This window comes from Hibiscus syriacus, unplaced genomic scaffold, assembly GCF_006381635.1.
Source record: "Hibiscus syriacus cultivar Baekdansim isolate YM2019G1 unplaced genomic scaffold, ASM638163v2 tig00000466_pilon, whole genome shotgun sequence".
Classification (NCBI taxonomy): Eukaryota; Viridiplantae; Streptophyta; class Magnoliopsida; order Malvales; family Malvaceae; genus Hibiscus; species Hibiscus syriacus.
In genome coordinates this window covers 1,714-73,802 of record NW_024061789.1, presented here as the reverse complement: position 1 = coordinate 73,802, position 72,089 = coordinate 1,714, and the positions used below count along the sequence as shown (strand labels likewise).

Here is a 72,089-nt window from a genome sequence, read left to right as displayed (position 1 = left end):
TGCTCCAGATTCTGAAACTCCTGGCGTCGCTCCTGCAGATATCTCTCTCCGATGTAGCGACTTCGGAAACGCGTCTTGAAAAGATCCCATGTTAATTGGTTCCTCGGAATACTACCATAAATGGATTGCCACCATCTGAAGCTTTCTTTCTTCAACATAGTTAGGGCCCCCTTTAACTTTTGCTCAGGTCTGAGGTCCATCTCATCCATAATCCTCTCTGTGTCCTCCAGCCAATACTCACCGTCTGTCGGAGGTCCACCAGTAATACCCTCGAATGGTACTACACCAGCAGCAACCAGATAATTTGAAATCTCCACTGCAGTCATGTTACTAGGGGCTCTAGCAGCTCTCTGAAACATGCGGAAGATAGCTCTATTAATGGCGTCTTCATTCATCTCAAAATCCTCATCTTCAGTGACGGGAGGGTCTCTCATAGGAGTAAACTGATCATCATGAGAAAGAGTAGGATCTACTTGCGGAACAGGAGGATCACGTGGTGACATCGGATCGTCTATCGTAACAGAAGGTCGAGTGAGTCGCCCTCTACCACGTCCACGTCTTGTCTTACGACCTCTAGCAATATTCATCGTTGGATCTATAAGGCTCTACAGAAGAATTTGAAACATATGTCAGATTAGCATCAGGGATCTCGAGAAAACTTTAAATCATAACATAAGGTGACATTTTTTTTATTTCTTAAAAATTCAAAGTTTAGGACCCATATACAGTCCGAGTGTTTAAAACCGAAAGCTCTGATACCACCAAATGTAACCCCCTAGACCCGGTCTGTGAGTTAGACCCAAACCTAAGTGGTCACATATCCCATTCAGAGGTTTTTTTTATATAACTTATAGAACGTTAAATATAATATAGAACATAATATTAATAATACAGATATGTCCAAAACGATAATAAAATACATGTCACCAAACATAACCGAAAAACATATAGAAATATATGTTCGTACAAAATAAAGTAGTTGATTTCTCCTGATGCCAAATCTGCTAGCTTACGGTCTGCTGTTATCTGAAAAAGGTTAAAATTTACAGAATGAGCTAAAAAGCCCAGTGTGTTCCATACAGCGTACAAAAACATATTAATAAGATATTATCAATAAAAATCGATTTATGCAACATGTTTTTTTTTAAATATGAACACTACCCCCATCCGTCACGAACAAATTGTGTAGGTTCCCATAACATACACCCGTCACGACCAGTAAGGCCCTGAGCACAAAGCCGAGGAGCCTGCAATATTTTCTTCCTCCAACAATTCTTTCCCCCCAATGACAGTAATAAACAAATATGTATTCGAGTAAAAATGGTGATTAATCCATTAAAACATGAAAATGGATCATGCTTGAAAATCATATACAGAAATACGGTAATCAGATGTCGGTAACCATTATTCAGAAATCAGATATCATGTATCATGTCATAACAATATTTTGAATAATCACCATTCTGAAATAATTCAAATAATATTTTAAAATAGTAAACAACACTGTCAGGAAACACACCTGTCACACTCTGAGAAATCGGATAGGGAATCCTACTATTGGGTTTGTCGATCACGTTCTGCTGCAGCGCTAGATCCTGAATTAGAAAAATCCATATTGGAATCCTAATATAAATAATCTAAATATTATTTAAATAATACGGAAACCTACGGGTAATTCTCGTAGTACGCGATTCAGGCTGATCTAACGAACGGATAACACCGGACCTAATTGATCTTGCTCAGGTGAAACACGAGTACCTTCATAAAATATTTTTATTGAATAAATCCTTGACCAAATCTCATTTAAATAATCAAAATATTAAAATATTAAGCCTTTTGGGTTTACAAGCTCGATTCAGGAATTTCGGGTCAGAATTTGGCAAAACGGACTTCGGAATCAAATTAGGACGTCGAAAAACATAAAGTATGATCTTCCGAAATTTTGAATTCTTGGTCAAAGTTAAAGTCAACGGATTTGACTGACGATTTGGAGACTTTCGGGTTTGAATTTAGCAAAACGGACTCCAAAAACAGATTCGGGACGTCGAAAACTATCAGATAGGTATTCTTGGTCGAAAACAAAGGTCGTTTAATAGCTGGTCAAACCGGTCAAAGTTCAGGTAAAGGAGGTCAACAAACTGTCAAAATTTTACACAAATAGCACCCTTTTTAAAAAAAATTACCAAAATAGCACCCATTTCGAATTAATTCCCAGAATAGCACCAAAACTGAATTAATTCCCAGAATAGCACCGGTCAACGGGTCGGGTCGGGTAGGGTCAACGGGTCGGGTAAACGGGTCGTGACCGGTCAAAACCGGTTCAAAACCGGTTTCCAGCGTTCACTCGCCTGCGGCGGCGCGTGTGGCGCGTGCGACGTCCTCCGGGGCTCTAAAAATCACGGAAAAATTTCTAAAAATTATTTTGAGCGATTTCGAGATACTTACAAAGATCGGTTCAAATTTTTGAACGGCGGAGAGCTCGATTTCGACTTGGCCGAATCTTGGACTGATCCACCTCCCCACGCGCCGCCGTCAACGGAGATCGAGGATGACACCGGCGAACTCGGAACGGCACAAGGAACACGATGGTGCGGGAGGTGTCGTAAACGGAGCAACGATCAGCGATGAATTTAGGATTTTCTAGGCGATTGAGCTTAAAAAAAACGTCGATGCTTTGACTTGAAATTCACGACGTTTGGCAGCGTTTCGCTTCAATTAAATTGAAGGGTTTGTTCCTCGCTCAATGATGAACACGATGGTTTTAAAATGACGATCGGAATTCGGACGGCGTCGAGATCGTCGTCGGAAGTTGAGGTTGAGAAGGGAATTTGGGAGGAATTGGGTTCTGATTTTTTTGGGAAGTTTTCAGAACCCAATTCACGCATATATTATATATATAAACCAAATACTAATTTTTTGGGTAATTTCAGGGCTTGGTCCCTAAATTTTCTTTAACTCAAAAATAAGCTACAAGTTTTAAAAACTTACAATTTAGTCCCCAAAAATCCACCAATTTTCACAATTAAAACCTCAATTCAATTAAATATTATTTTGAAATTTTCGGGTTGTTACACGTCGGCACGAATTTGACTCTATAATTGGCATTCCATCCCACAACTTAGAGCTCCCAAACCATATTACACTTCTGCAAATTCAATCAGCAAATATAGTTTCATATATTGATTTCATATTTACTAATTCTACAAATGCTTTCATCATAGTTATAGGGAATTCAATGGTGTGCTTGGTTGCTGGCTTGATTCTCACCTCTGTTACGGCATCCACCACAGTGAACACTTGTTCACCTCTCTACTCAGTCCACCATATTGAATCGCTACTTGTTCAGGAGCAACATATCTATTTTTTTGTCGAAAAAATTATCAATATATACATGTATGATCAAATAAGCAAATTAAAAGAAAAAAATATTAAAAATCCACTAACTTGAAGAGGGTTTCAGCAGATTTGGATGGACTTGCACATACAAATTTGCTCTTGGTTCTCTGAGTCAGAAAAGGACTGATCATCCTATCGAAAGCCAAGTACTACCATGGAACATTGATTGACGCCTTTAAAATCGAAAACCCATCATCGATGCTGGTTCAAATTTTAGCAAGAAATTACAGAATATATAAGGAGATGAATCATACTTGTTTGGCCACAAACTCTAGATAGTTATCTGTAGCAAGTTGAGGGCTTGATTAGTGGCTTGTCTAAGCTCTTTTTTGGCTGGTCCAGGTGAATTATTGAGATCGTTCACTTGAACGATTGTGTTGATGTCATTAGGAGTGAAATCAAGTTTTTAAATGCTCTTTTCCAAGAACTGAATCTTCCATCTCAAGAACTTGGTTCGCTTTTCTAATAAAACACCAATATTAAACAAATCTGTGCTATTAGGCCAAACCCAAAACAAGTTTATTCCATGAAAAGCATAATATCTAGCTGCTTTCATGGAGGAATCAATCAAAGACTCCCTTTTATAAGATGATAAGGCCACTGAAGTCATTAACCTTTTCACTAGATATAGATTTTTCAGTTGCAGATATCACATTCCAGACGAATAACAGTGTTTTAACCGATGGGTTTCTTCGTTTGACTATGATTGCAAAAGTTGAGAAACATTATTTACAGGCAGAGAGGATAGAGAGCTTATAATTTGAGGCGTTCACTTCAGCAAAGGCACATGAAAGATGAGTGAAAAAAGCAAAATTTAGCTTACCAGTAACCAGTTTTAATCCAAGTTTGTGCACCAGAGAAGTGGATTTTTTTTTTTAAAAAAAGGTAAGATTTCATTCAAATGCTCAAAACATCGAAAATTATATTATCTTTGATACAATCTGGTTCATCGTAATAAAACCAATATAAATTATTATTCGACAAAGCCCAATGAGCTAAGGAGTGAGCTATCCTATTCGTTTCTCACTTGGTGTAGTTAACCTTGAAGTTCAGATGATGTGTGTCGTAACCGGTTTTCGTCCGGGCACGAATTTTTTACTTGGCGGGAAAAGTGAGGGGAATAAATGATTTTTTTTTTTAAATAATTTGGGAGTCGCCATCGGCCTTTTGGGTCAGGTAGGTCGAATACCTAAAAATTATCCTTTAAAAGAGTTTTTAAGAAAACATCGATTAAAAGATAAACTGATCTGCGTTTTAACCAAAAATTCATTTTTTTTAATGATAAAAAGAGATTCATGGTCGGTTACGTTTAGGGAAGGATTAGCACCCTACAACGCCCAAAATTGTACTTTTAATTATAAATTGTCTTTATTATTAGAAATTTAAAAATTCAAAATATATTTAATTTATAATCCTATTATTTCAAAATTATAATTATGAGAAAAAATATTAATTTATATATATTTATAAATAAAATATTTATTTATTTAGAAATATCAGAAAAGGACTTCTAGGTGCCTTAAGATAGCTCTTTTCTTCGATATTAATAAATATTAACAATATAATAATTTAAATAAAATTAAATTATAATTTTTTATAATATTTAATTTTAAAATACCAGAATAGGACATCCAGTTGTATTAAGACTGCACTTTCTTCGATATTGAAAAATAAATAAATATTAAAATATGATAAAAATAATATAAAAAATATAAATTATTATTATATATATATTTATATACTATATAATAATAAAAAATAATATTTAAATATATAAACAAGTAAAATTAAAACATAAATAAACAATAATAAAAATACAATTAGAACTATTTATTTAAAAGCAATAAAACTTTATAATAAATGAAAATATTTAAAAATAGTGACTAAATTATAATCTAATAAAATTAAATACCTAATTCATTATTTAAAATTATAGGGATTAAACATGCTATTTTCCTTATTTATTAATTTGGTGACTAAAATAAAATTATATAAAATTCGAATATAAAATTAAAATAAATTAAAAATATATACTTCGGGATTAAAATATTAATTATTAAAACTAAAGGACTAAATATGTATTTTGTCTAAAATATTTATAAATACGGTTAAGGGCTAAAATATAAATAAATAAAATTTAGAGACCAAATTAAAAGGATTATAAATTTGATTCAGTGACTAAAATGTAAGAATTACAAGTTAAGATGGCTGCGGAAAGGGTTTAACCTTTAGTTAATTACACAAATAGCCCTCCCCAAAACGACGTCGTTCGGGAAGGGCTATTTAAAGCCCGAAACGGCTGGCCCTTCGGGCCAGCTCTCTCATTTCTCAATTTATCATTCTCTCTCTAACTGAGAGAGAATGAAATGCTCTCCCCTCTCTCTAGCTTCCCTCATCAGAGGGGAGCCGGCTACCGGACGGCAGCCGTCTGCCGCCGTAATTCCCACCGCCGGCCACCGCATCCGGTGGCCGGAAAAATTTATTTTTACACCACAATGTAGATCGGACCGTCCTAATGATGGTTCCGGTGTTCCTTTCTTTTAAATAGCTCCCGATCGGAGCAAATCTAAGAAAATACCTTCGGTTTTCGAAGGTTTTTGGTGACGTTGGAGGCCGGTGGTGACTCCGATCAAGGCGTTGTCTTCCACGGTAAGTTTCTCTCGTTCCTTTCCTTACTGTTTTAGTGATTTGCTTTCTGTCCCTTTTTTTTTGTTCTCTGTTTTTGCTGGTTGTCCGTCTTTCTTTGCAGGTTGGGTGATGGCTTTATAGCCATCACCGGCGCTTGTCTCAAACCGGTCTTAAGGGTGGAGTTCGGTGAGTCACCGAGCTATGTGGTGACTCACCCCATAGCCGCGACGTGTGGGGGGCAGCTGGATCTTCTGGAGCGTTCTGTTGAAGTGGTGGCAGCAGCTTCCTGAGGCGGCGGGGTGGCAACAGTAAGGGAAGCAACGATGTGGCCCTAGGGTGATGATACCCTAGGGTTTCCTCTAGCAAGCTGTGGACCGTTTGATCAAACCTGATCCAACGGTTGAAATTGATGCTGGTGGCTGAAAAATATGAAACCCTAATCAGTTTAGGTTTCTGTTTGTAACTGGGCCTGGACCAAGTTGGGTCTGTTGGGTCTGGGCCAGTATGGGTTGTAATTGGGCCTCCGATCTGGTTTGTAATTTGGGCATTTAATAATAAAATAATAATAATAATAATAATAATATAAATAATATTTAAATGAAAAAAAATGAGTATCTTCAGCTGCCCCTCTTTGCTTATTCTTGTGTTAATAAGAATAGAGCAAAGACGAAAAGATAATAAATTTTTTCATTTGACTTCACTTGATTAATATGGAGATGTTGAATAAATTCTTCTCTTTCTTCAGATGAGTTCTTCTCATTATGAACTTTCCACTGGGGATGATGTTGACCTATTTCCTTCTGTGATAGAGTCATTCAAAAGGTTGAATAAGCTATTCTTATTATGAGTTTCTTCTTTCTTTTTCGGATGAGTTCTTCTCATTATGAACTTTCTTTCTTTTTCTGATGAGTTCTTCTCATTATGAACTTTCTCTGGAAAAGCTGATCCATCAAGTGATGAATTTGAGCAAAAGGTTGAACAAATTCTTCTCATTATGAATTTATTCTTCTTCAGATGACGATTTCTTCTCATTATGAACTCTACCTGGCAATGTTGATCCATCAAATAATGAATTTAAACAAAAGGTTGAACAAATTCTTCTCATTATGAACTTCTTCTTCCTTCTTCAGATGAGTTCTTCTTATTATGAACTCAAAATGGTAATGCTGATCAATTGAATGATGAATTCAAGCAAAAAGTTGAACAAGTTCTTCTCATTATGAACTTCTTCTTTCTTCTTCAGATGAGTTCTTCTCATTATGAAATCTACCTAGCAATGTTGATCCACCGAGAGATGAATTCAAACAAAAGGTTGAACAAATTCTTCTCATTATGAACTTCTTCTTCCTTCTTCAGATGAGTTCTTCTCATTATGAACTCAAAATGGTAATGATGATCAATTGAATGATGAATTCAAGCAAAAAGTTGAACAAGTTCTTCTCATTATGAACTTCTTCTTTTTCTTCAGATGAGTTCTTCTCATTATGAAATCTACCTGGCAATGTTGATCCACCGAGTGATGAATTCAAACAAAAGGTTGAACAAATTCTTCTCATTATAAACTTCTTCTTCCTTCTTCAGATGAGTTCTTCTCATTATGAACTCGAACTGGAAATGTTAATGCTGATCTATCTTCTTTTGTGATAGAGTCAAAGAAAAAAGTTTGAACAAGCTCTTCTCATTTATGAACTTCTTCTTTCTCTTCAGATAAGCTCTTCTCATTATGAACCTTCTGGCAACGCTGATCTATTGAATGATGAATTTGAGCAAAAGGTTGAACAAATTCTTCTTTCTTCAGATGAGTTCTTCTCATTATGAACTTGAACTGGAAATGTTGATGATCCATTGAATGATGGATTTGAATCTTTGCTAAAATCTTTGAAATTCCTGTCAAAATTCAACATGGATAAAATGAATGAAAATGCACTTATTTTTGCAAATGCCTAAATATGATGCATGAATGTTAAGTTTATTTAATTTCAAATTGGTGAACTGAGTATTTCTTCAGTTGTGTAGAAATCCAATAAATCTTTCTTCTTCAAATCGGAAAATCTATCATCTTTGACAATTGTAGATGTAGATATAATGTCACAAAATCCTTTGAGAACAAAACTCAATGGCACAGGCTCTTGAAAAGTTTGTACTCATGTTGATTCTGATAACTACTCATCTAATTATGAAGTGATCTCTCAAGATGATTTCACAGATATCGATAGTTCTTTTGATACCGAGAAAATCCTGAATTCTGATTCTGATGAGGAGAGTAAACTGTTATACTTGATGAAAATGGGATACTCAAATGCTATGTCTTCAATAGTCATAGAGATATAATCCTGATTCATCAATTGCAGAGTTGACAAATTTTATATGCTGCTCAAATGGCTAAAGATGCTGACATACTTCTTCCGGTAAAAGATAGGAAGCCATTATGCAATGATCCCAATTACAAGAAAAGGCGAAACTTGGGCTATGATTTTCTTAAAAAAGAATAAGCAGAAGAAGCTTGAAAAAAAGCTTCTTAATGAAGACGATCATGCAGTTCATCTTTTAATTCCAATGATTGGTTTGTGGTTCCTACCGAACCAGATCAGATGACTCAAAGAACACTTCCAGAAGATGCTATTGGGTCTCTTATTTCTACTATGAGCACATTCATCTTTCAAATCCAATGATTGATTTTGGGGTTCATATCAAATCAGATCAGATAACTCAAAGAACACTTCCAGAAGATGCTATTGGGTCTTCTTACTTTACTATGAGCACATTCATCTTTCAAATCTAATGATTGATTTTGGGGTTCATACCAAATCAGATCAGACAACTCAAAGAACACTTCCAGAAGATGCTATTGGGTCTTCTTATTTCTACTATGAGCAAATTCATCTTTCAAATCCAATGATTGATTTTCGGGTTCATACCAAATCAGATCAGATAACTCAAAGAACACTTCCAGAAGATGCTATTGGGTCTTCTTATTTCTACTATGAGCACATGGCACTTGCTCCAATTAATGTTTGAACTGGAATATCATAGTACTTATTTGATGTAGAGCCAGAATTTGTAGATTCGAAGCATTTTCATGCTACTACACTGAAAAGGACTATATTCATAATTCTGCCAATTGAGAACAGATTTCTTTTTATCTTGTTTTTTCCACGCACTATACATGATATTTTTCCATTGACAAAGAAATGATGGCCTTCCTGGGATCCAAGAACAAAGTTGAACTGTTTATAAACATGTACAGGAAGTGCCAAATTGACAGAAAGGATCTGTAAGGCTCTTGAAGCTTATGATGATGAGCCACCTTCGAGTGTCCAAAAGTATGTTCTTGATGAGTGCTGAAAATGGAATCTGGTATGGGTTGGAAGGAATAAAATTGTTCCACTTGAATCTTATGAGGTGGAAATGCTTCTAGGTTTTCCTAAAAAAAACCATATACGAGGATCTGTATAGAGACATGTTCCATGGTGGTTTCATTTTCCTGTCTCTTTTCTCTGGGATCAATGATGCAGAAGTTACCTTTTACTGTCTTGGCATACTTTTGAAAACAGATGTGCAAGAACTGAATGATGTTTGGTTGGAGCAATTGATGAGTAGATTTAACGGACTCGACCTTGTTGTCGGTGGCATCCAGCGTAACAACCTTACTGGAAGAAATAAACATCATTGTGATGGGCTTAAAGATTTTTGTTGGTGCATTTACTTGCAATAATTGCTACAACAAACTGTCTCTTCTGCTGCTCCAATATATCCCATTCTTTTCGAATCATGGAACGCTTTAGTTGACAGTAAAACTTGTCATCTTCAACTTTTGGAATCCTGTAACCAATGTTACCCTATATAAAAAGCCTATAAGGGTAGATTTTGTTCCAATGTTTTATTTTGTGCTATAAGTCCTCAAATTCAAATCCAACAATTTTCTGAAGGACATAATGAATATCATCTTGACAAAGAAATTGATCGGCATAGAAGAAGTAGCAATGATGTATCAAGACTTGAGTCAGCATTACGGTATAACCAGAGTGTAGGTAATGACTTGTTCATGGCTTTATGATGGTGATAATTTGCTTACTTTGTATTCCATGCCTTTAAAAGTATTAACATAAAGTGATATTCAGAAATCTTTAACTTATTTCAAAATTATGTTAATCCATTTACAAAATAAAAGAATAAATTGAATTTTCGAAAATAAATTGAATCTCAAATAAATTGAATTTAAAGAAAATAAACTTGGAATTTATTAATAAATAGATAGAATTGTATTCAAAGTTATGGAAAGCATAAGAATGATAAAAATTCAAATGACTCAATAAATTATTAGCATAAGTATTTCTAAATTAATCAAATTGACATAATTTAGAGTACTGATGTAAGCTTTTGTCTGGAAGATCTCAAACGTTGTCAAAATGTTTGTAGATGTGAAGTTTCTCCCAAACTATCAAGATCTTAAGAGGGTTCAATTGTCAGATGCCTAATATCAATATTCATTTGAGCCACCCATTCAGGTTTTCAACTCAAATCCTTCATTTGGTTACAAGATGCCCTTTGTGGGTTTTCATCTTGACCCCCTCTTTTTCTTTTTCTTTCTTCTTCTTTTTTTTTCTTTTTTTTTCTTTTTTTCTTCAAGCATAATATTTCTTGATAGAATCCGAGTTTATTGGATTTTTCAGAATTTTTCCATCCATTTCTGCCAAGATCAACGCTCCTCCGGAAAAGGCCTTTTTTACAACGTATGACCCTTCCCAATTAGGCATCCATTTCCCACTAAAATCTTTATGTATAGGCAAGATCTTTTTTAGTACTAGATCACCCTCTTGGAATTCTCTTGGATGTATTTTTTTTTCATGAGACTTCATCATCCGTTTCTGATACATATGTCCATGACAAATAGCTTTCAATCTTTTCTCCTCAATAAGGTTCAATTGATCAAATCTAGCTTGGATCCATTCAGATTCATCCAATTTTGTTTCTCTCAAAATTCGAAGCGATGGAATCTCAACTTCAATTGGTAAGACTGCTTCCACCCCATAGACTAAAGAAAAAGGCGTTGCCCCAGTAGATGTTCGAACAGTAGTTCGGTATGCATATAGATCAAAAGGTAACTTCTCGTGTCAATCTTTGTAAGTTTCAGTAGTCTTTGTAATGATTCTCTTGATGTTCTTATTTGCCGCTTCAACTGCCCCATTCATCTTTGTACGATATGCCACTGAGTTTGCATGTTTGATCTTAAACTATGCACAAAGTTCGGTCATCATTTTATTGTTCAGATTCAGAGCATTATCTGTAATGATCCTTTCTGGTAGGACATACCGACAAATTATCTCTTTCTTTATGAATTTGCAGACTGTGGACCTCTTAATGTTGGCATACGAAGCAACTTCAACCCACTTGGTAAAATAATCAATTGCCACAAGGATGAAACAATGTCCATTCGATGCCTTTGGTGTGATTACCCCAATGACGTCTATTCCCCACATAGAAAATGGCCAGGGTGCTGTTATTACATGTAAAGGAGATGGGGGTACATGAATCTTATCTGCATATATCTGGCATTTATGACATTTCCTTGCATAATCAATGCAATCTGTATGCATGGTAGCCCAATAGTATCCATATCTCATTATTTTTCTAGCCATGGAAAGACCATTTGCATGTGTTCCACATATTCCACTGTGTGCTTCTTCAATGATGCTTCTGGCTTCGCTGGTATTTAAACATCTCAATAGCATTTGATCATTGCTTCTTCTATACATAATCTCGCCATCAAGAAAATATCCAGCAACCATTCTTCTCAAGGTTCTTTTATCAATTTCAGATGCATTTTGTGGATAACTTTGATTTTTGATATATTGCAGGATATCATGATACCATGGTTTACCATCTACCTCTTCTTCCACACTATAACAATGTGCAGGAATTTCATATACTTGCATTTTGATTGGAATCATATCAACTTTCTTAGTTGCCTGAAACATAGCAGCTAATGTAGCCAAAGCATCTGCCATTTGATTTTCTTCTCGAGGGAGATAATTGAAGGTGACTCTTTCAAATTCTTTCACTAATTTGAGGGTAAAATTTCGGTATTCCAACAATTTGGGATCTTTTGTTTCCCATTCACCTCGCAATTGATACACCACTAACGATGAATCTCCATATATCTTGAGACATTTAATTTTTCTTTCTATGGCTGCTTTCAATCCCATGAAACAAGCTTCATATTCCGCCATGTTATTGGTGCAAAAGAACTCCAGTCTACTTGTAAAGGGATAATAAATATTTTCTGGAGAAATTAACACTGCCCCAATTCCTCGTCCCAATACGTTGGATGCTCCGTCAAAGTAAAGCTTCCAAGATGCAGATGCATCATTTGTTCCGACTTCTTCATTCATGGATATGCACAACAAATCTTCATCTGGAAAATTGAAACTCAAAGGCTGATAATCATTTGATATACGACTGGCCAGAAAATCAGCTATGACACTTCCTTTTATCGCTTTTTGGTTGACATATACAATATCAAACTCGGATAATAACATCTGCCATCTAGCCATTCTGCCTGTCAAAGCTGGTGATTCTATTAAGAATTTCAAAGGATCAAGTTTGGATATCAACCAAGTAGTATGATATAACATATATTGTCTGAGTCTTCGAGTAGCCCACACCAAAGCACAGTATAATTTTTGTATTGGTGGATATCGAATTTCACAATCAGTAAATTTCTTGCTCAGATAATAAATGGCTTTTTCTTTTCTTCCAGATTCATCATGCTGTCCCAGCACACATCCCATCGAATTTTCAAAGACTGTCAAGTAAAGAATTAACGGTCTATCAGGCATTGGTGATACTAAAATTGGGGCCTTGGATAAATATTTCTTAATAATATCCAAAGTTTCTTGACATTCATCATTCCAGACTTCAGGATTGTTCTTTCGAAGTAATTTGAATACTGGATCACATTTGTCAGTTAATTGAGAAATGAACCGAGATATATAATTTAATCTTCCCAAAAAGCCTCGAACTTCTTTTTTTGTATTGGGTGGTGAAAAGATCTTGAATTCCTTTTACTTTATCTGGATCAATCTCGATTCCTTTTTTGCTGACCACAAATCCCAAAAGCTTCCCGGAAGTTACCCCAAAAGTGCATTTAACGGGGTTGAGCTTTAATTGATACTTCCTCAATCTCTGGAAAAGCTTTCTCAAATTTTGAATATGTTCTTCTTCGGTTCGGGATTTGGCAATCATATCATCTACATATACTTCAATCTCTTTGTGCATCATGTCATGAAACAATGTTACCATGGCTCTTTGATACGTTGCCCCTGCATTTTTCAATCCAAATGGCATTACTTTATAGCAGAATGTGCCCCACATGGTTAAAAAATGTTGTTTTTTCCATGTCTTCAGGATTCATTTTTATCTGATTATATCCTGAAAAGCCATCCATAAATGAAAACCATGCATGTCCTGCAGTATTGTCCACCAAAGTGTCTATGTGGGGTAATAGAAAGCTATCTTTCGGACTAGCTTTGTTGAGATCTCTGTAATCCACACACATTCGAACTTTCCCATTTTTCTTTGGTACTGGAACAATGTTGGCTACCCATTCTGGGTATTTGGCTGCCTGTAGGAAACCTGCATTAATCTGCTTCATCACTTCTTCTTTGATCTGCAACAACATTTTTGGCCTCATTCGCCTGAGCTTTTGTTGGACCGGTTTATATTCTGGATTGATTGGAAGCTTGTGCATCACTATATCTGTACTCAAACCAGGCATATCTTGATAAGACCAGGTGAAGATATCTTTGAACTCTTGAAGAAGATTTATCAATTCTTGTTTTATCTGGATTGTTAGAGTAATACCAATTTTCACCTCTTTCATTTCTTCATCTGTTCCCATATTCACAATCTCAATCTCTTCTTTGTGAGGTAGAATTTGTTTATCTTCTTTTTCTACCAGTCTTAATAATTCAGTAGGAACATCACATTCCAGTTCATCCTCACACTCATTGATTTCCTCCAGACATATGGGCTGCTCTAAATTTATCTTTCGATTAAATTTAGGAATAAACATGCTATTAACATTGTGACACCTGCTAATTTAAGTCAGACATATTTCCGAAAGAATATAATAAATTTATGTAATAAATAAATGTAAAAATGTAAGAAAATGTAAAGAATGATTGCCATCTGAAAATTTTAAAGAAAATTTCTTATATTTAATATTAGGTGAACTTAACATAATTTTCTTTACAAGATAACAAAAAGTTTTCATACTCTTGGGCCTAACATAAAGATTAGTTCTGAATATTACTCTGTGTTATTATAAAAAACTACAGGAAGGTCTTCAGTGGTCCAATTGTTGAGTGTTTCTCCAGGAAAACATGGGTGAATCCTATCCAAATATTTGTCAGTCTTGTTGTCATTCATGATCATGTTGATAAATAATCCATTCATAGCCTCTTCAACTATGCTTTGATCTTTTGTCAACTTTTCTTCTTTAAAGGCCTCAACAAGCTGTTGTTCTACATTAATTGTTCCCCCTGATCTGAATGTGGTCTTCAACTGTGGGAAAAACATGTGTTCCCAAAGGATTTCTTCTCCTTTCAACCTTGCCTTTCTATCTTCACACCTTCTTTTCATCTCTTTGTTCTTTTGCTGAAAATTTGGCTTAAATCCAAGCCCAAAACGATATTTCTTCATCTTTATACTTACAGGAACTGAAATCCCTTGAAGATTCTTTCCTAAACCTTTCCCAGCTCTAGCTCCGATGCCTAAAGTTTTTCATACCATCATCTTGGTACAATTAGATAATATGGGATATGGAATTTTGCTTCCTTCTGCAATAAAGGTTGCATTGACAAATTCAAGAGCTCAGAAAGAACATTCGAGAGCATCATCATTGGTTTCAATATATGGAACATCACTTGTTATAGACGCAATGATTTCTTCTTCAGCTCCTACGCATATTAGTTGTCCATCAACAACAAATTTCAATTTCTGATGTAATAAAGAAGGAACGGCTCCTGCTGAATGAATCCATGGCCTCCCTAATAAACAATTATATGTAGGGTGGATGTCCATCACCACAAAGTCAATATTGTACACGACTGGTCCGATTAACAACGGTATTTCCATTTTCCTAAGCACCTCTTTTTGAGTACCATCAAAAGCTCGTACTACATTCTGATAACTCTTCATGTGTGATTTATCCACAGGCATTCTTTGAAGTGTGACTAGAGGCATCAAGTTGAGAGCGGATCCATTATCAATCAATACTCCTGGCAAAACATGACCATGACAATGTGTAGTGATATTCAAAGCTTTTACTGACCCCATTCCGCCTTCAGGTATTTCATCATCCGTGAACGTTATGTAATTGTCAGCGGCTATATGTCCCACAATTCTGTCAAGTTTATTGAGGGATATATCTTCAGGGATAAAGGTTTGATTAAGCATTCTCATCAAATCATTTCTATGTGCTTCTGAATTCATCAATAGATCAAGAATAGAAATTCTCGCTTGTTGTTTGTGTAGTTGTTCAACCACACTATACTCACTATGTTTCAGGAATTTCAAAAATTCTTGCGCTTGTTTTTCTGTTACAGGCTCATTGAATGCTGGAGGGGATTCATCATCAAATACCTTTTGGGGTATTACCATGGTTTTTCCTTTTGCTTTCACTTGTTCCGAGGCATTGGATGTTTCGGGAGAGTAACATCTCCCACTTCTTGTAAAGAATCCGACTTCACTCACTGCTTCAGATGTCGAACCCAGACTCTGTATTTTCTCTTCTATTTTTTCTAGAGAAACAGATCCTCCTACCATTGAAACATTAGTAGTATAATTCCAAGGTACTCTGCGGGTATCCTTGTATGGAAATGGTAGAGGAGTGGTGATAACTACTTTCGGCTTTGTTGGTGCAGGAATCACCGTAGATGATTTCACATTAATGATCACAGGATCACTTGTTCTTTGATTAGGTTTAGAATCATCTGATGAGCAAACGTCATCTTCTCTTTTCCCTGGTTATTCTTCAAAGAACTCTATCTCTCTGTTATTCATCAATTTTTGCACCAAATCCCTAAACTCAGGACATAATTGAATTTCATGCCCCTTCTCTTGATGATATTCACAATAATTCTTGCCTTCATTATGCTTTGGCCTGAATTGTTGTGGAATTATACCGGCTAAAGAGAGTTGTTGAAATATCTAAATAAAAGGAGATTTAATTTCAGAAATGTCAGTTTTTGCTTTCTTTCTGTTCTCTTCCTGAATTACATTCACATTTTTATCTCCATGATTTATTAATGGATGATTTGATGTAGATGGTGAATTGAATTCCAACTTTTCAGTGTTGATCAAATTTTGAACCACCCTTTTGAATGCCAAAAAGTTTTCAATAGAATGACCCGTAATTCCTTCATGGTAAACACAGTGTGCCTTTACATCATACCATGGAGGGAATGGTAGTTGCATGGGAACCAAAGGATAGGGCCGTATGACATCTGCTTTTAACAGCGAATCATAGATTTCAGCATATGGTACTGGTAAAGGTGTAAAAGACAACCTTTCATTTTCCTTTCGAGATCCTCTGGACTCTGCTCGATTAGTGTTTGTTTCTTCTTTTTTAACCCTTGGCTGGGTTATTGTAACACTTTTCGATGAATCCTTGTTGTAAGAATTTGCATTGTTAACTTCATTCTCTTTTTTCCGATACATAGGTCTTTTGGAACTAGACCCCTCATTTGATTCAATTTTGCCACTTTTCAAGACATTTTCAATGAGTTCTCCAGAAATGACCAAATCTGCAAAATTTCTGGTTGTATTCCCCATTAGATGATTTAAATAGGGAGCTTTTAAAGTATGGACAAATATTACTGTGGCCTCTTTTTCTGACAAAGGTGGTTGAACCTGGGCTGCCGTGTCACGCCATCTCTGAGCATACTGTCTGAACGTTTCGTTATTCTTTTTCTCCAAATTTTGGAGAGTCTATCTATCAGGGACCATGTCTGTTACGTGGCGGTACTGCTCTAGGAATGCTTTAGCCAGATCTTTCCAGGATCTAATGTTAGCTTTGGTCAATTGAGTATACCATTTTAAGGCTGGTCCTGTCAAACTATCTTCAAAGCAGTGAATTAACAATTTCTCGTCTTTCACATATCCTGCCATTCTGCGACAAAACATAGTAATGTGGGATGAAGGGCATGTGGTACCGTCATATCTATCAAATTCGGGAACTTTGAACTTTATGGGGAGGATTAGGTCTGGAACCAAACTCAACTCACTAGCGTCAAACCCATAGAATGATTCAGTTATTTCCACATATTTCATTCGTTCTTCTAAGCTCTTGATATGTCTGGTCAATTCTTCATTTACTTTTTCTTTCTCATTCTCATTCAAATCTGGGATTAGATGCTAAGCATTAAAATCCCCTATTTTCACATCTGATATAAGTGGATTTTTGCTTGAAGATGCAGGATCCACTTGTCGATTTTCATGTGGTTTGGCTTCTTGAAATGCTGATGTGTGGGCATTGATTTGTATAGGTGTAGTACCAGAATGATAAATTGGTTCTGGTGGAAAACCTAGAGGATACATAGGTTCTTGGTCGAAAGATACAGGATTTTCATGCATTTTTCCAATGATATCCTGTCTTTTAAACATGTCTTCTATTTTCTGCATCATGCTGTCTTGTGAGTTTGCAATACTGGCTTCAATTTTCTCTAGCTTCATTCTCATTTCTGCTTGTTCTTTATTATGCTGTTCCTCAATACGTTGTATTTTATCCTCCATAATTCTCTTAGTAGCTTGTCTAGTACCGTAGTGATGTTGTATTTCTCTTTTGGCCAGAATAACTGCGATTGAAAATTCTTTTAATATTATTTTTTCAAATTTTAATTAACGAATGTTATAAAAATAATGAAAATAATGCAATGAATGTATGTATGCGGAATGCATGTATGTAAAAGGTATTGATCCCAAAAAGTTAATTGTCATAGAACAACTTTCATCGGCATACAAAAGTTTCTTTATAATAGTTCATAACTACAGATAAGGCGTAGCTTTCTTATTAAGCTCTATAATTTCTTTCATTAGCCATGACACCTTCTTTCCGAATTTAGAAACTGGATCAACGTGATGCTCAATTATTTTTGCTTCAACAGCTAGTTTCCCAACATATCTAGCAACTTCGCTCATTTGTACCATGGCCTCGAATACCATATTACTTCTTTCTTCACTTCTTTCTACATAAAAATCAGTTGACTTTTGCCATTGTTCATTAGTTCCTTCAAGAGTTTGCTCTAACTCAGTGATTCTGACTTGACAATTGTGCAGAGTTTTTTCAAGATCTCTAATGCGTCTTCGCAGTGAAGCACTTTCCTCATTACTTTCTTTGAGATTACTAGGTCCTAGACGAATCTTTTCTTGAAATAATGACTCTTCAAGTTGCAAAATGTAAGCGTTAAACTCTGAGTTTTTGTTTCTAGACTGATCCAGATCTTCTTCAAGTTTTGTTCGTGCTTCTTGCGTTCTTTGATTAAGCTTCTGGATTTGGACATTCTTGTTTCTGCATCTTTGCATCCAATTGCTAGCCACTTCTTGCTCTACCTCAAGTCTGGTGTTGAAATTCTTTCTTTCCAGCTCCCATTTTTCTTTTTCAATATTGAACTCTTCAATCTTTTGGCCTCTGACTTCAAGTTCGGCAATCAGTTGGTTCATTTTAGATTCAAATCCCTTGAACATGATATTTTTCTCACCCTCAAATTTATCAAGAATATCACTCTTCATCTCTTCTAAATCTTTGGCTCGATCCCTTTCTCTTTGCATGATCTCGCGGTGTTCAGCTTTGTTTTTTATAATTTGCTCTCTTCTGTTAACCTCAAAATCTTCCATTTTTTACTTTCCTTTCTCAAGGCTTTTGAGTAGACGGCTATTCTTTCCTTTCAGATCTTCAACTCGACTTTTCTCGATGTTCAATTCTCTGGTCATCTGTGATGTTGATCGGCTTGGTCCTGATGCTTTCCGGGATTTATATAACTTCTGGTAATTTTTCTTTAATGCTCTGAATTCACCATCAACTTTTTCTTTGTTTTCTCTCAACATTGCACATTGTGATGAATGAAATTCAATGTCAATACCCAACATAGCTTTGTCTCGTTTCATTTGCTCTAATTCTCTTGACCAATCTTCTCTTTCTGCTTCAAACTCAGCTCTCAGGATTTCAATTTCTGATGGAACCACCTTAATGCGATCTTCCATAGAGATATCCTCATTTTGATCTGGTAGAGGAATATTTTCATTTTTCTTGACAGGTCTCCATTCCTCATAATCAGGAGTTAGCATTTATTTTGCTGCTTTAGCTTGGATACAAAAAGTTGTTTTCCAAGCTGTAAAGGCTTCCATGATATTTGTTTTATAATTTTTGTTGTGGAATGCGAACTCAGATGAATGTAATCCAGCAGTGACAGATACAAATTGATGACCTTCATACTATCTTATGACCAGAAGTGGTGCATATCCAATTCCTCCCCACAATCCGAGCAGCATTATCCAGTTGTAATCACCACATTTGTAAAAGAATTCCCTTTGGATTTGCCACGAGGCTCGCCAAACAATGTCATTACTTTGCAGATTTCGAAAGGCATTAATCAACATATCTTTCTTAATTTCTTTCGGCCATTCTTGCTCCATAAATTCTTTTAATGGTGAGTAATCCGTATTAAAGCGCCGGTATGAAACCTTTTCTGTCCTCCAGAAATGGCTACGGATCCAAACATATAACAATTGGGTACACCCTGAGAATCGTCCACCTCCTAGCTTTCTACAAGCATTTAACGATCTGAAAGTCTCTGCTAGAATTGCAGAAGCAGGATTAATCTTTTTTGGTAGCTGCTCAAACAAATCTACTACTGCAGCTTCAATATATCCCAATACTTTTGGGAAGATGACCATACCATACATACCCAGAGCAAATAGATCGAATCGTACTTTAGTGTCTGGATGACTCTGAATAAGTTCTTTAATGTTAGTCCAAGCAATGCCTTCGCTTTCGCCCTTTTGTTTTGTACGGGATGCCACCCATTCTTCTCGTACCCCGGAAATCTTTGCTAATTTAACTCGAAAGGGTTGAGTTTTAATTGACTTTGAATAAATTCGATTCTCCAAAGCCCCTTCTATATGTAACAAAGTTGTGTACTCTTCAATAGTAGGGACCAAGTCCTCTTTATTGAGAGTGAAGCAATTGTACCCAGAATTCCATAATTGAATTAGGGCTCGAAGTAAGTCATCATCAACTTCAACATAGAGCAAATATGGGATGTCTCCGTAAGTCTGTTAAAACTGCAACTTTTTGTTTGAGTCCCAACTTTCCCAAATGCTTCGCAAATCTTGCATATCATTTCTTTTTAGCGAAACTGGAGCATAACTTGCCAAATCAGATACATAATCATCTTGCAGACTGTCTCCTCTTTGTCTTTGTAAGTACTCAGCCCACTGTCTTACTTCTGAGTTTAGAACTATTTGATTTGAACACTTTTTATCCATGGATGAAGGCTTTCCAATGAGACAATTAACATGAAGATCAATGCCTTTTATCCTGTATGATGCTATGCAAACAGAAGAAATAAAGAAAACATAAAAAGAAATGAATTAGTTTACATAATAAAGAAAAAAAATTAATAATAATGTCTACTTAAATATACTTATTTAAACATGCTTTCTTCATAATTTAAATAATTTAAACTCACATGCAATTTAATCAGTAAGAAAATAAATAAATAAATTAAAAGGAAAATTAGAATTCATTTCTCCTGTGTGTACACCTTTTTTGGACAAAATTTCAGCATGGCTTTAGATCGGAAGAGTTTCTAGGGTTTATTATATGCAGGGTTTCAAATCTAAGAATAAAGGTACCCGAATTGTCCTTGTTAGTGCCCCCTTGGGCTGTTAACCCTCAATCCTAGTCCATTACAGACTAAAGTGGATCGAGTTCAATTCGAGGGGATACACTTCTCTATGTCTGACACGGAGAATAAATTCTCACAAAGACGTCGCTTTCACTCCCACTTAAAAGGGACAAACTCAATTATAGAGCTTTATGTTATGCAATGCAAGTGTTGTGTGTGAGGAGAAATGTTTAAACCTCTGACAGAAAAAATAAATAATGAAATAAAATACTTGTAAATAAAATGAAATATAAATACTATAATAATAAGTATAAAAAAACTTGAAAAGAAAGAATTATAAATTAAATATAAGAATTTTAATTTATAATTAATAGAGACAATTTATAATTGATTTTAAAAGTTTGACCAGGGTCCCCAGCGGAGTCGCCAAGCTGTCGTAACCGGTTTTCGTCCGGGCACAAATTTTTTACTTGGCGGGAAAAGTGATGGGAATAAATGGTTTTTTTTTTAAATAATTTGGGAGTCGCCATCGACCTTTTGGGTCAGGTAGGTCGAATACCTAAAAATTATCCTTTAAAAGAGTTTTTAAGAAAACATCGATTAAAAGATAAACTGATCTGCGTTTTAAACAAAAATTCATTCTTTTTAATGATAAAAAGGGATTCATGGTCGGTTATGTTTAGGGAAGGATTAGCACCCCTACAACGCCCAAAATTGGTACTTTTTAATTATAAATTGTCTCTATTATTAGAAATTTAAAAATTCAAAAATATATTTAATTTATAATCCTATTATTTCAAAATTATAATTATGAGAAAAAATATTAATTTATATATATTTATAAATAAAATATTTATTTATTTAGAAATATCAGAAAAAGACTTCTAGGTGCCTTAAGACAGCTCTTTTCTTCGATATTAATAAATATTAACAATATAATAATTTAAATAAAATTAAATTATAATTTTTTTATAATATTTAATTTTAAAATACCAGAATATGACATCCATTTGTATTAAGACTGCCCTTTTCTTCGATATTGAAAAATAAATAAATATTAAAATATGATAAAAATAATATATAAAAAATATAAATTATTATTTATTATATATATATATATATATGACTATATAATAATAATAATAAAAATAATATTTAAATATATAAACAAGTAAAATTAAAACATAAATAAACAATAATAAAAATACAATTAGAACTATATATTTAAAAGCAATAAAACATTATAATAAATGAAAATATTTAAAAATAGTGACTAAATTATAATCTAATAAAATTAAATACCTAATTCATTATTTAAAATTATAGGGATTAAACATGCTATTTTCCTTATTTATTAATTTGGTGACTAAAATAAAATTATATAAAATTCGAATATCAAAATAAAATAAATTAAAAATATATACTTCGGGATTAAAATATTAATTATTAAAACTAAAGGACTAAATACGTATTTTGTCTAAAATATTTATAAATACGGTTAAGGGCTAAAATATAAATAAATAAAATTTAGAGACCAAATTAAAAGGATTATAAATTTGATTCAGTGACTAAAATGTAAGAATTACAAGTTAGGATGGCTGCGGAAAGGGTTTAACCTTTAGTTAATTACACAAATAGCCCTCCCCAAAACCACGTCGTTCGGGAAGGGCTATTTAAAGCCCGAAACGGCTGGCCCTTCGGGGCCAGCTCTCTCATTTCTCAATTTATCATTCTCTCTCTAACTGAGAGAGAATGAAATGCTCTCCCCTCTCTCTAGCTTCCCTCATCGGAGGGGAGCCGGCTACCGGACGGCAGCCGTCTGCCGCCGTAATTCCCACCACCGGCCACCGCGGAAAAATTTATTTTTACACCACAATGTAGATCAGACCGTCCTAATGACGGTTCCTGTGTTCCTTTCTTTTAAATAGCTCCCGATCGGAGCAAATCTAAGAAAATACCTTCGGTTTTCGAAGGTTTTTGGTGACGTTTGGAGGCCGGTGGTGACTCCCATCAAGGCGTTGTCTTCCACGGTAAGTTTCTCTCGTTCCTTTCCTTGCTGTTTTAGTGATTTGCTTTCTGTCCCTTTTTTTGTTCTCTATTTTTGCTGGTTGTCCGTCTTTCTTTGCAGGTTGGGTGATGGCTTTATAGCCATCACTGGCGCTTGTCTCGGACCTGTCCTAAGGGTGGAGTTCGGTGAGTCACCGAGCTATGTGGTGACTCACCCCATAGCCGCGACGTGTGGGGGGCAGCTGGATCTTCTGGAGCGTTCTGTTGAAGCGGTGGCAGCAGCTTCCTGAGGCGGCGGGGTGGCAACAGTAAGGGAAGCAACGACGTGGCCCTAGGGTGATGATACCCTAGGGTTTCCTCTGGCAAGCTGTGGACCGTTGGATCAAACCAGATCCAACGGCTGAAATTGATGCTGGCGGCTGAAAAAGATAAAACCCTAATCAGTTTAGGGTTTCTGTTTGTAACTGGGCCTGGACCAAGTTGGGTCTGGGCCAGTATGGGTTGTAATTGGGCCTCCGATCTGGTTTGTAATTTGGGCCTGTAATAATATTTTTTTAATAATAAAATAATAATAATAATAATTATTATTATTATAATAATAATATAAATAATATTTAAATGAAAAAAATGAGTATCTTCAATGTGCTAGGATATTGTGCGCTTCTTTGAGTAATAATTCGAAAACATAGATGTATTCTTGTCGGTTAGTGAGGCGGTTGACAATAGAAATTGTGTCTCCTTCGAGAATGGCATGCTCCCAGCCATTTTTAATACCCAGTCGGAGGCCATGAATAAAAGTCATTGCTTCTGTTTATTACGGAGTGTGAAGGGACTCAAGCTTTCGTGTCATTCCCCGGTTCCCCCTACTACCGTTCCATGGTGATCATGAGCGACAACACCAATAGCCATGCGCCAGCGACGTTAATTTTAAATCTACCTGGTTGAGGTCGTTGTCACGAGGATCTTGGAGCAACAGTCGAAGATCCAAAACTTATCATGACTGACAGATGCTTCCTTAAAGTTCGACGCAAGAACCCAAATCGCATTTATCATCTCCTGATCAGCTTGCAACACTTTGTCATGCACCCATTTATTCCTCCAATTCCAAACAGTAGGGGTTAAGTGGATCCCATTATTTTAGAAATATGGTTAAATTTAATTTAATGTGTTAAAGAAAAAAAAATATTACAATTTTTGTATACTCGTTATTTTTTTTTTAAAAATTAGACCATATTTTTTAATTTATGTATCCGCCTGATTCCAAATATTTCAAAGTAACATCAAGAACGATGGCATTTTGTAGACCTGAAAGGGAAATGATAGTTCGTGTCTTTGTGCAATCTTTAAGAGCATGCAACACTGTTTCCTTTTCTATCATACAAATAGGGCATAAATCGTCTTCTAAATTCGCAGCAGCAACCTTTTCACCAGTTGGTAGGGCGTTGTGACATATTCTACATCCAAAAATGCAGATTTTGGGTAGTGTTGGAAGTGAAGATACGGTTCTCCATATCGATGAAATACGGCGATCCGTACCCGTCTTAATTAAAAGTCAATTATAACCCAACTTCTGAAAACAACATATGTTGTGGTGCTTCCAAATAAGAATATCCTTATCAGATTTTGGGTAGTGTTGGAAGTGAAGATAAGGTTATCCATATTGGCGAAGTATCGCCCCCGTATCCTTATCATTTATGAAAAATGATTTGACCTCGGTTGCATCCCTTTAGCTTGCCCTTCTAACATGAAATCTCTGCAAATGAGGGGGATGATGGACCGTCCAGATAAGTTGATGAGAAACTAACCGGTTTAGCACCCCAACGGTCGACATGCATTCGAGTCTCCCCATTGTTTTTCGATTCTCCAAAAGAAACTATCTTTGAGTGATTCTTTGGTTTAAAGATGCTTGTCCAAGCGTATGAGGTCTTCTCCCCAGCTTTGGCGTCAAAGAAGTACGAGTGAGAAAAATACTTCGCCTTGAAGACTTAGAAGAGGAGCAACCCAATGTTGTGAACAAACAGCCAGACTTGATTATTGAGAAGGGTAATGTTGAATAATTTAAGATCTCTAAACCCCGTACCTCCATCTATCTTAGCTCGACACACTTTGTCCTAAGCAATGTGAGCCTATCCTCTAGAAGCACGTTTCCCCGACCACCAATAAGCTCTTATACATGTCATGATCCCTTCAATCACCCCATCCGGAAGAAGACAACATGACATGACATAAGTAGGAAGTGCTTGGGTAACCAACTTGAGAAAAACCTCGCGTCCTGCAAATGAGAGAATATTCTTCGTCAGTCCATTGATTCGTTTGTCAACCTTGTCTCTAATAAACCTGAACGCTCCTATTTTACTTCTCCTCACCAAGAGAGGGAGTCCAAGATAGACACTCGGGTTATCTTTCTCATATACATTAAAGACTTCACGAATAAGCCTACGATCTTCCTGCTTTGTGTTAGGGCTAAAGTAGATAAGAGATTTGTCGTAATTGATTTTCTGTCCTGAAGAAGATTCATATAAACAAATGGGTAACTCTTGGACCTCTCCTACTAGCACGGACACCTTTGATATTTCCACTACGTTGTTCTCCTAGAAGCGCCATTGATAGGCCCTATGAGCAAAAAAAAAAAAAAGATATGAGGAGAGGGGGGTCACCTTGTCTAAGTCCCATTCCCGGTTTGAAGGTACTCGAAAGCTATCAATTGATACAAATGAAATAAAAAACAGATGTGATACATTTCATAATGAGGTGAATAAATCTTTGTCAAACTCCTATTTTTCCATGACACTCGATATAAAATTTTATTCCACTTTATCATAGACTTTTCCATGTCAAGTTTAGAGCAACCCTTTATTTGAGTCGTTTTTCAAATCTTTTAGATAGTATAGAAACTCATGTGCCACAAGGAAGTTATTAGAGATTAGTTGACCCGGAACAAATGCACATTGGTTTTTCGAAATACAACAAGGCATAGGCGTTTAAGACGATTAACTAAAGCTGTAGACATCACCTCGTATATGATCAAGCTTAAACTAATCGGTTGAAAGTTTTTCATTAACCGAGAATTTTCAAATTTTGGGATGAGTACTATGATAGTTTGATTAACATGCTCAAAATCACATTGGTCATTAACGAGATTAAGATAAAGAGAGACATCATTACCAACAATAGGCCAAAAAGAAAGGAAGAAACATAAGTTTTTTTTTTAATTGCCAACTTAGACATTCGTTAATGGGTTAACTGAAGTTAACGGTTAAGAGACTTAAACCGAAATAACCGATAACATAAGAGACCAAACATACTTAATTAAAAAACCGGTGACTAAAGTCGGTCAGACCAAAAATAAAGGGGTAATTGGCATAGTTCACCCTTAATATATATATATATATATATATATATATATATATATATATATATATTTAATTTGATCATGTTTAGGAGGAATCAATCTTAATTTTTAAGATCAAAATTCACATTTGACGATTTGATCCAATTCCAATATACATAATTTATTTTTATTTGATAAACTAATAATTTAATTGAAATAATAGAGAAATATTATTATAATTATCCTTAAATATATATAAAAAATATAATATTATCTCATATCGAGTCAATTTTTTCACTCTAAAGCCAAACTCGATCTGAGCAAATCTTTCAGAAAAAATTAAGCCGACCTAAATATAAATTATAAAAAATAATTTGATTAGATTAGATTAAAATCCGTTGAGCTAGGATTGATACTCAAAACACCTGAAAGTTAATACTCAAAACTTCTCAACTATTTGATTAAAATTAGGTTCAATGATTAAGAATAATTTAGTTTAATGGGATGAAATATTAAATTCTTTAAATAACGTCATATGTTTACATTGACAGATTTAGAAATATCTTTTAAGGTGAACATACTACATTAATAGCACAAAATTTATTTATGGAGAGAGAACAAATAAAACTCCAGAGTGGACCAAATCAATACAATAAGTAACTAGTAAAAAAATTCAAATTTCAAGACATACAAGTGCACACTTTAGACAAATGATGGTCTACGCTGGGATGTTTGAATTGTAATATTTAAGAATGGAAAGTTATTTTTATATTATTTAATTTAGATTAATCTATTAATAAATTAAGTATTAATATTTATATTATAAACTAAAAGTTAGGTTAAATGGTTACCTAAATAATTAGGAGTTTTCACCTACATGTTGGTTTATGCAGATGAAATAATTAAGTTGGGCGGGTCCATTTGACCAAGATTTGGTTAGATTATAAAAATTGGAAAACATCCCCCCTTGCATTCCCTCCAAAAACGAAACACGAAATGTTCCCTCCCTTTTATATTTTTACTAGAAGATTCCTTGCTCCCCATCATTGCACGTCCTTCCGTACTCTGAGTTAGCTATATCTTCTAACTCACTGAGTCACTACCATTCCCTTCTCTCGAGTCGTTTCGTATCCTACACCCAACTTTCCTCCCTTCCATTTACGAGATGGTAGTTCAGTCCTTGCCCTCCGTTGACACTTCCGTCCTATCACCCGATAACCCTAGCAAAAGACTCAAGATCCAGTTCGAGAAAGGTTCCTCGCCCAAGGACAACGTCTCTGGACAAAGGAGAGCTAGTGCCAGACTTCAAGCTGCCAAAGAAAAGCTGACATGGAGCTTCTGGTAAAGCGGGAAGTGGACCTCCTGGCTGAAAACGGATCAAGTTGCAGAAAAAAGGTCATTAAGATTATGGAAAATCCAAACATAAATCTAAATGGTATTCCTGAGATTTCATCATATCAGACTGAACCCAAACTGAACACAGAAAGCCTAAACCTAAATCAAAATGGTACCCAACAGCTTCCTGGGAGTGAACCCAACATGACTAATAAAGTAGCCAAAATGGTGCAACTAGCTGCCAAAATTGCAGAGGGACTAGAACCTACTAGCGCTATCAAAACTCCAAATGTTGTTGAGAAGAGTGTACATATTAAGTTGAAGGAAACTTTGAGGTTGTTCAACAAGCATTACCTTCACTTTGTTCAGGTCTGTTTTTATTCCGGGCATCATGTTGTTGCTTTCAATTTGGGTTGGAAATCCACTATCCTGGTTTGATTATACAATATGCTTTGTTTTCTTGTTGTTCATAATTTCATATAAGTTTAGCATAGTTTTTGCTTATACAATTCTTTTATGACTGGTCCCTTAGGAAGAGGAAATGAGGTGTGCTGCAGTCAAAGTTAACAAGAAACCCCAGAAGGGCAAAAATGCGAAGGTACATAATTTTTATGCGTTGCTCCTTCAACCTGTCTGCAACTGATATGGAAATGTGGATTAGTTCTTCCACGTTTGCATCCCCACACACGCACATGTTGTTTTTGAGTTTCATTGTTAATGCTCAAATATATGCAGAAAGGAGATGTACCTGAGGTTGATGTCAAGGGAAAGACCAAGTGACCTGACCTGAAAGCAATATCAAAGGCAAGTCAGTGTAGATGCCCTGTCTGTTTACAGCATCTCAGCTTTCTGTTCTTTTTTATTCTGATTATAAAATTTAAGTATCCATCATATCTTTTATTTTGACCTAACCAAGGGTAAACTTGTAGAGATTTGGCTTGCATATTTTCTCCTTTCTTACATTGATTTAAATCATATTGGTAGATGGATTCATATGCAATATTTAATCTAACAAAGGGTTTTCTCACAGCTCCTTGCAAGAATAACATGCTAGTCTTATTTATATTTTACCCTCAATATATTGGTGGCTATTTATGGTCTGTACATTGGAACTTTGTTGAGTTAATTGTAATGATTATGAGTTTATAATAATGCTATAAAATTTTATTGGTTATGTTTCTTCTTTTATTTATTTTTGTTTTGCTAAAAGTATGTGATCGTGGTGTTACTACCTATTTTGATGTTATGTAGCCTAATATTCTTTCAATATTTAAAAATAAACATTGCAGATGATAGGGAACAATGAGGTGCTTTATCCCGAGAAAAGGATAGGCTGCCTTCTAGGTTAGTTGGAGAAGCTTATATTTTGATGCTGGTGTTAGTTGGTTAATACATACTCTTATGGTCATTTCAAAAACCTCGTTTTTGGAGTTTAAGAAACTATTCTCTTAAGGTGTCTTTATTGTAAGGGCAGGCATTGATGTTGGTCATCGGTTTTATTCTCGTGCTCAAAATGGTTTATGTCGAAACGATTTTTTTCTTAAATTTAAAAAAGTGAGATTTTAAAGACCACATGAATTCTTAATTATCCTCTTTCAAATGATTTTTGATTTAAAAAACAAATGCGGTTTAAAAGACTTCTCGTTTCGAAAAATTTTAGATTTTCTTTACGATCGAAAAAAAATACAGTTCAAAGAGTTGTCACCAATCTTTGATTAGGGTGTGATTGGGCACCCAAAAATGTTTTGTCATTTTAAATAAAAAATAATTTTAATTAAAACAACAAATTGAGGTCTGCGTTACCAAAAATGAGTTCGGGAGTCGGTTACGTGTGGGGAATGATTAGCACCCCCACAGCGCCCTAAATCGGTACCTCGTCGATTAATTAAAGTCTTTGCAATGAACTTTACAAATTCGAACTTAATTTGATTTTTTGATCCCATAAAACAAAGATGTAAATTTAAAAACATTCAAAAGCACCCAAATAAATTAAATTAAAATTATCAAGTCGTTTTAGAAAGATAAATAATGTTCGATTATTTAAAAATATCGAGACCAGATCTTAAAAGTTATAACAATCTTTTCTCGATAAATTTAAATAAACGAACATTTCCTTTTCTCTCGTTCCCAAATTTTAGGTGATGAATCAAATTTTTTTTTTGTTTCACTTTCGGGATACACTTTTATTTTAAAGTCATTAAAAGTGGACCTAAAATCAGTTATGACTGCCCACTTAAAACAATTTTAAATTAAAAGTGTATTACTCTTAATTCAATTATGAATATGTCTAGTTATGCAAGTGAGGCTATCATACAAATTATGCAAAAATGATGTCATGCCAAAATTAATTACAAAATATTAAAAATATCATACAACGTAACATAAAAAAAATGTACACATATTTTAAATAAAAATCATAAACCATGCATATTAACATCTTAGGTATACACGTGACCTAAATATAAAAGCAAAATCATAGCAAGCTAAACTATAATTAAAAAAAAGTATATATATATACATAAATGTAATGACTAAATTCAAATACACATAAAATTAAACGTACTAATTAAGAATTAAAACAAATACTTAAAGAAAAACAAACATAAATATAATGGACTTAAGCCTAAAATAAAGTATGGTGATATGGTACATACATGCATACAACGACATTGACATACATTAGAATTAACAATAAAACATACTATTAATAATTCGATTTCATATTCAAAATTACCATGAAGGATCAAAATAAAATAAAATAAAGATAGGCATGCAAAAATGTAAATCTAACAATAAACTAAACGAACATGCCATAGGTCCAAAGTGTAAAGAAAATAAAACAGTAGGCCTTTTCCATAAAAATTTCATTTCTAGGTACCTCAAACCTAATATAACCCAAGTGTTACATGGGACCAAAATGCAAGTTCCCAAAATTACATATCAAATGTAAAAACAGTAAGAAAATAGCCCCAACACAATACTGGACTGAAATGAAACACGGAGAAAATTAAGAGACAACATTAATATACTAGTAAAGCTCGATTTAGGGATCATAAAGAAGCAGGCCGATAATGTAATGACCTATCACGCAATTAACCCACTATCCTAGAACACGGAAGGTTCCAGCCTGATGAAACGCCGCCGTTTTGGACCTGGCTAAACGACGCCGTTTGGGCGTTCTGATATATGGGATTTTAGGGTAACACTTCTAACGCTAAATCATTCTCATCCTCTCCCCCAAAGATCTCAGCCGCTCTCTCCTTCTTCTTCCTCACTTACTGCCGAGACCCCAAGCAACCACCATGGCTACCATGACCACCACCTAGAGCTCCGATGAGAAGCCATTAGATACAAACCTCATCCCGGTGACGAACTCAAACAGCTAAGGTAAACACTCAACCCGTATCTCTATTCACCCTTCATTTTGATTCGAGAATAATAAATAAAAATGATTGCATGCGGTTGCTTAAGGAAATCCAAATCTTCGCTTAATTTGCTCGTTTCAAAACCAAGAGCACATACATACATCACACTAAAAACGAGTATGGAAATTACCTTCAACACTTGCTATTGTTTTCGAAAAAATACGAGGAATGATCCCTATTACATCGCCTTCGACTCAAAATAAAATGAGGAATCCCAAATTCTGTTTTTCGTTTTTGTCTTGAATCCTCTGTTGAAATCGTTCTTTGGTGATGGATGCTCTTGGATTCTTTGTTGCTTTCCTTGATTTTCTGGTTACTCTTTTTTTTGGTTGTTGAGAGAGTTTTTTTGGCTCGATTATTCTCCTTTTTTCTTTCGCTCATGGTTCCCCCCCTAATTTCTTGGTTCATCCCCCTCAAAAACTGACTATGTACCGTTTTTTAATTACCCCAATATCCTTCCACGATCAACAGTGCATTTCTCTCCCATAACCGCTTGCTACCCCTAATCGTTTTTGTTTTGCAAGGCTTCATGTGGACTGACAATTATTTCTGCTGGGTCATTTAACTTAATTTGGGCTCCCACTGATTTGGGTTCTTCTTTAAGCCTAGCCTCGGACAAAACGAGCATCTACAGTTTCTGTTGGTTTTCATAGCCACTGGTTGAACGGTATTGATTATATGGGACATTCCTACAGAAAAGGGGCAACACATTCATATTTTCCAATTTTTTCTACCTTGTACGTTGTAAGTACACTGTTAAGCCGGCCAACATCCCAAAAATGGAGAAGAATCCAGTTGTGCAGGGTCTGCTGCTGCTAGTTTGTTTTATGTTGTCCCAAAGTGCTTATGGAAACCATTACAAGATGTTATTGCATAAAATATCCCCTTGAAGGAAACATGCTTGAATATGAATTGACACCTAATGAGCTGGGTGCTACTTGCTCCTCTTTTTTTTGTCAGTTCAAGTATTTTTATTTTTAATCTGAGCTAAAATCTCTTTTATTAAAGCTTCAATTACCAGGAAAAACCTTATCCTATTTCCCGCCCTTGTAGACCATTTAGACATATATTGTTTTTCTCCTCACATAAATTTGTTTGATGTATGCTCCTTGGGAGTTCTTAATTGGGTTGTTGTTTTCTGATTGAATGGTTACTGCTATTTTTGTTAATCTAAGAAACCAGAGTTCCCACAAAGTTCTTGATACCACCATCTCATTTAACTTCTACATATTTTGCGGTTGAAAATTGTAGGAGTATGAACACTATACATTCTCACTTGCATTGGCTATAGTTTTGTCAGGCATGTATGAGGATGGCTTAGATAATGCTGAAGATGTAATATATACTGGACAGGGTGGACGTGACCTTACTGGTAATAAGCGTCAAATACGAGATCAAGTTTTAGAACGTGGTTCCTATAAAAAAAAGTTTTATAACGTGGTAATCTGGCACTTAAGGTGTGAACTTTAAACTCTTATTCTACATTCTTGGATGGTTAATTAAACTTGTTACTCTTTGGAAACTAAATTTATTCAAAATTTTCTTATCTTACTAAGTATAGTATGGATATGATTATGATCACGCTTCATTTGTTGCGTCTCTGCATGATTTGGCTGAATCACTATGTTCATATATGCTTTCTAACATCAAAACTCTCATATGTTGAGTTCAAGAGTGATAAAAGTTCTATTATATATGTGTGTGGATACGCATATTATGTTAGTGTTTTATATTGGTATGGGTGAGTATTCAATTAAGTTGAGTTGAGTGGAAAAGATTTGAGTTTATGAGTACCATTTTATCATTCAAATTTATTTGAATTTTTTTAGTTAAGTTGAATCAAATATATATTTTTATATTTGATAGGAATAGGAGGTCTCATTAAAAACCTCCTTCATAGTTGCCTTTGAGAAGAGGCAACTAGCGAAAGGAGGAAAAGAGTACCTCAATAGATTAATTAACCAAGATTACATAAGACTTAAAAATTAAAAATAAACACCCGAAATAAAATACCAAACATAACCACTATAACACTAAAGACAATCAACCTATCCCCTCCTTAGCCTTTTTTGGCTCGATTGTTATCTTTTTTTCTTTTGCTCATGGTTCCCCCCCTAATTTCCTGGTTCATCCCCCTCAAAAACTGACTCTGTACCGTTTTTTAATTACCCCAGTATCCTCCCACGATCAACAGTGCATTTCTCTCCCATAACCGCTTGTTACCCCTAATCGTTTTTGTTTTGCAAGGCTTCATGTGGACTGACAATTATTTCTGTTGGGTCATTGAACTTAATTTGGGCTCCCACTGATTTGGGTTCTTCTTTAAGCCTAAGCCTTCGGGTAGCCCATACTAAAGCGCAACACAACTTTTCAACGGGTGAGTATCTTGTCTCACATTCAGTGAACTTCTTGCTGAGATAATAAATAGCCCTTTCTTTCTTCTCAGTTTGGTCACGTTACCCCAGCACACACCCTATTGAATTTTCATAAACTGAAAAATAAAGAATCAAGGGTTTGCCTGATATGGGTGGCACTAAGATTGGAGTGCTCGACAAATATCTCTTCACTGTTTCAAAAGCTCTTTGACAGTACTCACTCCATTCCCCTGAGTTATTCTTGCGGAGAAGGCGGAATATAGGATCACACTTTTCCGTCAACTGTGAAATAAACCGAGCTATATAATTCAATCTCCCCAAAAATCCTCTGACTTCTTTTTGTGTTCGTGGGGGTGGCAAGTCTTGAATAGCTTTTACTTAATCTGGGTCTATTTCAATTCCTTTTTGGCTTACTACGAATCCCAATAACTTCTCAGATGTCACCCCAAAAGTACACTTGTTTGGGTTGAGTTTTAGCTGGCATCTTCTTAGTCTTTTAAAAAGTTTTCTCAAATTCCCAATATGTTCTTCCTCTGTCTTAGCTTTGAAAATCATATCATCTACATAAACTTCTATCTCTTTATGCATCATGTCGTGAAATAACGTCACCATGGCCCTTTGATATGTTGCCCCGACGTTCTTCAATCCAAACGGCATTACTTTATAACAAAACGTTCCTCACATGGTAACGAACGTCGTTTTTTTTATATCTTCAGGGTTCATCTTAATTTGATTGTAGCCAGAGAAACCATCCATAAAAGAGAATAAAGAATTTCCAGCAGTATTATCCACTAGCGTGTCTATATGTGGCAAAGGAAAATTATCTTTTGGACTAGCTCGGTTGAGATCCCTGTAGTCGACACACATTCGAACTTTCCCATCCTTTTTTGGTACTGGGACAATATTCGCCACCCACTCAGGATATTTAGCCACTTTAAGAAACCCATCATCAAACTGTTTTTTCACTTCTTCTTTAATCTTGAGCACATCTCGGGTCTCATTCTTCTCAGTTTTTGTTGTACCGGTTTACATTCAGGCTTTATTGGCAGTTTGTGAACAACCAGTTCTGTATCTAAACCCGGCATATCTTCGTATGACCAAGCAAACACATCTTTGTATTCTTAAAGCAATTCTATCAAATCATGTCGACCTCCAACTGACAGAGTAGTACCAATCTTTATTTATCTCTTATCCTCATCCGTCCCCAAATTCAAACTCTTAGTAGACTCTTTATGAGGTAGAATCTGCTTATCTTCATTCTCCACCATTTTCAGCAATTCAGAAGGTAGTTCACATCCTTCATCATCATCACAATCCTTGATCTCCCCTTGACATATAGGCTTCTCGAAATCAATCTCCGGGTCAGAGTCATTAGCATTCATATTATTGATATCCGAGCTCCTGAAAAAATAATGAAAGAGAAGATATATATACATATATACATATGGAGGATCTTTTCCCATATAAATAAATAGAAATAAATAAATATATACATATATACAACAAAGAATGAATGAATGAAATGCATGGGAGAATGTTTGCCATTTGGAGCTAACAGAATGCATCTTTTATTGAAAGCAAGAAAAAACAAACAGTTTAACCCTTTACATAAAATCACCTATTGCCCCAGGGTATGAACAACAGGGAGAAAGTTCCAGTGCATTACTCTGTAACAGATTTGTAAACTACAGACAATTCTTCCGCGGTCCAATTGTTCAACATGAAGCCCGGTGGTGCAGGATAAATACCCATAACTCTCATTTCCTCAAATTCATCATCAGTTATAACATTAATGCCTAAATCTCCTAAGGCATTCTCAACCATCACTTCAGTGTTCCTTGAATTCCCTTGAAACATATGTCCCCTAGATATGAAAATACTGCTCAAAGGTGGGAAGATCATGGGTTCCCAGCTAAGGTCTTTACCAGCTAGTCTGGCCTTTCTCATTTCCTGACCCTTCTTAATTCCCCTCAACTTATCCCTCAAAGTTGGCTGATACCCCAAACCAAATCGATCTCTTTTAGTAACAGGGCATATTGGATTCACCGGTCCTTACAACTGTCGGCCTAACCCCTTTCCAACTTTCGCTCCTCTTCCAAGAGTCAGCTTGAGTCCCATTTTGGTACAATTTGACAGTTTAGGCTTTGGTATCTTCCTGCCTTCAGCCACGAATGTAGTATTGACAAACTCTAACAATCTGAAAGAACACTCGACCGCTTTCTCATCCACTTCAATGTACGGAGCAGTAGTAGAAACAGAAGCAATAATGTCCTCTTCAGCATGAATACATACCAACCTTCCATCAATCACAAATTTCAGTCTCTGGTGCAATGTGGACGGAACTGCACCGGCCTGATGAATCCAAGGTCTTCCCAACAAACAATTGTACGTAGGCATAATGTCCATTACGAGAAATTCCACTTCATAAGTTGCTGGACCAATATTCAGAGGAATATCAATCTTGCCCAACACTTCTCTTTTAGTCCCATCGAAAGCTCGAACCACACTTTGACACGCTCTCATAAGTGTACTATCTAATGGAAGCTTCTTCAGAGTCACTAAGGGCATCACATTCAAAGCCGAGCCATTATCAACCAAAACCCGGGATAACACATGCCCTTTACACTTAACTGTGATGTGCAAAGCCTTCTGACTACCAATCATCTCAGAAGGGATTTCATCCTCAGAAAAAGATAAAAAATTATCAACTTCTACATTGGAAACTAACCGATCTAACTTTTCAATGGGCAACTCTTTCAGAACAAAAGTCTGGTTCAAAACCTTTAACAGAGCATTCATATGGGCCTCTGAACTCAAAAGTAATGATAAAATAGAAATACGGGCAGGCAACTTGTGTAACTGTTCAACAACACTGTACTCACTGTGTTTCAGAAACTTCAAAAATTCTACCGCTTCACTCTCGGTTACTGGTTCATTGATAACATGTTTATCTTCTTCTATCTGCACATCAACCTTTTTCCCCTTGTCAACTGCAACCTTCTTCTCAGACTCTTTAGGTGGATTAAGAGAATAACACCTACCGCTTCTAGTAAAGCGTCCCACCTCATCTACTTCCTCATTCTCTTTTGTTACATCTCCCATCTGGCAATCATATCTCCAAGGCACTTATTTATTATCCCGATACGGGAATGGAGATGGAGGTGTAATAACCACTTTCGGGGCTACCTTCTCAGCAACTCGATTCTTGGGAGTAATGATTAGGGGACAACTAGCATTGTATACCCCTTTAGACGATCCTTCTAAAGCGCAAACTTCCGCTTCCTCTTCTTCAGCAATCTCTCTAAAGAACTCAATTTCTTTACTGCCCATCATGTCTTGTACCAAAGATAGGAAGTCAGGACATTGCTGAATACTGTGTCCTTCACTGTTATGATACTGACATACCTCTCCACTATTAAACTGTTCAACCACCAAACTGGGCTTCAACCATCCTACCTTAACCATCTGGCACCACACCCAACTCATGGGTGATACCACCTCACTAACATTCCTTACAATTCTCTTTCTTTTCTCTTTAGTAATCGCGTTAACTCCTGCCTCTGCATGGCTTGGCAACGGATTCTGAGCTATATTTGGCTGCTCACTGTCACCAAAGTTGATGACATTCCTCGTTCTCAAAGCTTGGACAACCTTCTTAAAAGCAGTACAATTCTCAATGGAATGCTCAGGGTTCCCTGCATGGTACTCACACTGAGCACTAGCATCATACCATTTGGGAAAAAGAGGTTGCATTGGAGTCACGTGATACGGCGAAACCACATGTCGATCATACAAAATCTGAAACAATTCCTTATAAGTCATCGGGATGGGGTCAAATTGAGGCCTCTCTCTCCTCTGGTCCCTTGCCCCTTGTCTATTATCATTTTGTGTTGACGACCTTGCTCCTTGAGGACGGGAAACAATGATGTTATTAGAATCGTACTGCCTCACATTACTGACTTCGTTTTCCTTTTTCCTCGTTGGTGGCCTCTTACTATACTCTTCTCCCTCGAGCTTCCCACTCTTAACAGCCATTTCAATCATTTCTCCCGCCGTAACTACATCAGCAAAACTTCGATAAGGATTACCGATAAGATGCGAGAAAAAATGAGCCTTTAAGGTGTTGACAAAAAGCATATTTGTTTCCTCCTCTTCCAAAGGCGGGTGGACTTGCACTGCTACATCTCTCCATCTTTGAGCATATTGTCTAAAACTCTCGTTAGACTTCTTTTCCATTCCTTGCAACATCATCCTGTTGGGCCTAACATCTTTTACATGTTTGTATTGCTCAAGAAAAGACTTAGCCAAGTCTTTCCACGATTTAATATTAGCTCTACTCAGCTGGTTATACCATCGGATTGCCGAGCCAGTTAAGCTTTCCTGAAAGCAGTGTATCAACAATTGATCGTCCCCTATGTATCCGGTCATCTTTCTACAAAACATCGTGATATGCGCAGAGGGACACCTAGTACCATCAAACTTCTCAAAGTCAGGAACTTTAAACTTTGGAGGCAAGACCAGATCAGGAACTAGACTTAACTCCTTTGCGTCAAATCCATAGACATTGGTATCTTGCTTCATGGCTCTGACCTCTCTTTCTAACTGCTTTCATTTCTCTTCCAACAGATTATTTTGGTCCTTCTTGGCTTCTTCATCAAGGTCCGGAACTTGATGATATTGATGTTCTTCCTGATATGAACTAGATCCAGGTTGTACGTTAACAGAAGCACCAACTGGATTAATATCCACCTGCCCGACATGAACAGGGGTCACTTGAACGTTCTGAGATTGTTCTGGGGTTAACATTGGATGATGAAGTGGGTTTTCAGTTACACCTTCTGGCATAGGGCTTTTCCCATATTCTGGATTTCTTCCTTCCAACATACTCGCAAACTTGGCAAACATCTCCTTTTGGGCATTCATCATATCTTCTTGCATTTTCTTGATATTATCTTGTAACTCCAACTGACCCTTCTCAATTTGGGCAAGTTTGTCTTCCATAACTTTCTTCCTGGTTCTGTAGATATGCTTGGGATTTTCCAGTATTACTCTGTCATAGAGTCATTTTGTTATCGTTGATATTTATTAATGAATATGAAACATATGATATGAATAAATAAAATGCGAAGCAAAAATTTAAATGTATTAAAAATGCATATGCAAAATGCAGGGTGTTGATCTTGGAACGACTCCTTAGAACAACTCTTTATATTAGAACGACGTTCAATTACAAAGTTAAAACATATCCCAAATAAATCTGCACCATCTCTCCTATTTGCTGTACATGTGCTAGCAACTCTACGATCTTCTGGTTTTCTTCAGCCTCGGGTTCCAGTTCTTCAGTCACATCAGCAGCTTCCTCGGATAAAATGACCAAATATTGAGTTATTCTTCGCGCGTGTCCTAGGTAACAAGCAATAAGATCTTCTCTTTGCTTAACTCTCGCCTGAGCTCGCTCCCATCGAAAATGCCACTGTATATCCCCCTCATAAGGAACTATCGATAGCTTACTTGCTTGCCTCTAAAAATCTTGAACCATGGCTTCAAGCTCACTCACTTGTTTTTTCAGACTTTCAACCTCCCCCTGGCTCGAGCTACCTTCCTTGTTTCGATATCGTCGTAATGCAGTCTCTAAACTTGAAATTTTCTCCTTCAACTTCTCATTCTGGGCTTGACTCTTTTGTAACCGCTGCTCTAAAGAATCCTTTTCTTTCGATAAAATCTTCACTTGGTGCCTGCTTTGCTTGAGCTCTTCTTGACTCTCTTCGGCTACTCTTTTGAGACTCGCCACCTCTTGCCTCAATTCGACAGACTTACTCGAGCTAGAACCTGCCTGAGCTTTTACAATTCGCTGATAAGTTGACCGAAGATCGTCAAAGTCTAGCCGAAGTCACTTCGCCACTTTTTCAATTCGATCTGCTCTACTCTTCTGAATGCCGATCTCCAATCCCTTTTGATACACTTCATCTTCCAGTTTCTACAAAATCATTCTCCATTGTCAATTGGGACTGTTCCGACCACCTCAGAACATCTGCATTTTCCTCAACCTCTTTCTGAACCGTTCGTTCCATATTATGGCCTTCTATATGGACATCGACCCCAAATCAACACCATGTAATGGACAGTGCAATGCAAAACAGAAAAGAAACAAGACAAAAACAACAAAAGATCGGTTAGTACACATGAAGCAATTAAGTCAGGATAATAATTTGTTCAAAAATCCTACCCACATATGCTGACTACCCCATCATGCTTTATCAGATCCTACCCAACATGATATCTACCCCCATGCTTTGTTATCCACAAAAAAAATCCTAACCACATGATATCTAATTCGCATGCTTATTCAAAAAAATAAACCTAACCGCATGATATCTAGTTCGCATGCTTGTTCGAAAAATAAACCTAACCGCATGATATCTAGTTCGCAAGCATTTATTCGAAAAATGAAAATAAATGACTCAAAAAAGCTTTTCCTTGTGTACCCTCCTCACGGGATTCTTAAGATTCGAGTTTGGTTCAACCTAAGCTCAGGCTCTATGTTCACTATATGTCGGGTTAGGTTCTTAAGCAATAGGTTCTCGAATTGTCCTTGTCGGTGCCCCCTTGGGATGCCGAACCCTCAATCCTGGCCCATCACAGGCTTTAGGGGATCGAGTTCAATTTCGAGGGAACACACCTCCTTATATCCATGCGGAGGTGATTACCATCACGAGGACCATAAGGCGTGAGCTCCAGGAGCGATCCACTATCCCATGCGGAGGTGAAAACCACACGAGGGCATAGTCTCTCACTCTTACTTAATTAGGACGGAGCAGGGTTTTAGCTCATGTCATGAAAATGCAACTGTGCAGTGTGTGAGGAAAAGCGAAAAAACACAATAAAAACACTCAAAATTTCCTAAATTCACATAATTAATCTGAAATCATTAGCAAACAAATTAGTACAACTATTTAATTGTTAATCGAATTAAATTAAAAAAAATCAAAATATAAACAAAAATTATTAAAAACCAAACAAGGGATCAAAAATCAAATTAAAACGAATTTGTAATTTTCAATTGCAAAGACAATTAATTAATTGACTACCGGCTTGACTCTCTAAAAAAAAGTTCCCAGCAGAGTCGCCAAGTTGTCGAAATGATTTTTTCATTAAATTTGAGAAAGTGAGATTTTAAAGACCACATGAATTCTTAATTATCCTCTTTCAAATGATTTTTGATTTAAAAAACAAATGCGGTTTAAAAGACCTCTCGTTTCGAAAAATTTTGGAAACGATCGAAAAAAAATACAGTTCGAAGAGTCGCCACCAATCTTTGATTAGGGTGTGATTAGGCACCCAAAAACATTTTGTCATTTTAAATAAAAATTAATTTTAATTAAAACAACAAATTGAGGTCTGCGTTACCAAAAATGAGTTCGGGAGTCGGTTACGTGTGGGAAAATTAGCACCCCCACAGCGCCCTAAATCGGTACCTCGTCGATTAATTAAAGTCTTTGCAATGAACTTTACAAATTCGAACTTAATTTGATTTTTGATCCCATAAAACAAATATGTAAATTTAAAAACATTCAAAAGTACCCAAACAAATTAAATTAAAATTACCAAGTCGTTTTAGAAAGATAAAGAATGTTCGATTATTTACAAATATCGAGACCAGATCTTAAAAGCTATAACAACCTTTTCTCGATAAATTTAAATAAACGAACATTTCCTTTTCTCTCGTTCCCAAATTTTAGGTGATGAATCAAAATTTTTTTTTATTTCACTTTCGGGATACACTTTTATTTTAAAATCATTAAAAGCGGACCTCAAATCAGTTATGACTGCCCACTTAAAACAATTTTAAATTAAAAGTGTATTACCCTTAATTCAATTATGAATGTCTAGTTATGCAAGTGAGGCTATCATACAAATTATGCAAAAATGATGTCATGCCAAAATTAATTACAAAATATTAAAAATATCATACAACGTAACATACAAAAAAAATGTACACATATTTTAAATAAAAATCATAAACCATGCATATTAACATCTTAGGTATACACGTGACCTAAATATAAAAGCAAAATCATAGCATTCTAAACTATAATTAAAAAAAAGTATATATATATATATATACATAAATGTAATGACTAAATTCAAATACACATAAAATTAAACGTACTAATTAAGAATTAAAACAAATACTTAAAGAAAAACAAACATAAATATAATGGACTTAAGCCTAAAATAAAGTATGGTGATATGGTACATACATGCATACAACGACATTGACATACATTAGAATTAACAATAAAACATACTATTAATAATTCGATTTCATATTCAAAATTACCATGAAGGACCAAAATAAAATAAAATAAAGATAGGCATGCAAAAATGTAAATCTAACAATAAACTAAACGAACATGCTATAGGTCCAAAGTGTAAAGAAAATAAAACAGCAGGCCTTTTCCATAAAAATTTCATTTCTAGGCACCTCAAACCTAATATAACCCAAGTGTTACATGGGACCAAAATGCAAGTTCCCAAAATTACATATCAAATGTAAAAACAGTAAGAAAATAGCCCCAACACAACACTGGACTGAAATGAAACACGGAGAAAATTAAGAGACAACATTAATATACTAGTAAAGCTCGATTTAGGGATCATAAAGAAGAAGGCCGATAATGTAATGACCTATCACGCAATTAACCCACTATCCTAGAACACGGAAGGTTCCAGCCTGATGAAACGCCGCCGTTTTGGACCTGGCTAAACGACGTCGTTTGGGCGTTCTGATATATGGGATTTTAGGGTAACACTTCTAACGCTAAATCATTCTCATCCTCTCCCCCAAAGATCTCAGTCGCTCTCTCCTTCTTCTTCCTCACTTACTGCCGAGACCCCAAGCAACCACCATGGCTACCATGACCACCACCTAGAGCTCCGATGAGAAGCCATTAGATACAAACCTCATCCCGGTGACGAACTCAAACAGCTAAGGTAAACACTCAACCCGTATCTCTATTCACCCTTCATTTTGATTCGAGAATAATAAATAAAAATGATTGCATGCGGTTGCTTAAGGAAATCCAAATCTTCGCTTAATTTGCTCGTTTCAAAACCAAGAGCACATACATACATCACACTAAAAACGAGTATGGAAATTACCTTCAACACTTGCTATTGTTTTCGAAAAAATACGAGGAATGATCCCTATTACATCGCCTTCGACTCAAAATAAAATGAGGAGTCCCAAATTCTGTTTTTCGTTGTTGTTTTGAATCCTCTGTTGAAATCGTTCTTTGGTGATGGCTGCTCTTGGATTCTTTGTTGCTTTCCTTGATTTTTTGGTTACTCTTTTTTTTGGTTGTTGAGAGAGTTTTTTTGGCTCGATTGTTCTCCTTTTTTCTTTCGCTCATGGTTCCCCCCCTAATTTCTTGGTTCATCCCCCTCAAAAACTGACTATGTACCATTTTTTAATTACCCCAGTATCCTCCCACGATCAACAGTGCATTTCTCTCCCATAACCGCTTGCTACCCTTAATCGTTTTTGTTTTGCAAGGCTTCATGTGGACTGACAATTATTTCTGCTGGGTCATTGAACTTAATTTGGGCTCCCACTGATTTGGGTTATTCTTTAAGCCTAGCCTCGGACAGAACCGAGCATCTACAGTTTCTGTTGGTTTTCATAGCCACTGGTTGAACGGTATTGATTATATGGGACAGTCCTACAGAAAAGGGGTAACACATTCATATTTTCCAATTTTTTTCTACCTTGTACGTTGTAAGTACACTGTCAAGCTTGCCAACATCCCAAAAATGGAGAAGAATCTAGTTGTGCAGGGTCTGCTGCTGCTAGTTTGTTTTATGTTGTCCCAAAGTGCTTATGGCAACCATTACAAGATGTTATTGCATAAAATATCCCCTTGAAGGAAACATGCTTGAATATGAATTGACACCTAATGAGCTGGGTGCTACTTGCTCCTCTTTTTTTTGTCAGTTCAAGTATTTCTATTTTTAATCTGAGTTAAAATCTCTTTTATTAAAGCTTCAATTACCAGGAAAAACCTTATCCTATTTCCCGCCCTTGTAGACCATTTAGACATATATTGTTTTTCTCCTCACATAAATTTGTTTGATGTATGCTCCTTGGGAGTTCTTAATTGGGTTGTTGTTTTCTGATTGAATGGTTACTGCTATTTTTGTTAATCTAAGAAACCAGAGTTCCCACAAAGTTCTTGATACCACCATCTCATTTAACTTCTACATATTTTGCGGTTGAAAATTGCAGGAGTATGAACACTATATATTCCCACTTGCATTGGCTATAGTTTTGTCAGGCATGTATGAGGATGGCTTAGATAATGCTGAAGATGTAATATATACTGGACAGGGTGGACGTGACCTTACTGGTAATAAGCGTCAAATACGAGATCAAGTTTTAGAACGTGGTTCCTATCAAAAAAAAAGTTTTAGAACGTGGTAATCTGGCACTTAAGGTGTGAACTTTAAACTCTTATTCTACATTCTTGGATGGTTAATTAAACTTGTTACTCTTTGGAAACTAAATTTATTCAAAATTTTCTTATCTTACTAAGTATAATATGGATATGATTATGATCACGCTTCATTTGTTGCGTCTCTGCATGATTTGGCTGAATCACTATGTTCATATATGCTTTCTAACATCACAACTCTCATATGTTGAGTTCAAGAGTGATAAAAGTTCTATTATATATGTGTGTGGATACGCATATTATGTTAGTGTTTTATATTGGTATGGGTGAGTATTCAATTAAGTTGAGTTGAGTGGAAAAGATTTGAGTTTATGAGTACCATTTTATCATTCAAATTTATTTGAATTTTTTTAGTTAAGTTGAATCAAATATATATATATATATTTTTTTGATAGGAATAAGAGGTCTCATTAAAAACCTCCCTCATAGTTGCCTTTGAGAAGAGGCAACTAGCGAAAGGAGGAAAAGAGTACCTCAATAGATTAATTAACCAAGATTACATAAGACTTAAAAATTACAAATAAACACCCGAAATAAAATACCAAACATAACCACTATAACACTAAAGACAATCAACCTATCCCCTCCTTAGCTAACTTGTCTGCCTCCCAATTACAAGCCCTGGGGACTAGTCTAACCATAATATCCCTAGCAAAAATTACATTCCCAATTTCCCCAATCAAAGAACTGATTGGTACTAATTGGTTCTAATTTAAACAACTCTCTAATTATATATGATATTCATATATATTTCTTCATATTCATTTTTGGTACGTGTAAGTAATATTTGTAATGTTATTGAATAAATCAGATATCATCTAAAATTATCTAATATATTTATAATGCTATTTTTTTAAAGAAAGGATTTTGAGGACAAAGTACTTGTGTGTAAAGAGTCAAGGAATTGATGTGAAGAAAGAATTTGCAAAGAATTGTAATTGAAAGATCAAATTGAATAAATGTAAAGTGGAGGGATTAAATTACAAAAGAGGAATAGAAGCTTATATAGGTACTCTAAAGTGGTGGAGGAGCATCAGTTTTGGTCAAAAAATAGGCTTAAAACAAAGGATTAAATGAAGAAACAAGGAAATAAGGGATCAAATTGTCAAATTACCTAGGTAAAGACTTGAATCTTACCAATCGGGCTCTACTGGGTAAATAGGTTTGGAAGTTTGCCAATGAAAAAGATTCGTTATGGAAAAGAATGTTATGCTGTAAACACAAGGTTTGTTGCAACTCCATGTCAATTAGCAAGGTTTTCTCTCAGGCCTCTTGGATTTGGAGAGGTATTGCTAAAAACTTCTTGAAGAATGACTCGGATGGAGTGTGCCTAAGATCGAATTCGAAGTTACAAGTGAGAAATGGCAACTCTACATGATACACCACTGAAAAGTCTTTTTCCTAGGATTTTTGTTCTTTCTCCTAATAAATGGGGTAAGGTGGCTGAGTTTGGTTGTTATGAGTCGAATGGTTGAGTCTTGGTCTGGGAATGGTGAGGAACTATTCTCTGTAAAATCTTGTAGAAGGGCCCTTTCTAAGGTCTCCGGGGATAATTATTTGTGGAAGAAGTGGGTTTGGTTGGGTCTAGCTCCTCCATGGGTTGAAATTTTTCTTTGGCAATTGACTCATCAGAAATTGGCAGTCAGAGTAGAGTTGATGAAAAGGGGATGCCCTTAGGTGAAGACATTCTCTGCCTACTTTTCCGGCAGCACGAAGAATCTGTTCAACATCTTTTCATCTCATGTTCTGTCGTATGTAACTCTGGAATAAAATAATCAACTTTTGGGATCTTTCTTTAGCTTTGCCCTGGGATCCTTTTACTCTTCTTAGCTCTTGGTCTGAATTGAAGGTGAATTCGACGATTTGGAAATTTATTTTGGGTGTTGGTTTTTGATCAATTTGGAAAGTTAGGAACTTAATTGTTTTTGATAGCGCGATACTTGACAGACCCTCACTATTCTTCATTGTTAGATTTAGGTTAGCAAAATGGTTTCTAGCCAAGTTCCCTCAGGTCCTTATCCAGGAGGATACGTTGTTTGGAGATCCGTCCCTTGCAAATAGCAGCTCTGTTCTAAAGTCACAGGGTTGTCCTGTGCTTTGCTGGCTATCCCCTTCAGTTGATTTTTTTTAAGATGAATGTTGATGGGCAGTAAGGTTTGACGGGTTGGCAGGAGGTATTGGTGGTATTTTAAGAGACTGGAATTGTTGCACTCTACTGACTTTTTCTTAAGCGTTGGTCAAGGCCCTTCTCCAGTAGCTGAATTAAAAGCCATTAAAAAAGGCATCGAGATATTTCTCTCTTTAGTTTGGGCTCATGTTGGTAGATTGATTGTAGAAAGTGATTGTAAGTCTGTAGTCGAGTGGATTCAAGCTCTTTTTTCTGCTCTTGCTTTCTTTATTTCTCTAGTAAAGGAGATTGTGTCACTTGTCTCAGATAAGGTGTCTTTAGTTATGTTGATTCCAAGGGCTTGTAACTGCGAGGCTGATAGTTTAGTGAAGGAGGGGATTGGGTGATTGTAAGGGTTTTGCTTTAGGTCGTTTTCTTTGTATTTGAAGCTACTGTTTTCGGTGTACTTGCTAAGACTTATGTATTTCTGTTCTATTAATAAATTGAGGTACTATTTTCCTCCTTTCGTTGGTTGATTCTTTCTTTCGGGAAAGGATCTACTATGAGGGAGGTTTTTAATAAGGCATCCTACTTTTATCAAGAAAAAAAACCTAGTTAAGACCAAAATAATGTTCTGATTTTTGGTTTTTCGGTTATTCGAAATTTAAATATTCGAATTTGACTTGAACTTGAAATTCAAACCAAAATTCAAGTTGACTAACATAATTCAAACTTGAACTTTGAAAAAAAGTATGCTTCTTTCCGGTTGAATGAGTTTTGCTCACCCTTAAATATAGGAATGTTTTGCCTGGCATCTGATTGTAGGTTATAGATTCTATATGTTATGGTTGTCTTTGTGGGCAAGAGAAGAAGTTAAAGGCACCGAAAATGGAATGTTTAAGAGCTCCGTAGGATGAGTTCCCAGGTTAGGAGCTCACTTTGGCGAGTTTGGGGCTAAGGAGCTCCCTTTGGCGAGCTTCATATGTATTATTAATCATAGGTTATTCACGAGATAGGAATTGCAACAAAGGTAAGGCTTTACCAATTGAAGTAGATTTTCACGTGAATCTCCTGGTGATTCAATCCATAACTCATTAACTTAACACTATGGCATCGTAATCTCTTAAGTCTGTTGAATGACTCTGATTGTCTTGGGTTAAAGAGACGCTTGGATGGCGTTTCATTGGAACTTGTAGCTTACTTTCTGCCTTATTTTAATTATAGAACTCTGTGGACCTTGGGGTGCCTGTTCGAGTAATCCGTGGTCATGAATCTGCTAGCAGTTACTCTGGAAAAGTGTATACATACGATGGCTTGTACAAGGTAACTTTATGAAACATTTATAAGCTTGGGTTTATAAATCTGCATGATATGTCTTCATCAGTATCGTGTTATATCTTGTGAAAATTAATTAATTGGAAATTCACTTTTCCCCTTTGCTGTATGAACTATCATGATTAGAACTATAAGCTTGCTCCTAATCCTAATTAATTATGAACTGTTTGAATGCATAAAATGATATTTACAGTTCCTTCTGTGATAAATTGGATGGAATTTGAAAATGTTTGAGGATCGTTTCATGTTTTTTATATGATTAACTTGCCTTGGTGCCTCTGTCACTGTTTTTGAGAAAACGAACTGTGAGGCAAAATCTTTCCTATTGTTCGAAGACAAAAATTTGAAGTGATCAGATGACTACATATTGCTGAAAAGATAATTTTAAGTAGCAATTTCTTGCTTGTCTTCTCGATAAGTTACACCTCAAGCTTTGTATGTCTCATGTGCCATTGGTTGAATGATGCTTTTTGAGTGTCTTTTGCCTTGAAAAAAACTTCAGTTTTCTGGTTGGTTTGTCTTTTATCTGCTTGGTGTTGTAGCCTTGTATTCTTTGCTCATGAAGGACACGACATATCATTTTTTTGTAATATTTGAAAATTTGTTTAAATACTAGATGGTATTCTTTTAGCTATAGTCTTCTGAAAATTAGTTTTCTTTTATATGGAGTGTTCGTTTTAGATTTGTTTTGATGATAATAAATCAGTCTTTTTTTTGATTTGAGAAATTTAAGTTGCTTTATACCAATTTGATGTAATGCAGTTAATTTCCTGCTCACTATTGCAGGTTGTTCAGTACTGGGCAGAGAAGGGTATTTCTGGGTTCACTGTTTTTAAATATCAATTGAGGCGTCTTGAAGGACAGTCAATATTAACAACCAACCAGGTTTACTATCTTGTCTATGATTTCTTGTGGCTAATTGCTCTAATTCTATATGGTGTTTATTTTCGGACACAATGTTATTTCTAGTGTACTTTCCCTATAACTGAACTTCTGCACGTGAGCTGTAACCAAATTCTGAGGAATTGTAGTGTATGTTTTGAATAAATAAAAAGAATGAGAAATGGAGCGGACTATCTAATCTTGGCAGTGACTGACTTCTAAGATCAGGAAAATATCTATTTATTATGCAGATTGAAGAGGTTTTCATGACAGGGTAATTGGTGGAATGAGATGCTGGACATAAGTCTTCTGATATTTTAGAAAATTTGAGAAAATTGTTGAAATACTTTGCTCACAATTGAATGATCATATAGGATTTAGGAATTTTCTGTTGATTATTGTAAATTTTTTGTTCATTCTTATGACAGGTTCAATTTATCTTTGGGCGTGTTCCCAAGTCTTCTTCTGAAATTCGCGGGTATTGAAGCTATTATAGAAAATAACTTCTTGCTGTATGTCACAATTTTCAGTCTCAATTCTATTGTTTTATTGGTTAAGGTTGGTGTGTGAGGACATAAGTGGTGGTCAAGAGGATGTTCCTATTCCTGCTACTAATTTGGTTGATGATCCACCTGTTGCACCGACAGGCAAGCTCTACTTTCTAGCGTGTTATTTGATTTTCATGGACAATCTAATCAATACTATATTACAAATCTAATTTGGCTGTATGAATGAATACTAGTTTCATAGCAAGAAATTTGCTCTTCTCATGACATGGGGGTTCGTTGACTTCTGGCCGACCACATCATCCTCCATTGTTTTCTATATCTTGCACTTTTTCTCTTCTGCAATTTCAGCATGAGTTCTTGTAAACCACATTACATGTGAATAAATAGTCGATTGATTCCCCTTGCTGGTTGTTCTCCTAGTTGGCTTTGCAGTGTGATCTGTTGAAAGAGGTCCTTTGTGAAGGTCCAACAATCCTCGTTTCTAAGTGCTTTTCCCTTCTATCATCAGTTAACACTAACTATTTTCTGCATGCACAATTGTTTTGTACCTTTCTTATGCTATTGGTACTTTCTTCTTCAATTTTACCTATCATTTTCTGCCTTCTCTCTTACTTTTTTTTGTTCAAATAAAAGATAGCTTCCATTTGATGCTATTGGTATAATTCATTTTTTTCTTTGTTTTTCAGGTTACAATTTTTCCAAGTCTATGAAAGTTGCATGGAATATAAAGCTACCTGCTATGCAACTGGATGCAATTGCGAGGGAGCTTGCATGGATCCCAAGACTTGTGAATGTGCTAGGCTTAATGGTTTTGATTTTCCTTATGTGCACCGTGACGGTGGCAGGTAAAACTTTTGGAATAAGAAGTCATAATAGCTAATGCCATCCTCTTTAATCTTGTTGTTTAAGTTTCTTGCTTATTAACACACTGCCACTTCAATTCTAGATTGATTGAAGCCAAGCATGTTGTTTTTGAATGTGGTCCGAATTGTGGCTGTGGTCCAAGTTGCGTAAAGCGTACATCTCAGAGAGGATTGAGATATCGACTTGAGGTTTCTTATTACATTAAGAATAATTTCTTTGTTCATTTCTTTATTTAATCTTGTGATGAATTCTGATTGAAACATCTCTTGAATAAAATCCGACTGACCTGAATTGGCAGGTATTCCGTACTCCGAAGAAAGAATGGGCTGTTAGGTCTTGGGATTTTTATTCCTGCTGGTGCCCCAGTTTGTGAATATATTGGAGAACTCAAGAGGACAGAAGAGCTTGATAGCGTCTCTGAGAATAATTATGTTTTTGAAATTGATTGCATGCAAACTATGAGAGGGCTCGATGGCAGAGAGGTATAACTGACCTCTTTAGAGCATTGTGATTATCTAGCTTTATGTTTGAGGTTGAGTATTTTGTTCGGTCTGATAGTGACATCCAAAGGGTCCAATCCAACAATAAATTGAAGTTCATAGGGAATCGTTTCTTTTAATGAAACATCATCTTTCTGATCGGTGATATGCTTGGTTTTACTGCTGTGAAGTGATAAATTAGTTGTTTTTGCCTGCTTGTAGAATGTAATTAATGTTTTTCTTTTCCTTGGCAGAGGCAACAACAAGATGGATCTTTGCCGGTGATCCAAAATGTGGACAAAATTGATGACAGAGGTCAGAGAATGTACCAGATTTCTGCATTGATGCTGGTTCTATTCGAAATATTGGAAGATTTATCAATCATAGCTGTGAGCCTAACCTTTTTATCCAGTGTGTCTTTGAGTTCACATCACAATCTTAAACTAACTCGAGTGATGCTCTTGGCAGCAGACAACATCCCTCCTTTACAGGTAATTTTCCTCCAATTCTGATGTGTGGAGAGTGAATCACCTTTTAAATTTCTTGGGAACATGTTCAGCAGCAATTTATCTATTTTAGCATAGTTTCTTGTATGTTGCTTCAAAAATTATGATAATATTTGGAGCACTAGCCTACTTTTAGGTCCCATGCGTCATTGATATATCAATAGGTTTTACTAAGATTTCATTATATTTTCTTGAATTAGCGGGAGTTTGGAATGATTGGATACTATTTTCTATAATCTTGATTGCAGGAGCTTACTTATGACTATGGGTATGCCCTTGATAGCGTATATGGTCCTGATGGGAAGGTAAAAAGGATGGCATGCTAATGTGGAGCAGAAGGTTGCAGGAAGCGGCTAATCTAACTTCTAAGTGCTGAAATTGATGTTTTGTATGAATGTATGCATGTATGTATCTTCTGCATTGATTCTAGGTGCTGCCAGATGTTATGGATCTTTTTTGGCGACAATTTTTTGTTGCAAGTGTTAGAAATCTCATCTCCTCAGTCCCCTCGCCTCGCCTGTACAACAAATACACAAGATAATATATATCAGTTCATAGCTCAAGGGAATTGATGGAAAAGAAGAGCAGTAATTTTTTTGGTCGAAACCACTGTAATTTGTGCAGAGTTGTGATGGATTCATGGTTTTGGTTGTGGCTTATTCTTATGCACGGTAATAGTGCTTTTGCGATATCTATATATATTGGTCATCTTTCACCGTAACCTTGGTTTCTTTCTCTTCCTCTGAAAATTCAAAGCTTTCTCTCACTCCAATGATATGATTATTTGATGGTTAAGATGATGAACAAAATTCCTTCTCTTCTTCCAACTTGTTTGAGAGGTTAAAAGTCTTGAGAATAACATTTTTCACTAATACCATAACATGTATTTCATAATTACAAAATATAAAATACTCATCAAATTACCGATTTCTATATCAATCAAGTGAGAATAACCTTTTTCACTGTTGAAGGTCTTTGAAATATTTATCATGCAAAATTCACTGTTATTTCTGTTGTTATTTAACCCTTAAACTTTTAATTTCCTTCATCAACTTTCAATTTTAATATTTTAACCCCTAAATTTTTTCAGTCATCTTACCCAAAAAATAACAAGGAAAATCAAAGAAAAATAATGAAACTCTCTAAATAAACGTTGGATACATAAACATGCTTGCCCTGACGACATACTAAAACAATTACACGTCAGAATAGCATTAGATGATCAAAAGCTAATCATGCTACTCCGAGCAAGATTTCATTTGATATTGACGACCTTCTCGCTGGGAGCTGTTTCTGTTCTCAATGATTGTTTGGGGCTCATCTTCATCCATTGCGCAAACTCCATCAGTATCCCCAGCTGCAATTCCAATTGGCAAGCCTCTCTTATGCATGGGCTCCTTGTCAGTACCTTCCTGGGTTTGTTTTGGCTTACCGCAATTTTCTCCCATGACTACATCGCCGATTTTCCTCCCTGGTATAAAGGTTACTGGTTTTGTGAGATCACCTAGAGCATCATCGGCATGTGGTTCTGTACTATCTGACCTCCTGACCAGTTTAAGGAAATCCATATAGGCTGGCCGATTTGATTCATCATCAACATCACCAGTATATAAAGTATATCGAGTATACTTCGAAGGGTTCTGCATATAAGCTGGAATTCCAGACGGGTAATCCTGAGATAAAGTAGATACCTCATTGGAGACCATATCATCTTCCTCTGTCAAGAAAGCTTCCCCCAGAACATAGTTGGTTCTTTCAGGGCCTTCACTGCAATCACTTTTACAACATTCAGAATCAAAACGGACACATTTTTTATTTTGAATTTGACTTGGCACCCTTTCTCTTCAGAATTGGTTTCAGGTTACCATCCTCAAATCCGCTAATGTCAGCCTGCACGCCGACAGTTGCTACACAGTCAGACACATGCAATGAATCAATTTTTTTTAGCGGTTTCAGCATCTTCTTCATCTTCCTTAAGCCTAAGTTTTGCAGCGATGGGATTGGTACGTGGATCTCTACTGAAATCCTTGAACACAGTTGGAAGTACATTGCCAGAATCCACATCTATGTCATAATCATTTACATCCTTCATGTAAAGACGTTCTCCGTTCTTAACCCTGCCAACAGAAACTTTATCATACGCATCTTCCTCTTCCTGCACAAGAAACCCAAAAAGATAATCAATAACAGAATGTCAGATAAGAGTCAGACCCTAAGTCTGCGAAATTCTAGCAACTCTGACATATCATATGACAATACAACTCTTAACAAGTGAAACTGATGCATCTGTCATCCACAGTACACTCAAATGCGTTTTCTGGTTATTGGCTTGTGAGTTCTGCAACTTTTATATCTTTTATATTCCCTACTTGCAATTAAATTTTGATATGAAGGCAAACAAAAGCAAACTTGGATATGAAAAATTAAACCAATTCTCTATTAACATTTTTTCTATGGAGATGATTGAAATAACTCCAATTCAATTCTTCTACGTGCTACTCGTGGAAAATTCATACAAAGGTTGAAATTTGAAATCGTGAAAGATAACATTTTTAGGGGCAAAAATATATTCCAATGCTGACATCCAACTAGCTTAAACATTCCATCCGAATAAATTGAGGGGGAAAAGAGTGAAAAGGAAAAGTAACCTCATAATCAAGTGTACAGTCCCTTCCAATGGAAGACTTAATCTCCCACTCTTCATCATTGTAATCCTCTGGCTTAGCCTATTTACTAGAGGAGGCACGAGCTTCTTCTTCCTCGTCGTCTAGGTCATCGAGATCCTTCTCCAGCTCCGCACCAAAATTAATGGCATTGTTCTTGTCCTTTGGTGGAAAGTTGTGGAAGAAGTCCTCGTCCTCGTCCTGCTGGAGAGTCTTTTTGTCTCGGTTCCACTCTCGTTTCTCGATTTCGTCGTCGGCGAGGGTCCAAAGAGAGCTCAAAGGCAGCGATCTGGAATTAAAAGAAGCATCGAGGGAGCCGAAAACTTTGCCGACTCGGGCATTGAAGCTGTCTTCCATGTTGGATAATTAGAATGAAAATTCAAGTAAATAGGGTTTTGTGTATGGAAAATTGGGGATGGGAAGAATGAATGATAATTGATAACCATATAAAAATACGGAGTGCACGCTATAAGTATCGGCCTAACTGAGGTCCATGTTCATGATTCTAGCTGAGATTAAAACTGATGATTATGAGGTTAATAAAAATGACATGTACTGTTAATTAAAAAACACTTTAAATATTTAAATAAAAATAATATATCTAAATATTTATTTTTTAAAAAAAATATTTTGATACTTATTTTGACAAAATGATAATTTTATGTATTTATTTTAATTAAAAATATTTTACACTTGGATTAGAAAAGATGATATATTTTAAACATTTACTTATGATAGAAGCTTAAATAAAAAATTATTCGAACATATTTAATGATAAATTTACTTTACCCATTACAAAGGTATAAAAATGGATAAATAAGCGTGGGTAGGGCATGCCCAATAATTTATAGAGCATAAAACTCCGGCTGATAAAAACAATGTCAGTTGATTTTATAGGACTCTCACCGCACCGAACCATGCGATCCAAAGGGCAGCACAACTCAGCAAAACAAGTGGCTTAAACATGCCAGACTGATCCTAAAAAAAGTACTATTTAGGCTCTGATTATCGACTCCTAATGAAACCACACAGACCAACCACTGCACTTAAACACATCGCTTCGCTTGCACCCATCTCCCTCCAAAATGTCGAAACTTTCATCGACGCCCGAAGCATCAAAACGGGTTTCGATCGAACCACATGCCGTTCCAACTTTATGGTTGGATAGCTCCTCAGAAAGGGCAATCTCTCGGAAGCTCGTCAGTTGTTCGACAAAATGGCAGGAACACTGTATCTACGAACATGATGATTTCGGGTTATGTCGAATCAGGAGATCTTTTGAGTGCTAGGGACATGTTTGATGCCATGCCTTATCGAACTGCGGTTACTTGGACCATCATGATAGGTGGGTACTAGTAGAAGAGTCAATTCCATGAAGCCTTTAGGCTTTTCGCTGAGATGCGAAGACATGATACACAGCCCGATCCTGTGACTTTTGCAACTCTTTTATCAGGTTGCAATGACGCCGAGGCGGACAAGAAATTGATTCAAGTTCATGCTTGCGTGATTAAGTTGGGTTACCATTCCAGTCTCGTAATATACACAATTCACTGGTTAATTCTTATTGCAAAACTAATCACCTTGATTTGGCTTCTCGGGTTTTTATTGACATGCCTGAAAGAGATTGTGTTTCTTTTAATGCATTGATCAATGGGTTTGCAAAAGATGGTCTAACTGAAGACGCAATAACCCTCTTTCTGGAGATGCAAAATTGTGGTATAAAGCCTTCTGATTTTACTTTTGCTGGGGTTTTAACTGCTGCTGTTAGATTAAATGACTTGGACTTTGATGCAGGGGGATCCGAGACAGATGATGTTGAGCTGTCAGATTGCACGTTGATGGCGCTGAGATACCATGAGTTGGCAGATCAGCGCAAAGGCGGGAATTGATTGTGACATGTTCCTTATTGGGGTCGTTTTGAGTATGTTTCAGTCTTTTGGCCATAACTTTGGCTACAGGTGTCAGAATCGCGCATAAGACCCCAATCCGGAAAGCTCTTTTCGACGCGCACGCTTTCCACATTGTTATTTTTCAATGTGGCCTTTTTTTCAACCTCAAATTCTGCCGTTTTCCCCTCCGAATCACTAGATTTAGTTATTTTTTTACTATTTATGGTAATATTTCGATTGTTAATTAGGAAGTCAATTTAAATCCGATTTAGGCCGGATTTTTGGGAGATTGCTTATTTTATTTCGAATTTCAATTTAGAGTGATTTTCGGAATTTTGCTATTTTTGGCAAAATTCGAATAAAGACGATTTTTTTGCTATAACAGTCCGGCTTGTGGACTGCTTTTTGGCATTTGTTGGATTTTATAATATTTTATTAAACACTAGAGACTTTTTTTTCTCTGGTTTCTTTGCGAATTTTCTCTTGTGAATCGTCTGTCGGAACTAGCCTACAGGATAATCACTATTCTGTCTGACGTCAGACTTGGGGCAACAAATTCATTGATTTTTGGTGAAGACCGGGTTTGTTTGCAATGTCTTTGTGGGAAATGCATTGCTTGATTTCTACTCGAAGCATGATTGTTTAGTTGGAGTCAGGAAGTTTTTCGGCGAGATGTCAGACTTTGATGGCATTTCTTACGACGTAATCATCACATGCTATGCTTGGTTTGCACAGCATGATGAAGCTATTAGACTCTTCCGTGAATTACAGTTTACATGCTTTAACCGGCGGCAATTCCCATTTGTAATCATGTTGAGTATAGCAGCTAATGCACCAGACCTGAAAATGGGGCAGCAAATCCATTCCCTGGCTATCGCGACTACAGTTGCTTCAGAACTTGTGGTTGGGAATTCTTTAGTTGACATGTATGCAAAATGTGGCAGATTTGAAGAAGCTGAAAAGATATTTAGGACTCTGGCCAAAAGAAGCACAGTTCCATGGACTGCCATTATCTCAGGCTACGTTCAGAGAGGATTCAATGAGGAAGGCCTGAATCTGTTCAATGAGATGCATAAATCTGGTGTAAGAGCAGATCAAGCCACATTTGCTAGCATCTTAAAAGCATCTGCTAATTTGACTTCACTATCACTGGGGAAACAGATTCACTCATTTATAGTCAGATCATGCTTCATGTCAAATGTTTTTTCAGGAAGTGCACTTCTGGATATGTACGCAAAATGTGGCTCCATAAAAGATGCTATTCAACTTTTTCAGGACAAGCCTGAAAGGAATATAGTCTCTTGGAATGCCTTGATCTCAGCCCATGCTCAAAATGGGGATCCTAAAGCCACCCTTGACACATTCGAAAAGATGGTTCAATCAGGTTTCCAGCCGGATTCCGTCAGTTTCCTCAGTGTTTTATCTGCTTGCAGTCACTGTGGACTTGTTCAAGAAGGGTTGAGATATTTCAGAACCATGACTGAAATGCATGATCTTGTTCCAAAGAAAGAACACTGCGTCGATGGTTGATATGTTATGCCGGAGTGGACGTTTTCATGAGGCACAGAAGATGATGGCTGAAATGCCATTTGAACCTGATGAGATTATATGGTCATCGGTTCTAAATTCTTGTAGGATACATAAGAACCAAGAATTAGCTATGAAAGCAGCAGATGAGCTATTCCAAATGGAGGTGCTTAGAGATGCTGCTCCTTATGTCAGTATGTCTAATATCTATGCAGCAGCCGGTCAGTGGGACAATGTTGGGAAGGTAAAAATGGCAATGAGAGAGCGCGGAATTAGAAAGGTTCCGGCTTATAGCTGGGTTGAAGTAAGACACCAGCGTTATGTGTTCTCAGAAAATGACATGTACATCCTCAGATGGAAGAAATCCGGAAAAAGATCGATATATTGTCGGAACAGACGGAGAAGGAAGGTTACAGGCCTGATACAAGTTGTGCCCTTCATGATGTAGACGAGAAAATGAAAATTGAGCCTCTTAAGTACCATAGTGAACGGTTAGCAATTGCATTTGCGCTGATACGAACACCCGAAGAATCACCAGTACTCGTGATGAAGAACTTACGGGCATGCACAGACTGCCATGCTGCAATCAAGGTAATCTCAAAGATTGTTAGAAGGGAAATCACAGTGTGGGATTCAAGCAGGTTCCATCATTTTAAGGATGGAATCTGCTCTTGTGGGGATTATTGGTAGTTTAAACTTCATACAAGAGATACTGCCTTGTTGATTGGCCTGATATTCCATTGAATTATTGATTTCACCACTGTGTAAGATCTCTCTAGTGGCCGATAGTAATAGTGACCCATTGTTTTTAGGGCTGTAAGTGAGATAATGTATATTATAAGTTATTCGAGTTTGATTTGATCAAAATTCAGTCAATTTTTGAATCGAATGGATTAACCTCAAACTCATCTGAAGTGTTTAACAAGTCAAAACGAACAATACTTAATATTTGATTCAAAAGCTTGAAAATAATAATATATTAAATTTTTATTTTTTTTAAATTAAGAGTTAAGAGTTACTTTTGTCCCTATATTAGTAGATATAACTTATCATCTGTGTCTTATTATATTTTCACATCACTTTATGCCTCAAAATTATTTACTTGCATTAATATTTAAAATATTTGTTTAGGGTTTTAATTGGGATTTATGATTTAGACTTTTAAGTTTAAGATTTAAAGTTGTTAAAATTTAAGATGAGGCAATTAAACAACTTCAATAACTAAATTAATGTAAAAATACTATAAGAATAAAAATGATAAATTGAACCTATACAAAAGTAAAAACAACCTTTCAACCTTAAATTATTAAAAATATAAACATGTTTTTTAAAAATGTTTTATATGCTATTTTTTAAATGTAAAATAAGGTTTTATAAGTTCGAATTCGAATTTAAACTTCAATCATTTGAACTCTAACAATGTTTCGAAATTCAAGTTTTTTCAAACCGAATGGAACTTCAATTTTTAATCTCAGTTTAAAAAATTTGAAGTTACGAAATTTTCGGAGAGTGAAATTCAATTTTGTACTTCAAATTAAGCTTAACAATACTCGACGTGGACTGGTCTAAAATTCTAAATCTCTAATTGACTAATCGTTTCCATTTTATAATAATTCAGTGGTGAAACTTGCAGATAGCTCATTCACATAATATGATTCCATTGATCTTCTCCTCTATCCATTTCTAACACACCATTGAACTACTCTTCAAAAGAAACCAAATCCCACATAAAAGCATTACTTCTTTCCAAGAGAAGGAAACAACAAGGCACGCATAACAATAATAAAAGGAAAACAAAATTGAAACTAATAAAGGTGTTTTTATAGTGATTATCATTACTTGGATCTCTTGTTAAGGAAATCATCAGGGACAACTTGAAGCAACTTCTTTTGCTTGGATTTGGCAATCTTCTTCAGAGTCTTAGGATTTGTAATCTTCTGAAACTTAGTTCCGGACCTCAATATGTTCTCTTTCTTCTTCTTCTCCCTCTCCTCTCTCTTCTTCCTCTTCTCCACCTTGTTTTGCCTTATCTCTTCCTTCAATTCATTAACCCTCTCTCTATAAGCTCTCTTTATCTCCTTTTGCCTCTCCCTCTCCTCCAGATTCGGCCTCTTTATACTCACGTGCTTCGCTGACGCACGCTGCTTTCTAGGTTGCTTCCAGTTCCGACCCGACACCCTTCCGGCGATCACGCCATCGTAGGTGGGTTGACCGAAGGTAGGTTTGTTGGGGTCTTCAGAGGAAGACACGGCTGAACGTTTTGCGGGTGGGGGACAAGAATCATCGACATCCATGGAGGCAGCGACTACGGCAGATTCGTTGACATTGGCAGTATCGGCAGAGATCTGAGATTCTTGGCGCTTTCGCTTGTAAGTTTTGCCGCCGAAGCCTTCATCAAGGCGGCGAAAATCAATAGTGCAAGCCATGATGTGGGTTTGGTTCTGTGTGAAAAACCCTAGAAAGAATTGGATTGGCCTTACCGATGAGATTGAGAGAGTTATATAAGGGTGGATTTGACTTGGGCTATTTTGTTGCCATCACAATAACTCCGCCCATTAAACGGTTATTGGGCTGGATGGAGTGAGTCTCGGTAAGATGTCGATCCCGCAGTTATGGATAGGGGTGAGCAAAACTCGACTAAAAAAATTATATTTTAATTTTGAGTTTTTCAAGTTGAGTTATTCGATTCAAATCAAATTATTAATTTGATTTTTAAGTTTGAATCGAGTTAAAATTTGAAATTTTCGAGTTACTCAAAAAATAAAAAATTTAACTATGTATTCTGACAGTTATAAGATTTAATCCCTTATTTCATTATTCCTAAATTTCCTCCTTCATTGTAAGTTTATTTTAACCAAATTTAAACTGCGTGCTCCTAAATCATTGTAGAAAATATGTGTACTTTCAATTCCTCTTTTCGATAACAAGTTTTCTATTTTGCAATTTAATCCCTCAATTTTTTATAGTTTCCTTATTTTTTTTCTTCAATTTATCCTTTATTTTAAGTATTTTTTACCAAGTTTCAGCCACTTACTCATATACCATTATATATAACTATTCAATTTTTTTTACTAGAAATGTACTCTCCTTTTTATTTAGACCCTTAACATTATATTTTACTTAATTTGGTATTTGAATGTAAATTTGCAAATTCGTTCTTCCCATCAATTCATTGACTCTTTTATACTCTCATCAATATTTTACCCTTAAAATAAAGAAAATATAATATTGTAAATATATTTTATAATTTTAGATTGTATTTGATATATTAAATAACATTATAATATGAAAAGAACATGAAATATATATATATCTTATATGGTTAGAGAAAGTCAAAAAATTAGAATTAATCCTTACCATAATATTATAAATAATTACAATAAAATTAGCTTAGAAACTTGAATAACTCGACTCAAATTTCTTAAACTCGACTAAAAAAATTCAAGTTAAGTTCGAATTATTTAATAAGATTAGTCAATTCGAATAACTCAATTTTTTTAACTCAACTCGACTCGATTGGATCGAATGCTTACCCCTCATGGATATAAAATTTCAAACTATTTTATCTCGTATTCAATAGGATTAAAATTATTGTCGTGTCATTATCTATATAGATCATGAAATTCACTTCTATACTCGTCCCACAACTTGCCTCATATAATATTTTCATAAGTATCGATTAAATAAATATAAATTATTTTTAATAAAAAAGTATAAAATATATATCATTTGGATTCTCGTCATATATGTGATATTATTTTAATTGTCATCACTTTTAAAAAAAAATAACAAGACATTATAATCATTTAATTGGTAAATTAAAATATAACTTCGGATTTGGGGTTATTTTATAATTTAAGAGAAATTAGGGTTTTTAAAATAAATATAATAATATCTTTAATATTTTAAAAAAAATAAATTTAAAAAACATCATATTGTGACATGTGCCACTTAACGGCAGAAATTAATGCTGTTGAAGACCCGGACACCTAAATGGGTAACGTTTATAACGTTAGGCACCTGGATGAGTCAAAAAATAGTTTAGACACCTATTTGGAAAGAACAGTATAATTTGGGCACTTATTTTGGTATTAAGCCATTTTTTATTTATGTTTATTGCGTATATTGGGCAAAAGAAGATGATGGGGGGCAGGTGGGGATGAGTACAAGGTTATACTCACGTCTGTCTCACCATCTATAATAAGTCTAATTTTTAGCATCATCCCTGTTTCATCACATGTGAAACTCATCTCTATCAACTGGGTGTGAAGTAAAATGAGTCCTCACGAATCCTATCCCACTAACATGATTAACATCCATAACGATTAAACATAACGATTCTTGACTCTTGAAACATAATAACTGAGGAGGTTTTCGGGAGCCGTTTGTGCTTATCAGATCTACTAATATTAACTCAATTCTTAAAAAAAATCTCTAGAATGTCTGAATGATTTAGTAAATCTTTATAATTAGTATAGTAGTTTAGATTTTAAAAATAGGAGATGATGCAGAGTTTGAATTCTTTAAAATTTAATCTTGTAGATAAATTTTAACCTGAGATGTTAATGTAATTTGATTTGTCCCGTTGGATGTAAAGGGACTTAATTATAAGCAGAGACGTTTTGGGTAAAAGCATATCCCTTGGAAGAAAAGTACACCGTAGCAGGCCCAAACACTCTAATTACATCATCCATGCCCTTGCGAGATTTTGTCCAAGTTGACACCACGTAAAGGAAGGCGCGAATCGTCATCCGCACCTTAGTTGAACATCTGACATATTCTGACAATACGTGGATCGTCATTCGCGCCTTAACATTTTAAAAAATATATATTTTAAAAACTTAAAAAATAAAACCATAGAGACTAATATCATAATTTAATACATATTAGTTTCATGAGTTGAAGAACTTAATGGGGTTAGCTTATATAGACATATTGGAGTGTTTAGGTTATGTTTCTTGATAATGTGGGATAAAAGCTAAAAGGTATATTTCTTGACGATGTGTTTAGGTTATATTTCCATGAGTTGCTTTCGATCATTTTCATTACATTTTTATTTTAATTATATATTTATATATATATATAAATGTAATAAGAAATTAATAAATTATTATTTGTTTAATTTTTAAGTTACTTTACATCAATCCAAAAAAATAAAAGTGAAAAAATAATTAGGGTATGATCTCTTCTTTCAAATGCAAAACATGAACAAATTATCATCAAGATGTTTTCATGCTAACATGAACAAAGATCTACGCCTGCTCTCCCTATTACCATCTATGTATTAGCTATAAAGATTTGATATTATTTTAATATTATTTTTTTACTTTTATTTTTTGGTTTGATTTAAAGTAACTTAAAAATTGAATAAATAATAATTTATCAACTTCTTATTATATTTATATGCATATAATTGAAATAAAAATGTAATGAAAACGATAGAAGGCAACTCATGGAAACATAATCTAAATACATTGTCAAGAAATATACCTTTTAACTTTTATCTCAAACACTCCAATATGCCTATATAAGCTAACCCCATTAAGTTCTTCAACTCATGAAACTAATATGTATTAAATTACAACGTTAGTCCCTAAATTTTATTTTTTAAAGCATATTTTTTTAAAATGCATCTGCGCCTTCCCTTATGTGGCGTCAGTTCGGATAAAACTCCCCAAAGGTGCGAATGGGGATCCACACCTTGTCAGAAAGGGTGCTAGATAGGTAAAATTAGGATCCGCGCCTTGTCAAAAAAGATACTAGATCAGTAAAATTAAGAGAAAAGGGTCTGACAGGTAATTATTACCTGTCAGGGTGATATTTTGGTAAAATCTCCCCGTTAATTAGCTTTCTAATCTATACCATAGCAGTTTTGTCTGCTCTCCTTTTTGGATTTTTTCCCTTAAGAAATATTAGGATTTCATCTACCAAAGCAATACAGCACATGTAGCATATTCATGGGATGGACCCTGTTCCATATTGATTGTTAAACCCTAAACCTTAAATCCAAGCCCTAAGACGATTTATTGTATTCAACGAGAACAGCAGCAGAACCAACCATCACATATTATCATTTATCAGTACCGGCGCTCATTGTAAAGAGTTTATGAATCTGCTACAAGTCTTATAGAATTGAGATGGAATTAGAGTTTCAAAAAGGCAACATCTAGCAATGTCACCAATAATTGGCTATCTAAATAGCTACTCATCAAAATCATTCATAAAGAATTAACATTTCTCATCATCAATATGCAGAATCACATTGATCTAATTCAGGGAGATCACTTTCAAAGAAAGTTGAATGAAGAGCCCTCACACACTGCTCCGCTTCATTGTCGTGTACTATCAATGATATGTTAACCTAACAAGTGCCAACACAACTCTGAGTTACGCGTACATCACGATAAATAAAGTTAGTAAATATCATGCCATTGCTAACATGATCAACTGACCTTAGATGCACCCTGAGAGATCATTTGAACATTCACTCCATTGGCCCTTAAAACGTGGAATGCCTGTCATGACATTCAATTATCCATGTTACCGATGTTTATTTTTGCAAACACAATTTTCATCCATTGGCAGTATTGACAGACTATAGCATATGCAGCAAGAGAGAGCAGACAGATTGAAACAAACAGATTTCTACAAACACAAGTAATCCGCAAGGGCCCCTTGGAAATTGCAGCAAAGAAGAGCTCCATGTTTGCTTATTCTGAATATCTTCAATTAAAACTGGAAGATTATTTACAAGTTTTAAGCTCCTTTGCATGCAATGTGATATATAGGAGTACCTTCTCAAGTATAAGTGAGGATCTCTGGACATTGCCAATGAGAGAAATGATAGATCTGTGCTGAAGAAGATTGACAACAGCAATTCTTTCAAGTTCTTCTACAACATGGTCAAGTTCCTGTCAAGTGATACAAACAGAGATGTTAAAGACAGTGAAAATGGTTCAGAATCTCTCCGCAGACAGGCATAAGATCTGTACGAGGTAGTATCAATTAAAGCATGAAGAATTGAACCATACGCTTGCCTGCTGAATTAACTCTCTGCTCCAAAGTTTTGATGGATCCAAAGTCAAAGAAATACTGACTTCACTAGTAGCAACAACATCCACTGAGATACCTAAATCTTCAAAGATCGAAAATACCTGCACAGACAAAATGATACGAATCAACTTCACAAGAGAAAAAACGATGGACAATTACCACTAAAATTAGGAATGTCCTCAAACCTTTGCAAGAAAACCAAATTGACCAAGCATGCGTGTGCTGACAATATCCAGCATGGTGACATTCCTTTTCAACACTATGCTGGTGAGTACTGCCTGCAATATGGTGGAAATTGTTAAAGCAGTTCAAACTTCTTTAAAAAAAACATTACACAAGCAACCAGCCACTCCATACCTTACTCATATCTCTATTCCTAGTAATGAGAGTTCCAGGAGCATTTGGATTGTAAGAATTTTTAACCCTAACAGGAATATCACCCTCTCTAGCTGGCCTCATGGATTGTGGATGCAGAACCTGAAGAAGGGCATGATAGCCATCCAAATTCACTCAGTTTCCCATGCTTCAATCATGTAAATGATAACTACTTCCAAGGATAGAGGAGAAAAGAGAAGTCATGCACACATCTATGAATGTGTTTTCATCAAAGTTAGATCATTATTAAGAAAAAAAAGAGGGAAACAAAAACAGCAAAGCAATTATAGCACCTGAGTTCAGCTGCCTCGTCAAATGTCAGATATGGGACAGGTTCTGCATGTGGATATATGTTCGGGTCACAGGTTAAAACACCATCAACATCTTTCCATACCTGTAATGAACAAAAGAATACTGTTATAACTTTTTCTAAAGAAAGGAACACCATACTATAACCAAGGTATAAACTTGAAAGCACTTGTTTTTGCTACAACTTTGGGTCTCCAGTACATATTGCACTTATAGATGCATGTTGTATGAACATGGTGGCATCCATCCAGAAAATGATATGAAAAAGAATATGGCACTGCCTATCATCACACATCGGCATGTTTATGGCATACATATTCAGAACCTGGACATGCACTGACCTGAATTTCTTGCAACCCCAATGCTTTTCCGATAGTTGTGGCTGTCAAATCACTACCACCCCTACCTAAAGTAGTAATTGCACCAGATCTCCATCCCTACAATCAGAAGTTACCCAGATAAGAAGCAATTACCAAAAGATCCTTCCAAGAATCGCCTATTTAAGAATGTAACCACTTCAGAAAGACATACAGCATTTCTACCTTCCCGAGGAAACCAGTGACAATTGGGATTGCAGGATCACTGGTCCAATCTTCATTTAATCTTTTTGCAACAGCTGGGTATGTTGCTTCCAAAATATCCGCATTTGTGAAGTCATCAGTGGTAATGAAACCAATTTCAAAGGCATCATACTGCATACAGGAAACAGACATTTAACTTTAGGATTGGGAAACAGACATCAAGGGATGTTTTACTAAGAGGATTTCCATGATGAAGGTTAAAAAACTGGTTAAATTATTTGATGATTAGACCAACACATACAGATTCTACATATAGGAAAACGAAGATGAACAACATACTTGACGGGCCTTAACACCGATTTTATTCAAATATGCTGCAAAAATCCTCGTAGACATGCACTCCCCAAATGAAACTAAATAGTCTTTTGTTCGTAATGTTAACTCTTTCATCATAGCAATTCCCTTTAAGAGCTGCTCCAGCACTTCCAGGTGACCTACAAAAGGGTTGTTCATGCAAAAAAGCATGACAGAAACCAGCATAAGTAACCCTGAGCTAAAGAACAGAAGAAGAGACATCAACAGGAAACTAAACGAAGAGATAAGTTTCTTGAGGTTAGACAAGAAATAACATTTGATGTCAACTCAATAGTAGATTATAAACTCACCATCAACAATTGACCTTGCCACTCCAAGCTCATCAGCCGTCCTGGATTTTAAAGTTGACAAGAAGAGATACCAAATTTAAATAATAACCCTTTATCTTTAAAACCAACACCCAAAAGAGTGAAAAAAAAGGAAATAAAAATCCTTTCAATTGCTTTGACCTATGATGAAGCTCCTGTATAAAGCTCAACTCTTCTAAACCATCTACATTAGTGACATCACAGCTAACAGCCTTTTCTCCAGCCTAATCATCAAGCAAAAACCAACTTCTTAGCAAACCCTTTACTTCTACTGTCTAAGAAATTAATGGTTAAAAAACAAAAGATAAAACAGTAAATTAAGTGAGGATTACCAGCAAAAGCTTATTGGTAGTTTTTCCCATTGCAGAAAGGACAATGACTGGTCTTTCATTGGGGAAACTGAGTATAAGGTCAGCAACCTCTCTCATTCGCTCGGCCGAAGCCACTGAGGAACCACCGAACTTCATCACGCACGTCAATTGATTCTCCGCTTCACCGAAACTTACAGCCTCAAACTCATTCCTTTGAATAACATCCACATTTCCCCCTTGGCAACTAACTCTAAATACTATACTTTCACAACAACGTCTTGCGCTGATACATAAAGAATTCGAAGGGTTAAACGCAACAAAACTAAGCAGAGTTGGCGACACCCATTGGCGTTTTAAAGAAGTCTGCTTTGGGATTGAATGAGACGGAGCAGGATATCGAAACGAAGCCGACATCTTGCGGTCAACGGAACTCGTAAATTAGTTGCTTCGACGAATTATAACCGATAAATAAACAGTATAGATCCTCCAAAGAACCTGATTGGAAAGCATATGCAATATCAGAAGAAGAAGAAGAAATAGTTAAACAAAGATGAGAAAAAAGTGCAGACCTTTGAAGAACCGGAAAGAATGATAATACCGATAATGCAGACGATGTGTTTTTACTTGTATCGGTTTATCGAAATGAAACCTTTGGTAGAGTTGAAGGAATACTAGCAGCCAAACAGTGTGGGAAAAGAAACAAATGGTTGGTAAGAGCAAAGACCAGACCGCCGCCTCCCTCCCTTATTATTACCATTATATTTGTAATTTGATCTGACGGTAATGGCGCAATCTATTCGATTTCGAGGGCTCTCACTCTCTTCTCCTCTTTTGCTCCATTTACTTATTTTTAGTCATCTCTCGTATGTTAATTTCAAGGGTAAATTACGTGTATAGTCACTAAATTAAAAGGGTGGATTTATTTTGATTATCAAATTATAACTTTTACTAATCAAATCATTTCATTGTTTAAATGATTAAACTCTTAATCAATAGCCGTTTATGAAAATATTGATTTGATAGTTAATTTATATAATTATATATTTAATCTTCATTACTTATATAATTTATCAATTCAATTCAACAAATTTATTTCTCTCATTCCAATTTAATCTTAATTTTAATTTATTTAATTAAAAAAATTCCTCTTAAACCAAGTGATTGTCTTCACTCAACGAACAATGCTTTTAAAACCCCACTTTTTCCAAGTTTGTTTTTCTCTGTTCTTATTTCGATTCTTTAATTTTCGTATTACCATTTGATTCGAGAGATAATTTATTGAATTAAAAATTAAGATTTATTTTTTCTAATTAAATTGTAAGATAAAATTTATTCAATTAAATTAAAATGATAAAATTTGTAAGTAATGAGGATAAAAACATATTTATACAAAATATATTATACAAATTTATTTAACAATCAATTCATTCCTATTGACAATCAGTAATTTGATTGATATCATTTAAATAATTAACTTGTTTGACAAAATTTATACTCCCTTCATTCTATTAAAATTATTTTTATTGACTTTTTTTTTATCAAATTTATTTAATTTTAACTTTTTATTATATAATTTTTTTGTTAATAATATAAAATATATTTAAATCAATTAGTTTTCAAAAATATATTTTATAAAATTTAGTTATATAAATTTTTTAAAATTTAATAAAATAACTTTAATTGAGACAAAGGAATAATTTAAGGGTAAATTCCATAAATGGTTACTAGTATTTGAGGAAACATTTTATTTTTCCACTAAACTTTTAAAAGTAACAAATTAATCACTAATATTATCGATTTATAACAAATCAATCCTTCGATGTTATCATTGTTAATGTGGGTGAGGAAAAACTTAGTTGGTCCGTTGACCGTCACACTAAAAGACCACTTGTGTTCAACGGTCACCTCTTCTCCAAAAAAGAAAACTTAATCTCTAAATCTAATTTACTCTGTTTCCATTAATTCTTTTATTCAAATCATCATTTTATTGGGGGGTTTTGACCCATGATTTAGGCGATTGTGAAGTTAATGGAGCTTGTAAACAGGGAGAAATGCCGAGAAGGCCAAATTTGTTAAGAACAAGGGGCAATGGCAGGTTCTGCCTCTTCCTATGTCTCTCCTCTATAGTCCACATAGGACGACCTCGCGGCCTACAAATCGTGTGTTAAGTTCTCGCTCCCTCCAACATGCGAGATACGTTCGACGTGGGCGCACTTTCCAGATAAGCCAATAAAACAATTGGTTAAAATGACCTCGCACATTGCGAAGCGCTAGGCAGCTTTTATGATCCAAAATATTGCGAGATTTATAGGGGACCTTACGAGGTTCTTTCAGATTACCTTAACCCCTTTAGTGTCCATAACCTTGTTCGGAAACTATTTTCAGTTGGGAAACTGATTTTTTTTATTTTTAATTATAAACGTTTTGTCTTGCAATTTATCTTTAAGGAGACTATAATATCATCATATATAAGACATTTTAAGTGGGATAAAAATGACGTTGAAAATTGTTAGAAATCATGATTTTGTGAAGGAAGAAAAAAATGGTTTAATAAACATATTGGAGTGTTATTTATGGCTTGTAAATATGAGTGATTTCAGAATTTATATGCTTAGAGGTATAGTATTGCAACTTATATTTATGTTAAGACTAATTTGGTCACAAAAGAGATATTTTAATGGGGTAAAAATTGTGTTGGAAAAAGGTTGGAATGCATGATTTGGTGCATGAAGAAATCAAAAGAAATTGAAAACTAAGAAATATGTGTTGTTAATTAAAAAAGAAATAATGCAAAAAGCTCATTTAATTGATACATGGACCTAAGCGATTGGGATATTTTTTTCATCGCGTGTTCGGGATTCCTACATATAGAACATAATTTTGGTTCTTGATGTTCGACCAAATCCTCGTCACAAAAAATTTGGGTTGACCGTGGACGACTGATTTTTTTCTTCGTAGTGCATAATCTGGCACATAATCTGACCAGTTTTTTAATTCAAATTTTAAAATTTTCAAAATATATTATATTAATTTTTTATAAAATATCTATTTTAATTTCTATACTTATATATTATTATATTTTAATTATTTATTATATATAATTAATAATAATAATAATAATAATATTATTATATTTATTTATTATAATATAATATAATTTTTCATTATTTCAAAATTTATAAAATATATTATAATTATTTTTATAAAATATATATTTTAATTACTATATTTATATATTATTATATTTTAATTATTTATTATATTTGATAATTAATATTATAATATTTATTTATTATAATATAATTTTTCATTATTTCAAAATTTACAAAATATATTATAATTATCTTTTATAAAATTTCTATTTTAATTACTATATTTATATATTATTATATTTTAATTATTTATTATATTTAATAATTCATATTATTAATTATTATTATTATTATTATATTTATTATAATATAATTTTATTTCTACATTTCAAATTAGGTTGTTATACATTACACAAAATATCCTCACTCTTTACAGGCTGTGAGATCCCCTATAAATCTCTCGATATTTGAGATCATAAAGGTTATCTCGCGCTTTACAATATGTGAAGTCATTTTATCCAATTGTTTTATTGACTTACTTGGAAAGTGCGCCCACGTAGGAGGTATCTCATGTGTTGGAGTGTACGAGGACTTCACACGTGGTTTGCAGGTCGCTAAGTCGTCCTATGTAGACGATGTGAGGATTATTCTTCAAAATAATCTATGGAGGATCATATTTTTTTAAATAATTATTTATTTAGGGTTTTTAAAATAAATTTGCCGTGGATGTTTATGAGATACTCTCCCATGTGGGAAATGAACAGTGAAAATGACCGGACAACACTAGGCCATACGGATTTACTCTTACCGGAGCTTCTGATCCATGCATCAGTTTTGACCCTTGCTACCACCGCTCCCTTGTCCACAAGAAGAAGATGATTGAACTTGACCCAGTAGTTGAGTAGACCATTTGTTCCCATCACATCACTTCAAATCGTTATATTTACTCCCTACCTCCTCCGTTAGTTGAATCATGTTTGATTCTAGCTGGAGGATTGGCCTCCATGATCGCAGCATTGGACTTTACCTCATGTTTTAGCTCCACCATTCCAACCCTGCTCAGGAGAAACAACAGCATAGAAGATAACGCTGTTTGGAGAAAAGAAAAAAAATGTCCGAAAATAATTAACGCTAGAAAGAAGGCTTGAACCTCCGACCATATGATTAACAGCCACACACTCAAATCAACTGAGCTATTCCAGATTTTGCTTACGTATCCACACAAAATTTATTTATTCTTAATTAATAATTAAAAATCCATTAATTTAGCAACCTTAGATAAGAATCGTAGAAGACTACGTCTTTTAATTATTTATCTTAAGCTACACTATTATAAGCATAATCTCCTTCTATTGTGATAAATATATATAGAAAATTAGAACAAATAAATTTCAGGAGTTTTTGACCCATAGTGTATACTATTATTTGAACTGGTTTTTTTCAAATACAGTCCCACCTAGCAATGATGCATAAAATAAAGGTTAATTTCTTCTTGGGTAAAAGAAAAAATTCATTTAGTTTTAAGTGTTGACAGAAGAAGCAACTTTTTATAGGGCCTTGTATTTTGGCCTGGAGTTGGATAGACTTTGAAAGGAATCACATTTATCGAAATCTCCATAGAGATGTTAGTTGAATCATACGCGAAGAATATATGAGGTGCAAATCAAATTGATTTCTGAATGGAAAGGAAATCACATGAAGACAAGATTTGATGCTACTGTTGTTATGGTTGTTTGTTTGGGGTCCAACAAAAGGTAATTTATATTAAAACTTCAAATAAATAATTATTTAAAGAATAAGATCCTCTAAAAAATTATTTGGAAGAATAACCCCAAATCATCCACATCGGGCGACATCTCGGTTGCAAACGCGTGTTAAATCCTCGCACCTTCCAACACACGAGATACATTCGACCTTTGCACATTTTTCAGGTAAGCCAATAAAAATTAGATAAAATAACTTCGCGTATTGCGAAGCGCGATGTAACCTTTATGATTCAAAATATCGCGGGATTTATAGGGGACCTCACAACTGCAAAGCACGAGGGCAATAATTTCCTACTCTCCCTTTAGTGTCCATAGCCTTGTTCGGATACAATTTTCGGGTGGGACACTGATTTTTTTTAATTTTTAATTTTAAACGCTTAGTGTTGCAATTCATCTTTAAAATGAATATATATCAACATATATAAGACATTTTAAGCGAGGTAAAAATGATGTTGAAAATGGTTAGAAATCATGGTTTGTGAAGGAGGAAGAAAAATTGTTTGATAGACATATTAGAGTGTTATTTCTAGCTTGTAAATATGATAATACATGTTGTTAATTAAAAAAGAAATAATGCAAAAAGCCCATTTAATAGATACATGGACCTGATCGATTGGAACATTTGTTCTTCATGTGTCCGGATTCCTACATATAGAACATAATTTCAGTTGTCTGGTTCTTCTTGATGTTCGACCAAATTCTCGTCACCAAAAATTCGGGTTGACCGTGGACGACCGATTTTTTTCGTCGTAGTGCATAATTTGGCCTTATTATAGGTTCATCATCAGTTTTATCCGGATCTCATTCATTTCCAATGGGAGGAAAATTGTATTCGTAAACCTTGAATAGTTTTCTAGTTAGTAAACCCGATCAACGAATATCATGTATGGTATCCGAAAAGAATAAGCAGTAGCAATGGTATGCGTTGTGTTATATGCCTTCCAATGGCCTCACAAATTCTGATATACGGAATAATGACATTTCGTAAGAAAAGCATATGCCACTCATCGCGTTGGAATGGTGCTGTAATGTTTGCAATTTTTTGAGAACTCTGGGTGGATTTGGTGGCCACCTGTCATCCAGTCAGTAGCTTGCCTTCACAAGGTTGCGAAAAGGATTGTCAGTCGATAATATGTTGCTTTGACAACGGACGTGATAGACAAATGGCTCACTCCTTTTAGTGATGAATTTATTGCCTCAACCAAGTTCATTGACATGTGACCATGCCATCTGCCCCCATCAAACGATCAAATTCATTTCTCCTTTGGGATTCTATCATGGTAGTTAAAGCCCTCAGAATT

At 35.3% G+C, this 72,089-nt stretch overlaps 4 protein-coding genes and 2 pseudogenes across 5 annotated transcripts; 2 read left to right on the top strand and 4 right to left on the bottom strand.

Moving 5' to 3' along the window:
- Positions 1 to 25,066: 25,066 nt before the first annotated feature.
- LOC120206103 lies at positions 25,067 to 25,544 on the bottom strand. The gene is made up of 2 exons (XM_039205854.1): positions 25,493 to 25,544; positions 25,067 to 25,443 (listed from the first exon to the last, which is right to left on the bottom strand). The coding sequence occupies exons 1-2, from the start codon at positions 25,542 to 25,544 to the stop codon at positions 25,067 to 25,069; spliced, it is 429 nt and encodes a 142-aa protein (XP_039061785.1).
- Positions 25,545 to 27,600: 2,056 nt separating this feature from the next.
- LOC120206093 lies at positions 27,601 to 50,961 on the top strand (annotated as a pseudogene).
- Positions 50,962 to 51,784: 823 nt separating this feature from the next.
- LOC120206139 lies at positions 51,785 to 53,696 on the bottom strand. The gene is made up of 2 exons (XM_039205873.1): positions 53,248 to 53,696; positions 51,785 to 52,754 (listed from the first exon to the last, which is right to left on the bottom strand). Exon 2 carries the CDS (start codon positions 52,303 to 52,305, stop codon positions 51,838 to 51,840), a length of 468 nt encoding a protein of 155 aa, XP_039061804.1. The 5' UTR covers positions 52,306 to 52,754; positions 53,248 to 53,696; the 3' UTR covers positions 51,785 to 51,837.
- Positions 53,697 to 54,280: 584 nt separating this feature from the next.
- Positions 54,281 to 57,368, top strand: LOC120206113 (annotated as a pseudogene).
- A 1,033-nt stretch (positions 57,369 to 58,401) lies between these two features.
- On the bottom strand, positions 58,402 to 59,145 carry LOC120206126 (protein PXR1-like). Its single transcript, XM_039205865.1, has one exon. It carries the CDS (start codon positions 59,102 to 59,104, stop codon positions 58,514 to 58,516), a length of 591 nt encoding a protein of 196 aa, XP_039061796.1. The 5' UTR covers positions 59,105 to 59,145; the 3' UTR covers positions 58,402 to 58,513.
- Positions 59,146 to 62,806: 3,661 nt separating this feature from the next.
- Positions 62,807 to 66,419, bottom strand: LOC120206148 (aspartokinase 2, chloroplastic-like). 2 transcript variants are annotated; one of them, XM_039205881.1, is made up of 13 exons: positions 65,952 to 66,419; positions 65,761 to 65,843; positions 65,602 to 65,642; positions 65,276 to 65,430; positions 64,958 to 65,107; positions 64,757 to 64,852; positions 64,384 to 64,500; positions 64,089 to 64,208; positions 63,917 to 64,009; positions 63,710 to 63,832; positions 63,473 to 63,589; positions 63,131 to 63,193; positions 62,807 to 63,039 (listed from the first exon to the last, which is right to left on the bottom strand). In XM_039205881.1, the coding sequence occupies exons 1-13, from the start codon at positions 66,342 to 66,344 to the stop codon at positions 62,923 to 62,925; spliced, it is 1,668 nt and encodes a 555-aa protein (XP_039061812.1). In that variant the 5' UTR covers positions 66,345 to 66,419; the 3' UTR covers positions 62,807 to 62,922. The 2 variants fall into 2 exon arrangements, with proteins under 2 accessions (XP_039061812.1, XP_039061815.1); XM_039205884.1 differs by having other exon boundaries at positions 63,716 to 63,832.
- Between the last annotated feature and the right edge of the window lie 5,670 nt (positions 66,420 to 72,089).

Coding starts and splice junctions, on each gene's coding strand:
- LOC120206103 (XM_039205854.1), bottom strand. CDS start 25,544: ATGGCGCTTCTAGGAGAACAACGTAGTGGAAATATCAAAGGTGTCCGT. Junction 25,444..25,492: donor TATCAAAGGTGTCCGTGCTA/GTAGGAGAGGTC, acceptor AATCTTCTTCAG/GACAGAAAATCAATTACGAC.
- LOC120206139 (XM_039205873.1), bottom strand. CDS start 52,305: ATGGTCTCCAATGAGGTATCTACTTTATCTCAGGATTACCCGTCTGGA.
- LOC120206126 (XM_039205865.1), bottom strand. CDS start 59,104: ATGGCTTGCACTATTGATTTTCGCCGCCTTGATGAAGGCTTCGGCGGC.
- LOC120206148 (XM_039205881.1), bottom strand. CDS start 66,344: ATGTCGGCTTCGTTTCGATATCCTGCTCCGTCTCATTCAATCCCAAAG. Junction 65,108..65,275: donor TCGGTGTTAAGGCCCGTCAA/GTATGTTGTTCA, acceptor TCCTGTATGCAG/TATGATGCCTTTGAAATTGG. Junction 63,590..63,709: donor AGTTAATTCAGCAGGCAAGC/GTATGGTTCAAT, acceptor ATCACTTGACAG/GAACTTGACCATGTTGTAGA.